Consider the following 66,155-nt stretch of genomic DNA (forward strand, 5'->3'; position numbering starts at 1 on the left):
GCAAAATATGGTCCAAGTTTCCTTGAGTTTTGATCATCATATGGTTTAACGCTTCTTTCCTCAACTGGCATATATACTGGTGTTCTGGTAGAAAAAACAAGGTATTTAGATTTCATGATTTTTGCACCCAAGATTCTGAGCTATATAGTCTAACAGACACTCAACTGTTGGGGCTGGAGAGCCGGCTCGGTGGCTGAGTGCTTACTGCTTTTGAAGAGGACCTGAGTCAAGTTCCCAGCACCCACATGACAGCTCATAACCGTCTGTCACTCCAGTTCCAGGAGCTTCGACGCCTTATCCCAGCCTCTGTGGGCTTCTGTACACACACGGTTGCACATAAAGCCATGCTGGTTCACACACATACACATTAAGAAAATCTTTAAAGTCGGGTGCTGATTTGCGTTTCTAAGCACATGGGAGAAATATGGGTGTTTCCTCCATACAGCTGATGAACTCATACTTAATAATGGAGTGTATCTGTTAGGCCATGACTCAGTGTACCCAAATTATAAGGACGGCTGTTTCCACTCGCTAAAGAGCCTTCGGGATCAACAAGCATATAATTTTGAGGTGTTGTGTCAGCTCTAGTCTCATCAAAAGCATACTAAAGGCCCAGGATTTAAATTTCTGGGGAAGTAAGTCCCTTTCCAAATTTATGGCTGTGATGTGTCCTGCTTATTTTCAAACTCTAACAAGAAAGGGGGGGGGGGGTGGGGGCTTCAGGAGGTATCCCGCAAGCAAAGGCCACTTTCTCGGGTGTCCTTGAGACTGAAGGTTCTGAGGCCACATTTTGAAAACACACAGTAAAGGACGAGACCAAAGCCATCGACTGAAGATTCTCTTGGCAGAACCGGGACTAAGGCTTGATGGGGGCTCAATTAGCACACCATAAAACCCAAACAGCCCAGCAATCTTTGACGTCGGTTCCCGAGGCGCCAAGCTGCCAGACAGGTTCCACCTGCGCCGGATGTCGCACGCTCCTCGGGGTTTTCCATCCTTCCACCTGTGCACACCCACCGCGGCTCCGGGATCCTCCGCCTCACTTGCTCAGCGCTGCCATCGGGACAGCACTATCGCTCTCAGCGGTCCCTAGCCGGAAGCGCACCCTACTCCCGCCCCCCTCCGCCGGCGGATCCGGAAGTGGGGGTCGGCAGCCGCGCGCCGCCCTCCGCGGGCCCCCGGGCAGGATGCTTGCTGGCGCCCGCAGCCACCTCCGGGCCTCGGTAGCACCCGCCGCGGTCCTGGCTGCGGCGCTGCTCTCGTCGTTCGCGCGCTGCTCTCTCCCGGGGCGCGGCGACCCGGCGGCTTCGGTGCTCAGTCCCTACTTCGGCACGAAGACTCGCTACGAAGATGTCAACCCCTGGCTGCTGGGCGACCCGGTGGCGCCGCGGCGGGACCCGGAGCTGCTGGCGGGGACCTGCACCCCGGTGCAGCTGGTCGCCCTCATCCGTCACGGCACCCGCTACCCTACGACCAAGCAGATCCGCAAGCTGAGACAGCTGCAGGGGCTGCTGGAGACCCGCGGACCCGGGGACCGCGGCAGCGGAGTGGCCGCCGCGCTGGTAGAGTGGCCGCTGTGGTACGATGACTGGATGGACGGGCAGCTGGTGGAGAAGGGGCGGCAGGACATGCGACAGCTGGCACTGCGCCTGGCCGCCCTCTTCCCAGACCTCTTCAGCCGGGAGAACTACGGCCGCCTGCGGCTGGTCACCAGCTCCAAGCACCGCTGTGTGGACAGCAGCGCCTCCTTCCTCCAAGGGCTTTGGCAACACTACCACCCGGGACTGCCACTGCCCGACGTCTCAGGTGACAGCGCGGCCCGCCTTCCCCAGATCCGGACCCCCAAGGCAGCCTTTGCTCACCTCCCCTTTTGCAGCCTGATGTCCCCTGCTCAGCCCCACCCCCGTTTGCGGTCTCGGGGCGCAGGATGTTGTGGACTTGGTTGTTGCTGCTGTTTTAATACGTACGCTCGTTTAGTCACTCATCAGATGTGGATTCCTAGCTTTTTCTGCGTGAGGAGTGCTGTGCGGGACGCTAGAGATCCACCAGGAAGGAGGAAACAAAAAACCAAAAAGACAGTATCGCTCCCAGTTTTATATTCCCCATTCCCAATCGTGTTATCCCCCTGAGCGCCAACCTTTCCCTTCCTGACAACTAGTTTAACAACTGGGCGCATTTTTTTTTTCTCTTAATAATATAGAACTTTCTCTCCCCGCTTTGCTTATTAGAGTGGGACTTTTTTTTTAATCATCGACTTTTCAGGTGTTTCAACATTTACATTCTGTTTTAGGAAGCCGCTCCTCAAATCCTCTCTCTGCCCTGCTGTCGCCTTCTGTTTTGTTCTTGTGTGTATTGTAGCATTTCCCGCGTTGTAGCTGTGGTACGTGCTCACATGCACCACCCTACCAACTTACTCTATCATTGTACTGTGTCAGAATTTGGGAGCTCTTGGGGTGGAATCCTCTCGGTGTGCCTCCTCTGCCCTTACATAGTTTATGACTAGTCAGGCCAGAATCCTTGTTATCTGTAGAGGGTTGTTTTGTCTATTGTGTACATCTGGACTTCTGAGAAAGTCGACAAAATCAGATTGTAGGTTTCCACAGAAACAGAACAATTTGATAACACAAGTGAGAGGTTGTTCTTTGGGGCCATATAGGAAGATGACAGAGTTCTCTTATTCATGATGTTTCTATAAGAACTATAATCCAATTGGCAATTAGAGTAGACAGGATTACCCTTTGGGGGAATATATTTACATATATTTATATTTTTGCACATATATCTAACATAATATGGTCTAACTTGTTTTTTTCATGTTCATATACAGAAACAATACTTAGAATCATACAATACAAGAATACAATAATAAAACAATACAAGAATGATGATTGAGATGTTTTGAATATAACTGGGAAAAGGCCCAGTTGATGAATGCTTCTCCAATAAATATTTGTTGCCAAGTTGTGGGAATAATGTAACCTATGCTAAACAGAAGCCCCCTGAACTTCAGGCCGGAGAGGAGCCAGAACAGAGGTGCCTGGCTTTTGACATCCAACAGTAGACCCGAAATGTCGCCATTGCTTTGCTGGTTTTTGTAGTTTTTGTCAAAACAGACTATTTTGTAAAGTAACACAGCTTGGAAAATTAGTTGAGAAAATGAAATGCTCCACGTGGAGTTTTGCTTAGCAGGGAGAAGCAGACCTCTCGAAGTCTCCACCTGATATCTGGAAACGGCTGGATTTTCGTCTGCTTTCTGAGGGTACCTGTGCTGGAGGGAAGCCGTGGCTAATAACAGTTGTGCACTTTCTGTACTTCCCTGATTTTAAGAAAACATTTATTTATATATAGGTTTCCTTGTATTGAATAGTATTGCTTTAACTCGTTTCTTTCAGTCTACTTTTTTAGTCTTTTTAGCATATTGGCTCATGCATTAGAATTGTTAGTAAAGAAGCTGTGCTGGCGTGTAGCGAATGGTTAGAGAGCTGGCCTAGCGTACAGAGGCCCAGAATTGGTTCCCCAGTACCTAACAAAATCAAAACAACCCCCCCCCACACACACACACACACACAATTCTTTTTGGGACTGGAGAGATGGCTCTGTGGTTGAGAGTATTGCTCTTGCAGAGGACCCAAGTTCGGTTCCCAGTACCCGTTTCAGGCAACTCTCATGTGTCTGTTAACTCCAGCTCCCCTGGATCTGACTTCCTCTTCTGGCCTCCACCAGCAACTGCATCTTCTTGGTCTTGATCAGTGTATTTTTTTCCCCAGACACAGCTTAATAGTTTGTTAAATGTTCCCTTTCGAACTTTAATTTTTCAGTCATTTGAAATTGTCACTTGTGCCAATGATTTATGTACATCTGCCTTTTTTTTTTTCATTTCAGATATGGAGTGTGACCCTCCAAGAATTAATGATAAACTAATGAGGTTCTTTGATCATTGTGAGAAGTTTTTAACCGAGGTGGAAAGAAATGATTCAGCTCTTTATCATGTAGAAGCCTTCAAAACTGGACCTGAAATGCAGACGCTCTTAAACAAAGTTGCAACTACTTTGCAAGTGCCAGTGAGCAGTTTAAATGCAGGTAACAGATCTGTCATATCTCATTTAAATGCTGGTTTAAACGGTTTGGAAGTGTTAACTGTAAACAAACAAACAAAACAACAGTTACTCTTCTTAGGGTTCACGATTAAATTTATGTTAACTAAATAGTATGTCTTGGGTCAGGAAAATTATATACCACATGCTTAATTTTATTTTCATATTCTTTAAATCTTTTATAAATTAATATATAAGGTTCTTAAATGTTAAAACCTGCTATACCTGGCTTGGTAAAGTGTTTTTGTTTGTTTGTTTTGTCATTTGTTTTCTGGTTAGGCTACACCACCTCATAGTTTAAGAGCTAGAACTGAGACTCCAAATGAACCATGTCATGTCATCAGATACACACAGTGTTAACAAGCCACTCTGTTTTATTAGGTGTTGTGATGATAAAACCTTCCTCTTTAGAGAAGCCAAAGTTTCCAGTGGCTTTTGTGTATATTCTTAATGAATATAAAGATAAATCTTTTTTAAAAGATTTTTATTTTATGTGTGTGTTTTCTGCAGGTGTGTGTGTGTGTGTGTGTGTATGTATGTATGTGTATCATATGTGTTGCCTGGTGGTGCCTATAGAGGCCAGAGGAGGGGGTCAGATCCATCCTCTGGAACTGATTACAGACCATTGGAAGCTCTCATGTAGGTGCTGGGAATAGAACCTGGGTCCTCTATAAGAGCAACTAAGTCTTTTAATTGCTGATCCATCTTTCCAACCCCAAAATGTAATTTTTTTTGTTAAATATATTGCCTCAGGAGTTCTTTAAACTGAACTGATATGGAATGTGTATAATATCAATTAATTAATCTTGGTCTCATTTTCCTTTGGGAGAGGAAAAAACAGTAAACCGAACCAAACCTCAGAGTAACGGTAGCAGCCCCTGCAGCTGACACCTCATCCCTTCTCTCCCTGACCTGTCCAGCTTTAGATGCCCCACTTGTTTACTAGAGAACCCGGTGTTTGGCCCCTCTTGAGCAAAGCCTCTTTGGTAGCCCAAGTACTAATTCACGTATGCCTTTCTTTAGTACCTGTTGGTGTTTAAAGTAAAGCAGTTAGCACTAGAACCATCCCTGGCGCCTTATTCTGAAATCTGCTGAAATTTCTTGGGCAGCTGAGTTTGGAAAATGCGTCTTATTACCACGTTACCAAGCTTTTGTTCCTTGCTAGTGTGGAGTGTCCTTTCCTCTGCCTCTGCTTGGGGTCTTCATCTTTCTCCTGCCCCTTCTCTCTGTTCTTTCTTTTCAGTCTCCTTTGGTCCTCTCTCACATTTTATGTCTCCATTTATGTACTTAGTAATTATAATATGAAGTGTTTTGTAATTTTTAAAACTGATAGTAAATATGCTATCATTATTAATGTTCAAGTGAAGACTAAAACACTTAAAACCGCCGGGCGGTGGTGGCGCACGCCTTTAATCCCAGCACTTGGGAGGCAGAGCCAGGCGGATCTCTGTGAGTTCGAGGCCAGCCTGGTCTACCAAGTGAGCTCCAGGAAAGGCGCAAAGCTACACAGAGAAACCCTGTCTCGAAAAACCAAAAAAAAAAAAAAAAAAACACTTAAAACTTTGGCTCTCTTTTTCTACCCTTCTAAAGATGTCAATGTGGAGTTCTATTTAATAAGTCATTGGGTTAACCTTTGGTTGGGTTTGCCACACAACTTGCACTTAGAAGCCAGCTAGGTTTAAAAACTGCCATTTCCAGCCTGCTTCATAGTCTCATTGGACAGAAATGTCCCCCTGGCGGTTTCTTCTGGTGGTTACAGTTGTCTGTTTGCATTGTGCAGGTCAAGCCTTGATCCCCTGATAGTCTCGTCTCGAGAAATACTCCATTTTTTTTTCAGCTGTGTGTGTAACTGTGCTCATCATATTCTATGGGTATGTAGTCTTTAAAAACTAGAGACGCTAGTAACCCACAAATTTTACCTGTTTTCTCCCCCAGACTTAATTCAGGTAGCTTTTTTCACCTGTTCATTTGACCTGGCAATTAAAGGTGTCCACTCTCCCTGGTGTGATGTGTTTGATGTAGAGGATGCAAAGGTAAGTTTCGTTTGTATTTTTCCCCCTTGTGGTTTTTAGTCATTAATTGAATTTTCTGTTGTTTACTTAAAGCAGTGTTGCAGAAAATAAGTAATATTTTATAAGTAATGTTTTATATATTTAATAAGTAATAAATAAGGGGATATAAACTGCCTGTGACCTAAATAAGGATGCTTAAGTAGGTAAATAATTTGGGTTCATAGAACTCAGAAAAACATTCCTTTCATGGTAATTTGATTTCTAAGTGCCCCCCCCCCCCCCCCCCCCCCCCGTCCCAATTAGAAACCCACTGCTGGGTGAGGTGGAGGGCTAATACAAAACCGAGTTATGCTCAGAGAGGACCATTTCCCAGACCTGATTCATCCCTTGAATTCATCAAATTCATGAGAAATTGAGGTCTAATCATTTGACTAAGAGGTGCCTGGTTCCACCTGGTGGTGGCAGTGGCGTACCACAGTTTCTGCTTCATTTCCCTGCAGTCACCTGACGTGAAGGAGTACAGAAACCCTTTGGTGACTTTAAGGGAGCTGGATGTTGCCTGATTCTTGAGTGCTGGGGTCTAGAACAAATGGATTAGGGGAATATTTTGGATCGTCCAGGATTATAGACTTCTGGACCTTTGTTACTCCTTATTACATAAAACATCAGTGTCTCATATGGGAATCGAGCATTGCTCCCAACTTACTTAAATTCTAAAGAAATATGCTCCTTACCAAACAGAGCAGGATTTCAAGCACATGAAGGTGCTTCATTTTGTTTTGTGGAGGCTTAGGTGACCAGCAGCAGGTCAAAAAGGTTATGCCATGGTTCTTGGACCAGTGCCGGAGGGGCTTGTGGGGGAGTTGGGAAGAATGGAGGCTGCTGTAAGGTGCTGAGAGCCAGAGCAGATAGGTGTTTGTTGTTCCCCTTTGTGCTCTGAGTCACTGCTGGATGGCCTGCTTTTTCTCATCCCCCAAAACCTGTAATGGACTCCAAGCTCATTAAATACCTACTGCTGGCAGAATTGGCAGGGCCAGTATAAAGCCGAGTTAGCCTCAGAGAGAACGTTTTCCCACAGACCTGAGTCTATACCATTGTCCCAGTCCCGTTTCATGTTTAGTTTTCTCAGTTAGCTACAAAATAATGGGTTTGACTCTGTACATATATCACAAATTCTAACTTTGCTTCTCCTGCCCTCTGCCCTTCCCTGTCCTCCTCCCCATTCTCTGTCCACCCCAGCCGGTTTTCTGTTTTCTGTGTAGGAGAGGAAACGTGAGTGAGATATTTGTCTTCCTCCCCCGTTGCCCACTTCTGTTCCTTATCTCTACACCCTTTAGATTTCTTCCCCCCCCCCCAACTCCCCCTTTAACTGGACACTTTTAAAATGAAAAGAGCACCATTAATAATTTTACCAATATAAATACAAAGAAATTTCTGGTCACCATTCACGTACGTCAAAGCATCATCTCCTTTCCTCCAGGGGAAAATCATAACTGAGATGATTTTCAATATTATATAAATGATGAATTTTGGTAATAGAGAAACTTCATGTAACTGAACTTATTGCCCGGGTTACTGTAGTTGTTGAAACGTTTAGGATGTAATTGACTTGGTTGCCTGTTCTTTCCTGTTCTGAGTGGCTTTGTCCATGCGGTCCCTTGTAAAGGCGGACAGTGCGCACTGCTTTCCTTGAGGTGGCCATGACCTGCCTCTGCTGACCCATGTCTCATCCCCTGCGTGCACTGCCCTCACCCTCCCTTGTTCACTTCCTCTTCTCTCAAACATTTTATTCTTGCTTTCTGTACATCCTTTTTTCTACTGGTAGGTAATTGATGTACGGCAGAAATCTGACACCACATTTGTTAAATGCTGTGTGTGTCAGGATGCCTCTAGAACTTTTTAATGTTAAAGACTTGTCTTTTTCCTTTTATAATTACACATCTCTTATTGCTTGTAAGTCTTCCCTTTTATCTGATCTGAAAATTTTCAAACTGGTAGACACTATAAGAATAACATAATGAGCACTTGTACATCTAAAAAGATCATCCTCCTACAAGACCATAAATATCTAACCATTTGTACCATATTTTCAGATATCGTAGTGTATATCCTAACTGTAACGTATAACGACCCAACTCAGTTTTCATGGGTGTCTTAATGAAGCCCTCTGGAGCTGTTCTTCTTAAATTCAGAGTCTCATCAAAGATTGCTCATCTGTTTGGTGGCATGTCTGTTTAGCCTCCTTTAGGCTAGAAAAGCACTCCAGCTTTCTTTCATCTGCCATGCATCGGCGTCCTGTAGGAATCTAGACTTTTTTTTCTGCAAAATGTCTTGGATGTGCCTGACTTTTTACTTACATAAATTCAGATTAAATATTTTTGACAAGACTTCTACTTGAGATACTTCACATCCTTGATACATTCGGTCATTTGATGAAAATGTTGCCTGCCAGGTTTGTCTGTTGTGGCTACACCTGTACACCTTTTGCTCTGTGTAATCAAAGAACTCATTGAAGCAGCATGACTTGACGATTTGAAATACATGTTTAAATAAATTCTGAGTGTATATATGTGTGTGTGTGTGTGTGTGTGTGTGTGTGTGTGTGTGTGTGTGTAGAGAGGGGGGGGGGAATTAGTTAAATTTTTTCACTCAAAATACATTGTGGCTGGAGAGATGGCCCAGCAATTAAGAGCACTCGAAGTGCTTGCAGAGGACTCAGATTCATCCACATTGTGGCTCACAACCTTCTTTAACTCCAAATCTCAGGGTCTAATGCCTCCTTCTGACCGCCAAAGGCTCCTGCTCATACATGGTACGCGCGCTCATGCACACACACACACACACACAAATCATTCAAGCACACACTCATGCACATACTTTTCTTAATTTAAGAAAAAAAAATATAAGGGTGTCTTTTAAGTATTCTGTGTTTCCTTTTCCAGTAATTTGATTAAAAATAATTTTGTTTCTTACAACTTAGCATTTACACTATGCAGTAGGTTTACTTAGTGAAGTATTTACAGATGAAATAGAATTGTATGAGGGATTTACTTGAGGATAATCCATTGGTAACTAGAGCATAGTTGAAACAATTGACTAAGGGTTGATTACTGGTGAAGCTGGATGGTGAGTACACATGGGTTTATCATACTACTGTTGTATATTTTTATGTTAGAAATTCTCCCTTGAAATGTTTGAAAAGTTAAAATTGATGGCTTGGTGAGAAGGTTCAGCTAGGAAAGGTGCTTGATGCCAAACCTGACAATGTGAGTTTGGTCTCCTGGAGTCTGCGTGGTAGAAGGGGAGAGCCACTCCCTGCAAGTTGTCCTCTGACCTCCATTCTTGGCATACACCTGCCCATTCACACACACACACACACACACACACACACACACACACTAAACATATAACAGATTTTAAATGAAGAGACATTTACACAATTCTGAGAATTGTGGAAATTTTTAGTTATACAGGACTTTGTGAAATGTTGATTTAGCAAACAATTTATTTAGCAAACAATTGTTTGTGTCAGATATTTGCTTAGAACTGAAAATACTGATGCAGGATAAGCACAAGGAACAAAAGATGTTAATGTACGCTCTCCTGTGGTGATGCGATAGTTAAGACAGAAGTCACCCAGAAGTCGGTTTAGCAGCAGCCAGGCAGGCCTTACAAAAGAGAGGGTGCAGAGCCAGCTGTTGCCTGTTTGACAGCTCTGCACCCTCTTCTGTTTAAATGCATCTGTCTTCCCCGTTCTGTGGTCAGCTTTGTGTTTAAGATTTTCCTAAGAAGTCATCTCATTATCCAGATCTGCCATCTGGTAAACCTGCCCCTCCACATTTAAAGACTCAACTTCTCTTTAGATCCTCGACTCTAGTTTTTGTTTGCTCCTATTTTCCCAAGTCAGGGAGCTTATACTTTGCTATAAAAGTCTGTTGTACCTGCATTTTCAAGGTTTTTATGACGTATTAAGGGTGTACACATGGTAAGTTTTTTGTGATGGTAATTTGCTACTGTTTTTATTCCTAATTCTATTGTTTTATATCTGAGTTGACTTAATATATTTTCACCTAGTTCCTTTTATGTTGAACCTGTCTGTACATTGTACTAACTTTTTCCCTTTGGTTGACTTAAATGTGTTTTGTTTGGGGCTCAGCTCACTGACCTAACTCGGCTCCTAAACTTTGATTAACTCTTCTGAGAATTCTTATTAGTCAGGGAATCTTACATTTCTGGAACTGTATTAGAAATGACTTTTGAAATGTTCCTGTTTAGGTCCTGGAATATTTAAACGATCTGAAACAGTATTGGAAACGAAGTTATGGCTATACCATTAACAGCCGGTCAAGCTGCACCCTGTTTCAGGATATCTTTCTGCACCTGGACAAGGCAGTCGAGCAGAAGCAAAGGTAAAAACGTCTTTAAAAATGGGGAGTTCATTTGCAACTTGGTGTTCATAAGCTTCTGGAAAATATCTTATAAAGCATGATTTTTTTTGTGTGTTTAAAAAAAAAATACGGTAATTGATACTGCCCAGTCAATATGCTAGTTTTATTGAAGTCCTGCTGTGTATTAGACTTGTTTTTTTCCTCTCACCATTACATGTCTAGTAAAGGGTTTGACAGGAATTAGGGGAAAAAACCCTAATAAAACCCTCAACTAGGTTAACTATTTGGTTTCTGCTACCAGAAACATTAAAAAAAAAATACCATGTGTTTGTTTGTTTGTTTATTGTGCGGATGTCAAGGAATGACTTGCAGGAGTTGATTTTCTCTTCCATCATATGGGTTCCAGGTATTAACCTTGGATCATCAGGCTTGGTGCCAAGTTCTTTTACCAGCTGAGCCATATTGCTGGTCCAACCAGAAGCTTCTGTGGGGATTTCAAATAAAGATAATACTAACGATAAGAGTTAACGTTTTCCTGTTTGACTTTCTGAATGGCTTCCGGCTTTATGAGATAACAGACCTTTCCTGGTTGGTCATTGTTCATTGGCTCAGTGTTAAATCTAAGGGATGATAAATTTATAATTGCATCAGGAGGCTCTTAAATAACTTTGTAAGGCTTGTTATTATGATTTAATTCTAGTTCAAAGCTTAAGTAATAAAATTTTATCAGTAGTGTTTTAAAATAAATAAGAATTTCTGTATACTGAAAATTCAAGACAGTACAAAGAGAGAAATTTCAAAATTGCAAGGCATAGCATATTTATGAATTGCAAGACCCAATTATTGGTTGAGTAGAATTCTTTGGGTTTTTTGTTTTGTTTTGTTTTTCTTTCTTTCTTTTTGAGACAAGGTCTCTTTATTATGTAGCTCTAGCTGTCCTGGAACTCACTAGGTAGACCAGGCTGGTCTTGAACTCACAGTCCCTGCCTCCCAAGTGATGTGATTAAAGGCATGCACTACCACATCTGGCTATGGTTGAGTGGAATTCTTATAAAAATCCCACAAGTTTCTTTGTAAAAATTGAGAAGTTCCAAAATTTACACAGGAATTTAAAGGATCTATAGAAATAAAAATAAGTTTGAAAAAGAGCAAAAGGATTTGTCATACTTCTATCAGAACCTACAGAAAGCCTGGTGTGCTGGTGTGCACCTGGTGTGCTGGTGTGCTCCTGGTGAGCTGGTGTGCTCCTGGTGTGCTGGTGTGCTGGTGTGCACCTGGTGTACTGGTGTGCTCCTGGTGAGCTGGTGTGCACCTGGTGTGCTGGTGTGCTCCTGGTGAGCTGGTGTGCACCTGGTGTGCTGGTGTGCTCCTGGTGTGCTGGTGTGCTGGTGTGCACCTGGTGTGCTGGTGTGCTCCTGGAATCCCAGCACTTGGAGGCTGAAGCAGAATTATGAGTTGGAGGATCATCCTGGGTTACATAACAAAAACCCTACCTCAAAAGATACCCTCAGACATAATATAGTCAGATAGATCAAGGGATACAGTAGCATCATGAAATAAACTCATATATAGTAGTATATCCATGGGTTTCCTTCCTCAGTATTTAGTTAACTACATGTGTAAATTCACATGGGCACTGAATATATGCAGATTTTATTTGTCATTATTCTCTGAATAATACTGAATATTAACCTTTACAGAGCCATTAGAAATAATCTGGAGATAATTTAAAGTATATGGCAGGATAAACATGGGTCATATGTAAATATTACAACATTTTATATGTGAGTTTCTATGGGGGAGTCCTAGAACCAATTCCCCATGAATACTGAAGAACAACTATGTGTGTTAAATTGTTTTAAAAAAAAAAGATGCCAAGTCAATACTATGAGAAAAGGAACACATTTTTAGTAGATGATGCTGGGACAGTTGGACATCTGTGTTAAAAAATAAGATACTTAGACCTTTCCCACCATAAATAAGGAATCGTAGATTTTAATGTACAGCCTAAAACCATAAATCTTCTGGAAAGAAAATAAGAGCAATGACCTAATTGTAAAAGATTAAACTCTCAGAAGAAAACATTCATGATCTTGGATTGAGTGAGGCTTTCTTAAATGTAACACCCAAAACATGATCCATTAATAACAATTCATAAAATAGGTTTATTACATTTTAAACTATTCTTCTCAAAGGATACTATTGGAAATAGAAAATATTTGCAAAACTTAAATGTGCATAAGAATTTGAATCCAGAATATATAGAGAATTATGTCTTACTTAATAAAAGAATCTGGTTTTTTTAAAAAGGTATAAAAAGAGTTACAGGTATAGTGGTAGAATCTGTACTTAATAAGTCCTGTGTTAAATACCCATTATGCCCCCTCCCAAATGAAAAAGAAGAGCAAAGATTTAAACAGACTTCATTTTAGAAGCTACATGGATGGCAAGTACGTATATGAGAAAATATTTATCAGCATTTTCCATCATCTATCATCATGGATATCAGTGCCACAGTGAAGTACCACTAATATACCTCCTAAACTGGAGGAAATAAGAGGATCAACCTTCTTCGTGGCTGACAGAAATGTAAAATATCACCCTTTCTGGAGAATATTGGCAGTTTCTGACATTAAACATCTATGTGACTGAGCAAATCCATCCAAAGTATCTGCTCAGTAGTAATGTATGTCTTTTGGTGGTCCCTTATGCCTTGGGTATTTCATATTTTGTAATTAATATGGTTACTTTTTTAGGTTGTGTAATTCGTTAGATGGTGCCACTCTTGTATGGGGTATAATAAATTTGTACTGTTTTTGTCAATTTACTCATTAAAACGGGGGACATTGTCTCTTAAAGTTCTTAGGAATTGTTCACATTCTAGATCATTTTTTGTAAAGTCGGGACTGTGGAGTGTAACCCTAGGGCCATGATCTTTTTAGTGCTAGATATTGGAAGATTATGGGCTAAATAAGGGAGCGTTTATATAAACAGCATGGCTAGTCCTTAAGTTCAGATTTGTATGTCTAACTGGTTTTTTGTTTTGTTTTGTTAGACAAGTTTTCATTGTTACTCTGTGTGAGTCTAAGACATTTTCAGTATACTGCTCTGTCTTCAGTAACTAACCCGATGCCTTGCATAGTTAGTGCTGTATGTGTGTGGTGTAGAATGTGGTGTAGATAGCGGCCCGTCTACAATGCTGCTTTTTCTCCTGTGCTACTTACTTTAGTGCCACATCAGCCTCCCAGACACCCAAGCCACGATACCACATGTCTTTATGGACTCCATCTCCCTCACTTCCTACATCTAGTCTGTTCTTTCCTACCATGCAGATTCTATGTATCAAACTCAGGTTGTGAGGCTCGGAGGCAAGGGCCTTTACCCTCCAAGCCATCTCCTCGGTTGTTTTAACCTTCTAATTTACATTTTTTATACTTTCCAATTCTTTACATTTTATCTTCATCACAACTAACCTCAATTTAAGCTAATTAATCTTTTTTCCTAGATTTAAAAAAAAATTGAATTATTTTCTATGTATATGTGAATAGTAGGTGTGTAAGTACATGTCTGTGCACACATGTAGTAATCATGTGTGTGGAGGTCAGCCCCCAATATTAAGTGTCTTCCTCCACTGTTCCTGATCCTGCTTTTTAAGGTAGGCTCTTACAGGTTGGCTAGGCTGGTTAGCCGATGAGCGCCAGGGATATTCTTGTGTCTGCACCCAGCTCTGGAGGTACAGATGCACACCGCCACACACAGCTTCTTATGTGGGTGCTGGGGAGCTATGCAACAGTTTACCAACTGATACACCTCCTCAGCTCCCTTCCTAGATCTTAGCAACTGCCTGCAAGGCTTCCGTTCAGTTGGGTCTTATTAGCTCCACATTAGTATGTCTCCTTCCTAAGGGACAGTTCTGATCATGTGACTTTAGATAGCTGGAATTTGCTTTATCTCTTTATTGTTCAATTATAGTTAACACAATATACAGTCATCTTTGTATATTTAGTGTACAACTTGCTGAATTCCACATGTGTGAATACCCACTAAATCATTAGCACTGTCTCTTTTTTAAAAATTATTTTATTTTTAGTTATGTGTGTGTATGTGGATGAATGCAGGGTCCTGCAGATGGCAGAAGAGGGTGTTGGATCCCTTGGAGCTGGAGTTACATGCATTGTAAGCTACTCAACATGGGTGTTGGGAACAGAACTCAGTTCTTCTGGAAGAGCAAGAAACACTCTTAACTGTGAGCCATCTCTCCGGCCCTCTTTTCTTTTTTATTGATGCCTCTTGAGCTGAATTGTCCCACTAGGGAGATTTTCCTATGGATTTGAGTTTTACCAGTTTGGCTTGTTGCATTGGGAATGTTTTTTGCTGCTCCTTTCCTCCAGATTTGGATGTGTGGCTTCGTGTGTAGCAGCAGCTGACGTTTCGAGCAGCCCCTCTGGACTCCCCAGCTCCCTTCCCTGTGGCTTCTCTTCTCTGGGGTCTGCTCCGTGAGTTCCAGCCAGCGTTACCTCTCTGGATTCTCACTCATCTCAGGATTGCCTTGCCGTGTGCTCTCCCGCCCTCCACCACAGCCGGCAAGCTCTAGGCAGTCAGCCGGGGCAGCTGGTGGGACGAGCTCATTTGCCTGCTTGCTCTCTCACTCTGTCGTCTGTCTGAAAACTGCCATTTCATATCATTCTTCCCACTTCCTAAGACTAGCAGAGAGGATAACAGTAGCCTTGTCCCTGTTCTACCTTCGAGCTCAATTTCTACATGGCTTTACTTAAGAACAAAATATGTTTGAGCCGTTTTAGTTCTAGGCTTACACTGTCAAATGCATGCTTCTCCAGAGACTTACTGCAGTCATATGTGTAAGAAGACTTGTAAACAAAATTTATCATCGCTAATTTTCTTCTCAAAGCTTCTTAGAGCTCCGGCAGTCCCAGCCACGTGTTTGTGCTCTTACATAAGCGTGCAAGTGGTGAGATCTGCCCCAAGCTCCATCTGATATTCCTAGATCGTATTTGGAAACAGAGTTTGTGTAACACCAGTTGCGTGTGAAACATAAATTAAGAGCTTAGAAAGATCTAGCTGAGTACATTTGGGGGAAAACATGCAATTATTAGTTTTTCTTCCTGAGCATTTCCAATTACTTAAGGCATTTTACCCATTTTGAACATATACATAGTCTCATTTCTTGATGTGATTTTAGACTTCTGATTAAATTTTGGTTTGGGTTGAAGATTTAAAATCTCCTCACCGATTTCTATAAGTAAAATAAGGGTGTCCCCTGCAGAGCCGTTTTCTTCCTGGGTAACATAAGGTAACCCATTGACTGCACTGGATTATTTCTGAGATCGATTTACTAGGTTTGTGTAGGAGCTGGGAGGAGGATGGTTCAGCAGGGAGGTGTTTGCCGTGCAAGCACGCACATCTGCACTAGAATCCCCAGAACCCATGTGAACAGCAGGACATGTCAGCACGCTTCCACAACCCTGCACTGGAGGCAGAGACAGGTAGATTCCGGGTTCACCGACCAGCCAGTGTAGCCCGACTGGTGAGTTGCAGGTTCAGTGAGCGATCCCGTGTCAAAAATAAGGTAGAGCATGAGAGTCCACCCGTAACTGAGGAGCTATGGTCAGCTAGTGGCAGCTGGAGGTGAGGGGGACATTCTTCTTCAGTGATGTAGTCATTGGAAGGTGCCTGTGCCCCCATAATCCCACAATCCCATGGCCATGGTCATACAAGCAGCCTTAATTAATATTCATACATGTATATGATCTTTCTTCCGCATATTCATTCCATTACCCTCTCTGGTCTCTTCCCCTTCCTACTGAACCCTTCTTCCCAACAAGCCCCCTCCTGTGTGTGTGAGTGTGTGTGTGTGTGTGTGTGTGTGTGAGAGAGAGAGAGAGAGAGAGAGATCTTCCCTCGTTCCCACACAGGCACATTTACTCCCATTTGCGTCCCCAGTATTGGGCTTTACCATAGACTAGCTCTGGAGCTCTGACTCAGAGAAGGTCAAAAATGACATCCAGACAGATTCTCATGTTATCCTTGGGGTGCAGTCAAGGCAGAAATGGGGCTTTTGGTGCTTTCACCGAGTGCTTGGGCCTGTATGAATTGGAACCAACCAATTCCCAGGAGATGGCTGAGAACTAGATTGAACTCTCTAAGGTTTACTATACAGTTTTAGTGCTTGGAACAATGGCAACATGTTCTTAGAAATGAGCCTTAATTGCTTCCTTATAGGAGTTACTGATTTACCCTTTCTTTCTGCTTCCTGATTGGCTGTGAAGTGAACAGCTCTACTCCACCAGGTCCTGCTGCCACTGGGTTCTGTCCAGTTGCCTCATCCGGGGACTGGAGATGACTAAACTCCCTGAAACCTGAGCCAAAGGAAATATCCCCTTTAAAAAAGTTAGAGACTTTCAGAACTGCGTGCAGACTTTCAGTGGCTTCTGATAAAATCAGATCAGATACTCAAGGACATTTGAAGATGTCGAAGTGCTCACGAGGCCGCAGCTCTCCCTGGAAGCTGTTGGCAGTTAAAGGCTGGTGGGGAAGGGGGGGCGTTCTCTTTAGGAGTGTAGCCACTGTTGAGGCGCGCGGGCTCCAGTCAACAGCCCCTCACCCATGCTTCTGCTGGCAGCCTTGGTACAACCCAGAGGGTCGTGAACACAGAGCACACGGAAAGACGAGAACACAGGAAGGGAAATGGTTGGGAAGACAGACAGAGGGAGTAGGAGACGATGGGACATGGGGATGAAGAGAACATGCTGTGTACACAGGAAAGAGTGCTTTGTACACACGTGCACAAATCGCATATAACTCATCCAGCCTCCCAGAGTTGAGGATCCTACGCACAAACACACACCCCATGCACACATTTGCTGCTCAGGTGTAATTTAGAAGAGAAGCGTGCTATTTTTTTCCATTGAATGCTTCTATTACTTAAATATATCCCCCTAAACAGACATTTAAGTAAATTTTACAAAAGGGCAGGCAGATGTTAGCATGGGCCGCTGTTTATGGACTGTATTAGCTCTTCGGGGGGCACACAGTCCCCTTTTTGACATGGATGTTTCCATGGAGGTCTATGTGTATCTGATATTTTTACCAATCAAGTTTTAAACGCCAAAGTAGAAATCAGTTTATAGAGTGCCACATCCTCTCATTTATAAGTGATGGAAAACATTCTGCTATTCTTACTTGTAAATGGACTCTTGATTTTGAACTTTATGATTTTAAAATAACTAAAAAAAATGTTGTCTTGTTGATTTGAGTTTTATATCCCAAAACTGATTTAAATGCTTTTCTTATGCTTTCTTAGGAGCCTTAAGGAAGAAATCTATGCCCTTGAAGAGCCTTGAAGAGTAGATATTGCTTTGTTATTTCTATTTGTTTATTTTGCTTAAATCTCCAATGATATGCAAGTTTAATTCAGGCTATATGAAACAAAATAATGAAGAAAAACGTATGTTTGAGACTTAAGCAGTTTATGTTCTAAGCTATTGTTAAGCTATTATTAATGGAAGTGCTGTTGAGAGTCAGTGGCCCAGTCTGTCATGGTAGCAAACTCCCAGCAACCCCAGCACTCAAAATGGTTAACTCAGAAGGATCACATGTTAGAGACCTGACTCTTCTGGTTACAGCTTAATTGAAAGTAGGCTAAGTTCACCTTCTTACCCTTAAAACCTCAAGCTAGCTATCCATTAAACTCTTCGGTGCTGTGTTTGAAATGAAAAAAATCAAGAATAAGGTGTAGGGGTGTGTGTGTCATACATGGTAGTACCTGACTGTAATCCCAGTACTAGGGAGGTTGAGGCAGAACGACCAAAAACTAGATACCAGCCTGAGGTAAATAGTGAACTCCCGAAGATATTGGGCTATATTCCCCATCTCTAAAGTCAAAGCGAGAAAAGGTCTGGAAGAATACAGGCGTGGTAGGATGTCTGCCTTGTGCATGCAGAACCCCAGGGTTAACCACTAGCACCACACAGGGAGAAACAAGAAATTCCTAACACTTTTGTTTTCTTACTGTATGCTACTTCTGAGTAAAAAGCCTACGTAGATGGTCCTTGCATTTTATAAATCCTTGGAAGAATTTCTGCCAGTGTAGGAACTTAAGCCATCGTCTTACTCCCTGAAACTTGACATGGGCATGCTTTTGAAATTGGCAGATTCAGACTTGTAGACTAAGGGCCTGAGGACCAAACACTAGCACTCTGCAATCCTTCTGAGCTAGCAGGTGGGATACCATTTCATTCCCAGATGGAAGCTGGTTTGAAATTATTTTAAACCAGCAGTGGTTTGAAATTAATGGTGCCTGATTCCCTAGGTGACTTCTTCTACTCTTCATGCAAGGATTTTCTAACAGGAGAGGAAGTTAAGTTTTGTCCACGTCATTTTTTTAGTTGTTTTGGCTCTGATTGTATGATGAAACTAAGTCATGAGGTACCCAAAATTCTACCTTGGGGTTGGTGCTTTGGGGTATCTGGTGAATTTTACAGTATGTTACTCAGCCAAGTGAGTACACACTGGACATGGTGTTTGTCTTCGGAGTAGTGCGATACACTTATGTTTTAGAAAGAGCACCACCTGAACCGGCCTCCTGGACTCTAACCCCTTGCATCACTAATGTGTATGACCTATGACCCCTGCTGCTGCAGCGCCCCAGCTCTTAGGGCACCGTGATGTCTGCTGTCCCACATTGATTTGCTGCTCTGTGCTGTTTTACTGCTGTAGTTCAGTCCAGCAGCTCTGCAAAGGAAGTGGCTTATCATTGGGTCTGACTTGCTGAATACGTTACTGTGCCCTCAGCTTTCAGCTGCGGAGGCCCTGCCTTCTCCTGTACTCAGTTCAGCAGGTGCTCAAGTTTGTAAAGGCGTAAATGGCGTGAGCTTGCATCCAAAGCCAGGATAGCAAGCCACAAGTTTACTTCTAATGTTCAGGTATTTTCTACCTGAAGGAAACCAATCTTCTAAAATATTTAACTCTATGGCCTATTCTTTAATCGGAGCACTTTTGAGGCAGAGGCAGGCAAATCTCTGTGAGTTTGAGGCTGGACTGGTCTATGGAGTGAGTCCAGTGTATTCCTGTATACAGAGAACACAAGTGTATCTATCCCTGCATTTTGTTCTGTTGTCAGGGCAGGAAGCAGTATGTACACAGTGCTCTCCAGACCTGACCCCCTCCTCAGATGGAAGAATTCCAACAGCTAGATGCTACTGTCTGTGCGAGCCAGAAATACATTTCCTCGTCTTATCTGCCGTTCTCCTCGCCCCAACCCTCGTGAGCACTGAGTGTGGGGCTAGCACTCGGCATGGCTGATGCTTCTGCCACACCTAGCAGATCAGCCCAGGGCGTCTCAGAAAAGACTGCTCCTTTTCACATCTTGCAAAATTGAGTGTGACTGTTTTATTTGGGACCTTTTATTTTAATATGAGCAGCATCACCTTGTTCCCTTTTTCTAGTTACAAGAACATCTGCTTTAGGCTGGATGCTTTGAGCCGCATTAAAACATCACACATGAAGTCATGCTTATTCCTCCTTTCTTATTTGACATTATTTTATAAATTTAAAATATCTTTACTAGGTTTCTATAGAATATATAAACTATTAAATAGTTATTATTTCCTACAAGCACATTTGGAATTAGCAAAATCATGTTCTAACTGCTTTTGAAGATTCTCATTTAGTTTTTTAGACTGTTTATGAGGAATTAGAAACATCTGTACCCTTAGCTATAATTGTAATTATCTTTGTTTTGTTGTACTGGCATATAAGCCAGAAATTTAAAGTTCTGTTTTTCATATATTGCAAACTTTTTCAGTAGAGAGTGTTCTGTATTAGAGGATGATGTATGGTGGCGTTTATAAAAGCTAACACTTTTCCTTGTTGCAAACTGTCTTAAATTTAAATTTTTATTTATGTGTAGGTTTTGCTTGCATGTATGTATGTACACCACATATGTGCAGTGTCCATGGAGGACGGAAGAGGGCATTGGGGCCACTGGAACTGGGGTTACAGATGGTTGAGAGCCATCATGTGGGTGCTGGGAATAGAACCCAGATCTTCTGAAAGAGCAGCCAGTGCTCTAAACAGCTGAGCCATGTATCCAGCCCCTAACTGTCTATAATAATTTATTTTATAAATAAATTTCATCTACTCATAAAAATATCTATTTATAAAATCGATAAATAAATATTTATAGAAATATTTCTATAAATAAATATTTATAGAAAAATATGTTACTTTAAAATTCAATCAAATGCCAGAAAACAGTAATTTATTTGTGGTTTGCATGGCTTCCTTTTATCAATCTAATATATAAACAGTTTGATTGTTCATAAAATACTCAATAAACCTTTTAAAAACTTTTGATCTTTTAAAAAAAGTTACTTTTAATTTTTATGTGTGTGTGCACATGCATGCCAGAAGAGGGCATCAGATGCCCTGGAGCTGGAGTTACAGGCAGTTGGGAGCTACCTGATATGGATGTTGGGAACCAAACTTGGGCCCTCTTCAAGAGTAGTGTGTGCTCTTAACTGTACTCTCAGCCCCACAGTAAATGTTTTAAAGCACCATTTTCCTTAACTTCCTTCTGAAAACGTCATGGTTTTACAATATTATTGGCAGCAAGGGAGACAAAAGAAGAAAATGAGACTTACATTTTTTTTCTATTTAAGCATAAAGAATCTTCAAATTTAAAGTCTGGGTCAGGGGCAGGGATTATAGCAAGCTCAGTGGTAGAACACATGTGTTCCTAGGTTCAAACTCTAGTTCAAATGGATCACAACCTAGGTTTAATTTCTTCTGTAGTTTGGATGTGTTTAACAGGACCCTGAACTCATAATTCATGCTCAGCCCTTTTGATCTCTCCACCTAACATGTATATGCGCGTGTGTTATTGTGTTTACTTCAGCTCTATGGGGACAGGAACAGGTGAATTACTGGATTCTGCTGGTTTCTGGCCTCACCAAAAAAATGGCAGCCTTTGGGGAAAGACCTCTAGTCTCAAAGGAAAATGGCAGAGGCTGGCACTCAGCACCTTCTCCTGGCTTCTACATGTGTGCGCGAAAGTGCACACACATGTATATGCACACACACAAATGGAAAAATACATATTGAGAAAAAGAAAACTTGAAAAGATGAAGGATAACACTTTAAGTGCCTTCATTCATTGGGGAGCGCTCCATGGATCAGTCTCCCAGGCGCTTACCCAGCGCCTCACAGAAAGGCAGTCCAGTGCTGAAGGGAGCACTTCAGGGTCTTCTCAACAGAATGGCCATGTGTTCTACTTTAGATAGATCTGCAGCTCTCCGGATATCCTAATTCCTAGACCTCGACGTTTACTCCCACAGAATTTCAGCCATATGCTTGAATTACTTATATGAAGAACTTTTTTAAAAATAGGAATCATCAAGATGGCTCAGTGGGTAAGGGTGCTTGCCTGCCAAGCCTCACCATCGAGTTCAGTCTGTGGACCTACACGGTGGAAGGAAGGGACCGACTCCTGACATTTGTCCTCTGGCCTCCATGCTGTGGCATTAGTGTGGCGGTGGAGTTTTCCTGCAGCCGCTCTCCAATACACTGAGACTTATATTAATTATAAATGCTCAGCCAATAGCTTAGCTTGTTACTAACTAGCTCTTAAATTTTAAGTTCACCCATATTCCTTATTTATGCTCTGCCACGTGGTGGTACCTTTAGTAACATGGCACATTCATCTCCTGTCCCCTCTGTGTCTGGCTGGCAGCTCCAGACTCTGCCGTTCTTCCTCCCAGCATTCTCTTAGTCTGGCTTTCCTGCCTAACCTAGCTATTGGCCAGTCAGCTTCTTTATTAAACCAATCACAGTGACATATATTCACACAGTGTAAAGGAATGTCCCACAGCATTAGTGAGCCTCCACTCACTTACACACTAAATGTAATAATAATTTAAAAAATTTTAAAGATGGGATTACATTTTAAAATGAGATTAGATACCACTAAGTGTAAATATTATGTCTTATGGCATGAATAAGTTTTCCCTTCAATTTCTCGTTTAAGGTCTCAGCCGGTTTCTTCTCCAGTCATCCTCCAGTTTGGTCATGCAGAGACCCTCCTGCCCCTGCTCTCGCTCATGGGCTACTTCAAAGACAGGGAGCCCCTGACAGCATATAATTTTAAGGAGCAAGTCCATCGCCAGTTCCGAAGTGGTCGCATCGTACCTTATGCCGCAAACCTAATATTTGTGCTTTACCATTGTGAAAATGCGAAGACCCCTCAAGAAGAATTCCAAGTACAGATGCTGCTGAACGAAAAAGTGTTACCATTGGCCCACTCACAAGAAACCGTTGCTTTGTATGAGGATCTGAAGAACCACTACAAGGACATTCTTCAGAGCTGTCAATCCAGTAAAGAATGTCACCTATCCAAGGTGAACATCACATCCGATGAGCTCTGAGAGCCTGGAGACAGTCTCAGTTCCACAGTGATTTCCTGAGGGGTGATTGTGTTTGCAATAGGTAGGCAACTTCTTGACTGAAAAGCTTTCAAGGCCTTGGTGTGATGGTGCACAACTTTAATCCTAGCACTCCGGGAGACAGGCAAGAGGATCTCTGTAAGTTCAAGGCTAGCCTGATCTACATAGTGAGTTCCAGGCCAGCCAAGGCTACATAGAGAAATAGCTATAGATTGCTTGGTACTTCTGTCTTTTCACAGAAAATAATAGTTTCTTTTAGGATCTGGACATACGGGTAAGACATGACTTTCCCTGGAGCAGCTCTCTTCAGGGCTAAAACCAATTCAAGGAAACAGCAGCCCAGCAAGTATTTGCAGAGCTGAAATTGTCCTACCTTAACCAATGAAACTCACTGGGCTAGACCGTTATTAGAAAGTGACACTTGAGAAATGTTGACTACCAAAGCACAGTGTCAGCTGGCTGATCTGTAATTGATTGAATAAGTCAGGGACTTCAGTGATCATGTTGATTCCTTCCTTCTTCTTCATGTACGAACCTGCTAGCACAAATGACATCACTTAGTCATGAACGTGGTAGAGTGGGAGTGAGCCTGACTTCAGAAGAAAGTCTAATGTAATATCCCTAGAGAGGGAATTTGACTTGATACTAAGAACCAGGCTGAAACAAGACTGAAGTGTGGGATATTTGTGTTAAATTATTTATAAAAATATTTAAACACTTAATCAGTAATTTCCTTCAGCCTCCAAGTAGGTCTCGCAGGCTCCTCTTGATTTCATCGGGCCTGTCTCAGGTGTGTAGTGATGATGGTGGGCACAGTAGGCAGACAGATGCTAGGGTTTCTTACGACTATTGCCTGCTGTCTTTTTCTTTCCATCCTGGCTTTCCTTTTTATATTTCATTATTACATAAAGTGTATCTTTTGGTGGTTTGGATTTTTCTTTTTTTTAAATAAAGACTATTCTGGATGATTTAATTGTATAAATTCAAACCTGTTTCACAGAATTCTGAAAGTGTTTGCTACAATAAATAGAGTTCCTGTGACTTTACTACCAAGCCATTTCTTCATGCAGGCGTTGATGGTAAGGGGGTGGAGTTCCATGTGTTTGGCCTGGAGAGAGAAGCCTCGTTTCTTCAAGTGGATGGGCTGTCTTAATGCCGCTTGTTCTAACTCGTGTTCGCTTTAAGGATGATGCCTTCCAAGAGAGGGTTTGGTTTTTGTTGAGATGTATGGTTAATCTTACCAAAGCATATCAGTTAAATCTCACCTTAATATAATTTTAGAGTTTACTTTTGAGGAAAGAAATCCTATGAAAATAAATCCACATAAGGCAATGCATGTATCTGGACACACCATCACCTGTGATGTGCATGAGGACATTTTCAGCCACACTTCCACTAGTAAAAGGAAAAAAAAGTCAATTTAGGCCTTAAAGAAAAGCGAAAATGAATCCCATTTGGGTACCCGTCACTATGCTTCCTAGTTACACTAATGTTTAATCCATTAAATTTTTTGGTCAATGAAACTGCACACTAATCTAGGGATACAGTTAAAGATTTTTAATGCTGTCTTTTGAAGGTAAACCCTCCTCTCCCTGTTTTGAAAACTGTAACTAGAGGGCCAGCAGGACGGCTCAGTGGATAAAGATGCCTGCCTGGCAACTTTAGTTTGATCCTCTGGAGTCACATGGCAGGAGAGAACGGACTCCCACAGGTTGTCCTCTGACCTCCACGTGTGTACACACATGCATGTGCACACACGTGTATACACACACGTACACATTCAAGTAGTAAAATTTAAATATGTAACTAGAGGCATGTTTAAAATTAAATGAATCACCGGATTGTGTAACATTGCCAATACTTTTTTGAATGTAATTTTCTAAGGCTAGACTTATTACTACTGATGAATAATTAAAGAAACAAGCCAACACTACTGGACTTTAAATATGGTATTCATGCTGTGAAAAGATGATGCACAGCATTTTCAGAAACTAGATTATACTTGAATAGCAGGTATTCAGAGCTGGCCACGGAATGGTTAATGTTAACAAATGATGCCAGGCGGTGGTGGTGCACGCCTTTAATCCCAGCACTTGGGAGGCAGAGGAAGGCAGATCTCTGTGAGTTCAAGGCTAGCCTGGTCTACAAAGCGAGCTCCAGGAAAGGCGCAAAGCTACATAGAGAAACCCTGTCTCGAAAAAACCAAAAAAAAAAAAAAAAAAAAAAAAAAAAAAAGAGAGAGAGAGAGAAAGAGTCATGCCTGTGGGCGGGTCTAGGAGGTCCTTCCAGGAAGATTAGCATGGGGGAAAGACCCCCAGCGTGGGTGGCCCTTTCCAGCATCAGCTGTAAAGAGATTGGGAGAAAGGAAGTCTTGCCTGCCTTGCCTGCCTTGAGTATGGCTATTGCTTCGGCTGCTGCTGGTACCGTCCTTCAGCAACATCGGATACCAGCATCTTTGGACTTCCAACATGGATTGAAGACTAGCAACTTCCCAGGACTCATCTAGTTCTTCAGCACTATATTGGGACTGCTGAAGCATCAGGGTTTGTAGCCTGAGCAGAAACAGGTTCTCACCCTCTCTAGCCACTGTGGAAACTACCGAGTCCTTATTGGTTATAAGCCATTTCTACTGTGTTACCACACACATTCACAAGAGGACCTGCCCAATACAGACATGATATAGATTCATTTACCTGTTCTTCCAGGACACAGATCCTGAAAAGAAGGTGTGGTTGGAATGAAAATGGTCCCCACAGGCTCATATAATTGAATGTTTGGTTCCTAGCTGGAGGAAGTGTGTCACTGGGGGTAGGCTTTGAGGTTTCAAAAGCCCACACTAAGCCTAGTCTGTCTCTATGCCTCCAACTTTAGATAAGATGTAAGCTCTCAGCTCCACTGGTCCGGAACCATGCCTGCCTGGCACCATGCTTCCTGCCATGATGGTCATGGACTCACTCTCTGAAACTGTAAGCAAGCACCCAATTAAATACTTTCTTTTATAAGTTGCCTCATGGTCATGGTGTCTCTTCACAGCCATAGAACAGTAACTAAGACAGATGTTAGCATTGATGCTGCAAAAGGATGCTGGCTTCAGAATTGCCTCAGGGTTCTCTCTTCTTACAGAATGTCCCAGGCTGTTAACATACTGCTCAGGGTTAGCATACTACTGAGTGCCTTTCCAGAAAGTTTTCTGTCCCATTAGACCAGAGTTCTTCAAGAACAGTCTTCTGTGGCTACTCTAAGTGAGAGTATATTTTGCATTTTTGAGGTGAAACCATGCCATCTGGGGATCGTGATAAATGACTGAATTAAATACAAGTGGGAAATAATCGCATTTGTAAGTTAGAGCAGATATATTAAATGGAAGCATTAGGAATTTATCTTAAAGTGGTGCTTTGTATTTTTTCACTTAAATATGGAAAGGAGTTTTATTAAACTCTAAATTATCAAGACTTCAAGTGGAAGTCACTGGTCTCAAAATGCTGCTCATGAAGCAGGGGGTTAGTTGTCACAGCAAGTGCAGCTGGAACATGATACTTTCACTGATGGCTCTTCCTTCAGCACTCTTGAGTTTCTAGACCTCTAACTATGTAGATGCCAAAGTAAAATAGTGAGCACTCCACCCATCCTGTTTTACCAGATGAACATTGTAACACACGCGTGAGATCCCAACCAGAGAAGAGCAGTTCTGAGGTCTTGTATGCTTCCCCAATCCAGGTTTCCTCATCCACTGCCCAGAGTATTCACCATGCCATGCCATGCCTAACTGAAAACTGTTGACAGTTAATTGAAAATGGTTTCAGAAAAGGGAGCCATAGCAGGCGTGTGTTCTTGAATGAGTGATTTAACTGATGGGAGTTTTTTCCTAAGACTTGTTGGAAGAAATGTGTCACTGGGGGTGGGCTTTGAGGTTTCAGATGCTCAGGCCAGGACTCAGCTTACTGTCTCTCCCTGCTACCTATGGATCCAGATGTGGAACTCTCAGCTGCCTCTCCAAGACCTTATTTACCTACACGCCACCATGCTTCCTGCCATGACAATAATGGACTAAACCTCTAAACCTGTAAGCCAGCCCCAGTTAAATGTTCTCCTTTATAAGAGTTGCCTTGGCCAGGTGGTGGTGGCACACGCCTTTAATACCAGCACTCAGAAGGCAGAGGCAGGTAGATCTCTGAGTTCAAAGTCAACCTGGTCTACAGAGCTAGTTCCAAGACAGCCAAGGCTACACACACACACACACACACACACACACACACACACACACACACACAAAAAAAAAAAAAAAAAAAAAAAAAGGAAAAAAGAAAAGAAAAGAAAAACCTGTCTCAAAAAAACAAAATAGATAAGTAAAAAGAGTTTCCTTATGAAAATCAAAGAACAACTTGCTGGGGATGATGCTCAGGTGGTCAGGGTTGGCAGCACCCACCTTCACCTGCACCTGCTGATGACATTCTATGTTCAAACACTATGTTTACCCTATGGCCATGTAAAGATGAATCAACCTTGTTCTTTTATCCAAAGGTGTTACCTGAAGAGCAAGTGTGCTTGGTGTCTTTTGCTAGCTAAATAACTTGGGATTCTTGGAACAACTTTGCAAAATATCAAAGATCATGAATCTGTGATAGGAATTGTTAGGGCTCATTGTTAAATAGGACTATAGCCAATTTCAACCATGTAAAGACGCATGGCATATTAATATTTGAGGTTAGAAGGCAAGCAATGTCCATGTTTATTAATACCACAGTTGTCACATTAATCTGATGTTATTCTCATTTGGGAAACTCCTGAGAAAGAATCTGACAAGAACTGTAAGTCCTGCCTGAGATATATGAGGAACTGAACATTGAAAATCATATTTGGCTAAGACAGTTGAGTTAAGCCAAAATTTAATCCTTATTGTTTTGAAGTGTTATTGACTAATCAGACATGCTGACACTAGCTATTCTTCTAATCAACAACTGCATTGTGCATTGTGCTGCGTGCGCTTCGTTTTTTGAATCTATGATCATTTTGAAGGTGCTGGTCCCTGACATGCACTTGAAACTTCCTATATATATAATTCTGATCTTCACTATGATACTAGAAGCAAAAGTGAGCATGTGAAGAAAAGACTGCTTAGTCCCCTCCCGGCATAACCCACTCACAATCCCACCGCATCCAATCATAACTGCAGAACCGGTCCACACCCTGAAAGGTTTTAGAGTTAAACAGCTGACCCAGGATATGAAGTACGAAATTTTAGAACACTTTTCCCTAAGGTAGTATTTCAGGTGGTTCACTAATGACACTTGGAACTTGACTGCCTTTTGCCAAAAATAAGTAGAGTTGTACATCCTCTAACCCTGTTGCAAGAATTCAGGGTTTTCTAGGAAAGAGAATCAAGTTGTCTGGGCCACACTCAGAAACTTTTCAAATCTTTTAACTTTTGTTTCAGACATCTACTGGAGGTCAGAAAATCATTAACACCTTTTCAAACAGTTCAAACTGCTGTTAGCCTCTGTGGAGGGAATGTTTCCTGAAGTGTAGTCACCACTATTAGGTTATCAACAACGGGCTAAAAAATGATTCCACTAAGTCTGGCTTTGTGAACCATTGAGTTTATCAGGCTTATGCAATGGAACACGGACAACCCCAAAACACCTGCGTCACCAAAAGTCCCAAACAAGCTTGGGTGACAACCTTCAAAAGCTGCACAGACAGAGGTCCCTTTGGTTAACTATTTACCTTCCTGAAACCATGTGCAGCTGGGCACAGTTACACGGGGTTTGGGGAGGGGGAGGGTGCTGCTCAGGAGGTGGGACACGGCTGGACTCTCTGGTAAGTCTCTGATGCCCCAACCTCTGCCTCCTATGAACGAATGAGAGCAGGCCCAGTTCACAGGACAACATTCTGCAGCAACCTCACTCTTTAAAAAAGAAAGAGAGAAGGAAGGAAGGGAGGGAGGGAGGGAGGGAGGGAGGGAGGGAGGGAGGGAGGGAGGAAGGGAAAGAGAAAGAGAGAGAGAGAGAGAGAGAGAGAGAGAGAGAGAGAGGAAGAGAGAGAGAGAGAAAGAAAGAAAGAAAGAAAGAAAGAAAGAAAGAAAGAAAGAAAGAAAGAAAGAAAGAAAGAAAGAAAGAAAGGCTAAAAGCATGGCTCACAGCCCTACATGATACTTCAGAAACCCCTTTCCACCAACTGAAACCTGATTACTATGCATTTTGTAAGCACTTTTCTAGATGGATGCCTGTGTTCACTGGTATTTGCTCAAACACGTATGCAAAAGCCAGTCCCAAGGGAATCATCTCAGGTAATATAATAACATACTTGGTAATTCTCCTACCCACTGATTGATGTGGTATTAGATTATTAAGTAAATTCTGTGTATTAAAGAATAGCACTGGCTAGGAGACATACTGACACCAGACAAGCATCGGAGCATATGAAGATAAATTTTCCTACTTCATCCTCAGGGTTAGAAGTGGAGTTAGGACACATTGATTAGGGGCTCTGTAGTAGACAGGCTGTTTTTGGGATACAGACTAATTGTGAACTACTCTACTTTCTTGGTTCATCACTGCAATAAACATGTACACCAGATGCCACTGACCTTTGCCCCTAGAACCATTGGCTGTAATTGCTAAGACCAAGAAGGTGTAGGAAATGGAAGTAAAATCTGTAGATGGATTTTTCTTTGGGCCGCCAGCTCACAAAAAAAAAAAAAAAGACACAGAGAAAAGAAGTAGCCAGAGGGGTTTGGAGAAATAGCTCAGAGGTTAAGAGCACTGACTGCTCTTCCAGAGGTCCTGAGTTCAATTCCCAGCAACCACATGGTGGCTCACAACCATCTGTAATGATATCTGGCGCCCTCTTCTGGCCTGCAGGCATACATGCTGTATACATCATAAATAAATAAACCTTTAAAAAAAAAAAAAAAGAAGAATAAGAAGTAGCCAGAGAAGGAGGAGGACTCCAGGGGCTAGCCACCCAGCTACACAGCCAGCCATGGAGTAAGAGTAAGATTTACAGAAGTAAGAGAACGGGAAAAGCCCAAAGGCAAAAGGTAGACAGGATAAGTTAAGAAAAGTTGGCAAGAAACAAGCCAAGCTAAGATTGGGCATTCATAATTAAGGATAAGCCTCTGTGTGTGATTTATTTGGGAGCTGGGTAGCAGGCCCCTCAAAGAGTTAAACAACAACAGACTAGAGTTAACTAAAACCCCAAAATGGATAAGCACACCTGTGAGGGATTTCTGTGTAATTTGAAGTGGGAAGATCTACTGATCTGGAGCTTTGAGATAGGAATTAATCCAGATCTAATCTGGGTCATGTCTTCTGCTGGAAGCCTATATGAGGACTCATTTTGGAAGAAGGAAGTTTTTCCTCTCTACCTGCTTGCTCTTGTCCATTCCTTCACTAGCATTAGAGCCTACTTCTTCAGGATTCCTGTGTATACTAGAGACCAGTTAAGACCTCCAGCCTCATGGACAGAGCAACTACTGGATTCTTGGACTTGCCATTCATAGTCAGACATTGTTGGATAAGCTGGACCACAGCCTATGAATCATTCTAACAAATCATATATATATATCACATAAAAAATTACACAGAGACTTATTATTAATATGAAAGCTCGGCCTTAGCTTAGGCTTGTTCCTAACTAGTTCTTAGGACTTAAATTAACCCATATCTTTTAATCTACATTCTTTTACATGGCACAGTTACCTTTACCCTGTACCGCCCATCTTGCTTCCTCTCCATCTGGTGACCCCTCCTTTCTTCTTCCTCGAGTCCCCAGAAGTCTTGCCTAATTTCCGCCTCATCTTCCTGCCTATCTAATGGCCGTTTAGCTCTTTATTAAACCAATCACAGTGACACATCTTCACACAGTGTAAAGGAATATTCCACAGCAACGACCGGAGCCTCATGCACAGCCTCTTCAGTTTCTTCTGTCTCCCAAGGCAGCAGAGTGTGCCATGTACCTAGTCCAGAAGGCTTTTTCAGCTACTCTAGGAGTGGGACGGGCTCCTTGATTCTTCTGTCTTAATCACACTTACTTACTTGTTGGGGGGTGGGGGGTGGGGTGGGGGATGGGGAGTGCCATTATGCACACATGGAAGTCAGAGGATAGCTTGTGGGAACTGGTTCTCTCTTTCCACCATGTGAGTCTCAAGGTTGGAAGTCACGCTTGGGCGTGGCAGCAAGTGCCTTTACCGTCTGAGCCATCTTACTGGCCCAGGTCTACCGATCCCGTGTTAAACCATATCATAGAATTGTCTCTGAAGTTTTTCAGAGCAAGACACGACTCACACTTTGTTGGAACTTTTCAAGCAAGGTGCAGTCCATACCTTGCTTTAATTCCAGATACAGCTAAGTTATAGCACAGGCTTTTTTTTTTCCCCCCTTTTATTGGTTTTATAACAAACCTGTTAGGGCAGTAACTATGAACCTGGCGTGAGATTAAGCAGAGATAAAATATGACGGGAGCTCATGTATTTTATGTGCACACTGTACATGTGTTAATTAGGTCTTATTCCTGTGTTTATATGTCCTCAGGAGAATTCTCAGAGAAGGAAGATGTCTATATTTGATCTATACAGCTGTCATCTACGTAGGCCAGACCTCACAGCCTCACTCCTGACACTCACCTGTTGATTCTATAAAGCAGGTTGGTTGAGCACAGCGGTGGCAGCTGGTAGATGCTTTACCAGAGAGCCAGGATGCAGAATTTTAAGGAGGATGGAAAAGCCAGGGCTTTGCCACCAACTTGCCATATGTTACATATATCGGACGTGTCGATGCTCTCCACCCCACCCCATCCCCACATAATGGAGTATCCCCCTCTGCCCATTGTAGCATCTGTGTGTGTTACAGTAAATGCCACACCACCCCTCCACTGTTTGACCAGCAGAGTCCTGTTACAGACGCTGTTAAAAGTATTTCCCAGTTGGAGGACTTAAATTATAAAACTCGTTTTCCCAACAGTAACTCTCCCACCTAATATTTGGCCCCACGTGGGGCTTTATGTTGATTAAGGAGACATCTAAGGCAGGTGAAGAGGGCAGGAGACAAGTCAAAAGGCTAGAAAGTCCCCAACTAGCACTACCTCAGGCTGCAGACACAGGCACAGGCACAGAACCACTCCAGACTGTCTGAAGGTGGCCTATGATAATATTATAATGCATTAAAATAATAAAATGTACAGCCTCAGTGGAGAATTAAGGTGCTAATGTGATATGGGATGTGTGACGTTGTATGAAGACTTACATGCAACACACATGCACAGGAAAGACTGTGCTATGCAAATGGGCCAAAAAAGCCTCCAAATTCCACTCTTTTCTGATAAAGGTCCTGTTCGAATATTTTACCTCCCCCCTCCCCCACCGTCATCTTTTTGATCCAGGGTCTCATGTCGTCCAGGCTAGCTTTGGACTTGGATCCTCTTGTCCCAGTCTCTTCAGTGCTGGGATTACAGGCAGGTATCATCACACCCAACCTTATTTTGTCTCCTTTTAAAGTGGATTGTTCATTAGTGTTGAGACATAAGGGTTCTTTATATATTCAGGCTATAAATTCCTTATCAGATATTTTAAAAATACTTTCTTCAAGTTTATGGTTTCTTTTAATCAGTATTATCTTCATGGATTTGTGTTGTTTCATGAGTTTTTCATTAATTCTCATATTCTATTATACTAATGCAGTTTATTATCTTGATGGATATTAGGGTAAAGTTTTTGGCTCCCAGAATAGTACTATTCTTTTGGTGAACTTTTGTGTGCATTTTCTGTGCATACAATTCTATTCAGAGTGGAATTTTGAGGCTGTAGAGAAAATATATGTTCATCTTTGCTATACAGAAACTCAAAATCTGACATGCTCCAAATTCTCTGAGTGCTGATAGAACATCACAAGTAGAAATTTCACATTAGACCTTATGAAATGGGTCACAGTGAAACCCGAGGCACCCTAAAACTATATAGAATTACCTTCCACTTATGTGTATATGAAACCAATAAGTTTTGTATTTACGCATGGATCCCCATGAATACTTACCTTATGGATATGCAAGTATTCCAAAATCTGGGGAAGAAAGATCCAGAATCTGAAATTGTCTGGTCTCAGCATTTGGGGTAAGGAAAATCAGGACGGGAATTTCTATATTGCCAAACACTTTTCCAAAAACAGTATGTCAGGTGTACCGCCACCAACAATACATGAAAGCACCATCCGACGGCCATTCTACCAGCGTTTGGTTGCCATGGCCAGCACAGCTCCGAGGATGGACCTGACCGGGGGTGGGGAGGGACTGAAGAAAAGACAGACAGACCAACACACAGACAGAAAGCTGGGTTCAGATGGACTGGACTCTCTGGTGGAGAAACCCCAGCACCCATAGAGCTCAGTGTGTTAATTACACAGAACTGAACAGAGAGGTGGAGTCATTGCATACAGCTGAGCAAGGCGCAGGGTGATTACAAACAGGTTTGTGCTTAGAGCTGAATCAAGGGGGCAGGTTCTGCTAATCTTGATAGGATAGGAGCAGTCTCTGTAGAGGAGCAGCGTTCAGGCTGTAATTATCCAGGGAGAGAAAGCTAGGGTGGACATTTTCTGCGCACACTGTCTACACACACACACACACACACACACACACACACACACGGGGGGGGGGGGGGGGGGCGTTTTGCCATTTCCCATGGGTCTATGGCTCTAGGGTCTTGGCCATGGCCGTGCCCATGTCCACAACACACATTCACTCGGGACTTCCCACACTCTGGGCTTCCTCCACTCCCCCACATTTTATATTTCTTCCTTCCAACCATTCTTGAGATGTGCTGAGGTCTTTCAAAGAGGGTTGAATTTGCATTTCTTTGATGACTAAGGCAATTGATGTCCTTTCCCAGCAGTTGTTATATAACGTCTTTTGTGGTGTGCCTGGCTGCTTGTTTCCATTTGATTATTTGCTGTTCCTTGTATTGATTTGTCCCCTGTTAGAACTTTCAGACTTTACCCTTTATCCTTGAGATTCTGGATTACGGAGTTGTCTTTAACCTAGGGTGGGAGGGTAGGCTTGAAAATTCCAATTCTGGAAACTTCCCAGTTTCTCTTTCTTGAAATATTTTTCAGCCATCTCTTACATTTCCCTTTTGTGTGACTCTTAGATTTATGTCGGATCCTTTCAGTATGCTAACCTTTTTTTTCCTCATAGGTATCCATGTTTGTGCATGTTTTCTCCAGCATGTGGAGGCCCAGGGCCGACACTGAGAGTCTTCCTCCATCCCTCTCTGCCTTATTCACTGAGGCGGGATCTCTCAAATGAACCCAGAGCTCACCAGTATTGCAAATGTGAATAGCCAGCTCACTCTGAGGATCCCTGTCTCTACCTTCAAACACAGGCATTATAAGTGGCCTTCCACAGCCACCCAGCATCTATGGGTTCTGGGACTCCAGACTCCCATCCTCACACTTGTGTGGGAAACACTTTGAATACTGAGCCATCTCCCCATCCCCACGTCGGTCCTCTCTGCCTCTTCACTGCTTTTCTGTACTTTTTAACCCCCTGCCTTCGTCTGGTGCTCTCTGAGTAATTGCCTTCCTACTATTTATCTAGCATTTGTCCAGCTGAGCTATCACCCAGTCCTTATTTATGTTTAATTTTCCTTTTTGAGATGAGATATTGATGTTTCCCAAGCTAGTTTCAAACTCCTAGATTTAAGGGATGCTTCCCCCCTCCCAATCTTCCCTAGAGCTGCATTACAGTTGTGTGCCTACATGTCTGACTTATTGCATCATCTTAACCAAAGTCCAATTGATACATTTTAAATTTTGAGTCCTTCCAAATGAGAGGAAACATTATTGAATTTCTATGAACCCAAGTTCATCCATCTGAAAAAAAAAAAAGCTTCTTAAAGCCTTTTAATTCTAAATATATTTACCCTATAACCTATGACTGTATTCATGTTCACTTGGCTAATTTGGAGGGTAGGAGACTTTGAACCTCTACTTTCTGGCTCACTTGGCAGAGCATCAAGATATCTAATCCTTGGCATGCCATATACACCCATTCTAGAAAGCTGTGGAAATCTCTCTAATCTTCACGGGGGGCAAAGCTGGCTCATGTGCCATAGTCTGAAATTCCATACATAAAACTAGATAAGATTCTGAAAGTACAACTTCTCTGATATGGAAGTTGAATCTTACACAAAGAGCAAAGGGTGGAAATTGAGGAAGAAGTGTTTAGCATGGTCGAGATGACCTCAGAGAGCAATAATTAGATAAACCTGTGCCTGCCCTACACCCAGAAGAGGTGACCACCATGGGGTGCTTTCTTGCAGCATAAAAACAATGACCATAGGATCAAGTAAGAAGAGCTTGGCTAGTTTTTTTTTTAAAAAAAGTTGCTTTTTACTTTATAATTAAACCAACGAATAAATAATTGTTAAAATCCCCAAAACGTGAAGCTTTTAGGACAGTGGTGAGGTGGTTTTGTTTTATTTTGTTTTTTTTCCAGCTGATTATTAAAGAAACCAGACTTCTGCTATGACATGCTCAGGGCCAGTGGGGAGAGTTGCTTAAAACACCAGCCATGAACAAAAGGGAGGGTATGGGGTCCCGGGGTCCCGTATGTCCCCTACAGCAACCCAGCTTTGTGACTTGGGGAGCCAGTTTACCTCCTCTTTGCCTCCCATCTTTTTATTCTCCTCTGAAAAATGAAAAAAGTTCCAAAGAGGGAAGAACACACACACACAAAAAACCCTTGAATTGTGAGAGCTGGATGTTTTTCTTCTTTGAATTCTAGCCTTTGTGTTTGAACACAAAAGCTCCCGATTGATTGAATTGGTTCAACTTCAAACTCCCAATGAAAACACACCTGTTGTTATAATCTGATTTAAGTTTTAAGGATTGTCAGGAGTGGCTGAGCAGGAATGTAAAGGAACAGCTCAGGGTTTGGGCTCTTGCATGAGCCAGAAGGCCCCTGAGCACCAAACCCTGTGCCCTCAGTTGGGACCTATGCTGGGACAAGTGGTAATCAGGGATGGTTTATAAAGAAATGTCTGGTGGGCTCCCTTTGCCTATAGCTAAGCCTCCACCTGGCTCTGGGCACTGAGCGGATTGTTATGAATCTGGATAATCCTGTGCTGAAAGCATTCCTGCTTCTCTTGAGAGGCAGCCAATCATTTCCCACCGCAGAGGAGCACAGGTGGCCGGCTACCTGACTCCCAGGTGTTTTGTGCAAACTAGTTGGTTTTATTTTCCTTAGTTGGTATCAGCTGCTAATTTTCCTTCCCTCTCCCTCCCTTCCTCTCTCCCTCCCTCCCTCCCTTCCTTCCTGTCTTTTTTAATCTTGGGCCAAACGACAGCAGAGTGTGAAGACCTTGGCCTTGATAAAGACTCGGTTGAGGGATTGTGACTTGGATCAACAGAGCCCCTGCTTTGTGACCCAGCTCTGAGGAATGGGGAAAATGACAGAGGACATCTCCCTCCTGCTAGCTGCTTACACACACACACACACACACACACACACACACACCACTTCAGTTTCCACCTCCCCTCTGAAGGAAACAGGGCCAGGTTCAAAGCCAGGAACTGACAAGAAGATGACTTAAACTCCAGCAGAGGAGGGGGCTGCTTTGAGGGACTCGCCACCATAGGCTTGAATCCTGGGAATAAATCTTTTGAATCCAGTAGGCTTTCCGTACGTGCAAGGGCCCACCATATAACAGAGGCTCAAGGAAATGTGTTGAATGGATTGGATGAGTTAAATGTCTGCACCTAAACAAGGTGGTTGTTGTTGGCTCTGTCTTTTTCTCTCTCTTTACCCAGGCTAGCGGTCCTGAGGCTTGCTGGCCTTCACCTCCAGAGAATGCCTGGACCAGCTGAGTGCCAAATGAGGAACATGTTGCCTGGAATAATCTGGTTCTTCACTAACTTCATAGTACTCCCTAGTCCCCTACCCACCTTTGTTCTATTTTTTTCCTTTTAAAATTATCAGATCCTAACAAACAGGTATGGCTTTGAAGGGCCGAGGCTGACAAAGCTGCATTGACCCAGCCCCACGCTTGCATTCTTGCATTCAGCCCAGTGAAAAAGGTCTGCTACAAGGCCAGCCCGGCTCCTCAGTCCTGTAAAGGGGCTGGGGCCAGAGCCTCCCAGCAGGCATTGGCCTAGCCTCTGTGCGGTTGCTGTTTCCTTCAAGAGTGTTACATTAGAAGGGGATCCAAAGCAACCGGAAGAGGAACACAGAAGCATTTGAAGTCATGAGTTCCTCCACCCACTCCTCTGTCTAGAAATCTCTGTTCCTTTAATAGGACTTAAATTATTCATGGAAATCTGTCTATGGAAAAGCTGTGGTCAGAAGCTAAAACTTTGTCTGTGTGCACATAACTTACTGTTCATTTATCCATGCAGTACTGACAGGCGAAGACTAGCAAGAGACATCCGGCCGCACACTGTATGTGCTTCCTGTGTGCTGGGCCCCGGGCTGAGCCCTTCGCCTACTGTCCCATTCATCCACATTGCATTCTCTGAGGTAGACACTCCCGTCACCTCCACTTAGAAGTGAAGAAAATGGGACTGAGGGAGAAGTACTTTGTCCAACATCAAAAAGGGTCGGGGGTAGGAGACAGCTCACAGCCAAGCCTTGCTTGTCCCTCCAGCCAGCTCTTGCGTGCACACCGCGGCCAGCCTGGCTGTTTCTGGGACAGAAGGAAGTTCCTCGGCCTCAAGGACAGAAGTACACTTCAGGTTCGAAGTTTGGATTCTACCGTTAGACTTCTTTTTGACCCCAAGCTTTGCCCGGTCCATCAAGTGACATAGCAAACTGCAGCTGTCATTTCCTTGATGTGACAGACTATATTAGGCATGTTGCTGAGTGGATTGTTTGCATTCTGTCCTTCCAACTAAGGAGAGGGGCCACTGGGTTTAGCCATTGTTTGTACCAATAGAAATCATCTAAATATGTCATAGCTTGTCAGTCATTCCTTGTTGATTAGCATGCATACACTCCTCTTGAGGCATGGATGTCATTTTGGAAAGGGCGTTAGCTCAATAATTGTTTTTATCTGGAAGGTTTCAGCAAGAAAGCCAAAGAACAACCAGAGAGAATGGAGTGTTCCTTTCCTTAGTGAACTAATCTTGTTCTGCCCCAAAATGAGCCTCAGTCCAGAGTGATGAGCAGGTCAGCCAAGGGACGAGAGTTTCATAACTCTTTTTCATTGTCCAATTAGGTATGTCTGTCCATAAATGAGAAAAGACAGAGAAGCCTACATTCATCAGATTTGCAATTAACTTTAAGATGATCTTGTTAATTCTGGAATAAAGTCAAGTGAAACACCCTTATAGGCCAAGCACACACATCGTTAGCCGTTGAAATGACTGCAATGCCATGTGAAATTGGCTTTTGTGTGTGTGTGTGTGTTTATTTTTTTATTAATTAATTAATTTCTTCCACCCCAACCACAGTTCCCCTCCCTCCTCTCCTCCAAGTCTCCTTCACCCATTCCACCCAACCCCCTCACGCACCCCCAATTCCCCATCCACTCCCCTTCCTTTTTCTTCAGAAAAGGGCAGGCCTCCCGTATCAGCCAGCCATAGCCTATCAAGTTGCAGTAAGACTAGGTATCTCCTCTCCTATTAAGGCTGGATGAGGCAACCCAGAAGGAGGAAAAGTTCCCCAAAGCAGGTAACAGAGTCAGAGACAGCCCCTGTTCCCATTGTTAGGAGTCCCACAAGAGCACCAAGCTACACAACTGTAACATGTATAGAGGGCCTAGGTCAGTCCCATACAAGCTCTCTGGTGGGCAGTTCAGTCTCTGTGGGCCCCTATTAGCCCAGGCTAGTTGATTTTGTGGGTTTTCTTGTGGTATTCTTGACGTTTCTAGCTCTCACAATCCTTCCTCCCCCTCTTCCACAGGATTCCCTGAAGTCTACCTTGCTGTGGATATCTCTCTATATAAATAAAGCACTGATTGGCCAGTGACCAGGCAGGAAGTATAGGCAGGACAAGGAGAGAGGAGAATTGAGGAAGGAGGAAGGAAAGGGAAACCACCTGGAGCCGCCACCAGGACAAGGAAGATGTAAAGTACCGGTAAGCCATGAGCTATTGGTGAAATTATTATGGCCACTCCATGTAGTTAAAAGGAAGATTTATTTAGTGGGTAACTTACAAAAAAGGAAAAGGTAGGTTGTGGGGTCTGGGGAAGGTGTATCAAAGTCCGGCAGTGTTCTCTGAAGCTCTGCTCGGTCAACCTCCACCATCTAGGGCCCAGGAACCGAGAGTGCGTGCTGGCCCATCCAGATCGCAGGTCTCCAGGTGCCTCCCTTGGCCCTCCCTTGTAGGCATGACAGTTACAGAAGCCTCAATGGGGGTTGGAATTTCCAGATCAAAGCTGGAATGGCTACCCACTACAATGAGCCACATGGCAAAGTAAAGATTAATAGAAATGGGCTAATTATAAGAGTAAGAGCTAGACAATGATAGACCTGAGCTAATGGCCAATCAGTTTAAATAATGTGCCATTTCCATGCCACCTTTACCCTAGCACATCTTTTAGGCAGGGCAAGTTGTAGGAAAGGTTATGCTACTGAGTTGGAGTCCCAAATCCCTCTACCGGAAGTCTTGCCTGATTACAGGAGATGGCTGGTTCAGGCTCCATATCCCCCATTGCTAGGAGTCTTAGCTAGGGTCACCCTCACAGATTCCTGGGAGTTTCCATTGTGCTGGGTTTCTAGCTTGTCCCAGAGATGCGCCTGATTCCAGTTGTCTTTCCCAGGACTCTCTTTCACGGAAACAGGAGGAATCAGCTGGGGGAGGATGGCAGGAGAGAATACTGGCTTTTTCAAACGACTTTTCTGATTCACTGAGTTAGAGCTCAGGCTTCTTCGTTTCACCCTCCTTGCTTTCAGGATATTTATGAATGTGAACTAAAGCTGATTCATCCTCAAATGTTTCATTCAAGAAAATGAGGCAATAATACAAGTTACAACTGTGTCAAAGGTCACAGAAACATAGCAACACAAAAATGTAATTAGTAGAGTAGTTCCCAAATTAAATAACAAAAGGCTTATGGTTTCTGAGAACAAGGGCAGTTTCTAATACCTGCTCTCTAATGATGTTCTGGATAGACAGTCAGTACCCCACACACACATCCACACATGCTTTAATACCCGATGCCAAGAATTGAGGCTCATCCCTTCACTGAGCTCTCCCATACTAGGCAGTGGGAACCTGGGAGACTGCCTCTATTTCAGGACACCCATGGCCTCCCAGGGACAGAGGCACGTTGGAGGATGATCAGTAACTGTTCAAGTGCTGTAATGGAGGTGCTTAGAGACTTCTCCTTGGGGTGGTCAGTGGATGATTCTCAAGGCATCTGGTGGGCTCAACTATGAAGGTCAAGTGTTGATCACCTGGAGAGAATAGCATCTGGTACTGACTGACCTTCAGCATGGCAAAGAGCTGTGTTTGGAGAACAGCAGAAGTATAAAAACAGTTGCTTTTGTATTTGGACAGCACTGAGTCCTGATTCTACTGCACACCAGTTATATATTCTTGACATTATTGCCATCTCTGAGCCTTTGTTTTCATATTTATAAAAATATTATGAATATTTTGTATAGCTTTCTATGAGTGCCAAAAGACACCATAAGTAGAGATGTCTAACAATTAAGACACTAACAATTAAGAGTTGCCACTGGGCCTGTATGTCCTTGTCGGCCGCTGCCACCGGGCCCTTCCACCTCCGCGAGTCTCCGACCTGCGTCCGCCTGTCTCCACCGAGTGGCCTGTCTACTTCTGTGGACCGCCGCCGCCGGGCCTGAATGTCTCTGTCGGCCCGAATATTTTGTATAGCTTTCTATGAGTGCCAAAAGACACCATAAGTAGAGATGTCTAACAATTAAGACTAAGAGTTAGCAAATAAAAATACAAGATAGCTATTTTAATTTTATTTTTAGGAAACAGTCTTTAAGCAGAAGCGTGCCCCAAATTGTATCACATGGCAGATATACCAAATATTTATTTATCTGAAATTAAAATTTAACTGGTACCCTGTAGTACTTGTCCAATAATAAATAACAATAAGTGAACCATGTTTTAAGTTGGTATGATGAGTATTTTCAGACTAGGGGATGCTGACTTGAAATAAGTAAGAGTTTTGAACAAAATAACAGACTTTGCATAGCATGTATATAAGAGGGACTTATGGGAGCAGCAGGCAAAGGTTATCTATTAGTGTTAGAATTCCAAAGTTCCTCCAAGCATAAAAAGCATATTAAAAAGAATTGTCTTCAAGCTGGTTGGTAGCACCCCCACCAACAAAACATGCCACATTTGTAGGAACCATGGGTCATGACAGTGGGATCTGAAGTGTGACATCAACTTAGACATTTTATCAGACTGGAAGAATACAGTTGCTGGCTAAGAGCACAGCCAGGACTCAGTTTCTTAGCTGATGATAGATGCTGCAGGTTAAATCAGCTAAAAGTCCCACACCCTTAGTCTGTGCCTTAAACTATGGAGAGAAGTTCAGAGAAGGGTAAGTCCTCTCCTGACAAAGGCTTACAAGGCTGGTTTGTTTTTTTTTTTTTAATCTAGAGAAGAAGCACTGACATGTATTTTCTTATATTGCATCACTTCCTGAATCATCCCCGGTACCTGGCAAACAGGAGGGTCCACTTATCATTTGAAAATAAATGAATCAGAATGGGCTGGGCTCACCATGAAAGGTTGGATGAAATTCCTTAGTCTGAAATGGGCCCAGAAAGGGAGGTCTGGTGGCTGAGCAGGAAATCATGGTCCTCTTCCTCATCGTCAACATCGCTGCCTTTCACTGTGAACCAGCCCGGAGCACAGTGCTTTATGGTAATTCTACTCAAGCCTCCCAATAACCCTTAAAAGGGAAGGTTTAGCCAGCCTCAAAGCCCATTTTCATTCTGTCAGTCAGCGTAAATTTCATCTCTGGAGACCTTCTGCGGCCAGCCACCAAGAAGGAACCAATTCCTTCCTGTTGCCGCTGTCTCTCAAGTCCTTTCACGGGACTGGAAGAATTGGATTTCTGAAAGCTTGAAGTGAGTTTATTAAATATTTCTGCTCCATCTGCCTACAGTCCAGGGCTGCAGGAGCTGTTGGTCTGTTACTACTGTGTTTCCAACACCCATCAGCCAGCTCATTGCCTGGCACTTAGTAGGGACCCAATTAGTATCTGTCAACTATGCGCTTTATTTTCAGGCTTGCCTGCACAGAGTCACTGCAGCTTAAAAAGTAAAGCAACAATCACACACACGTATACACACACACACAAACACACCACATATGTACACATACAAACATACATATACATACCACATACACAAACACACATATACATACAAACACACACATACATACCACACACACACAAACACACCATAAACAAACATACATGCATACATACAACACACACATACACGTACAAACATATACATACCACACACACAAACACACACATACACACATATACATACCACACACACAAACACATCACATATGCACACACACACATATATAGACACACACATATACACACATACACATACAAAAACACACATACATACCACACACATACACACACATATACACACATACACAAACACACACACACACGAAAACCCCACATACATACCACACACCTACACAAACACACACATACATACATACCACACACATATACATACAAACACACACACATACATACAAACACACACACCATACACATACAAACACACATACACATACACAACACACAGGATATGTCAAAAACACATCCATGAAGGCCTCACTCCACAGTCTCCAGATCCAAATATCTGGAGTAGATCTGTGAAGCCCACATATCTTTGTTTCTTTTTCTCTTCTTTTCAAATTCTCTGTTTGAGTGTGACACACTGCTGAAGGTGAAAACGTCAGCGAGTGCATGTCCCTGTAGGGAAACCTTTGTGGACTCTGAAGGATACTGTCATGGCTTGCATCTAAAATGGCCCAAAGTGGCACGTGCTGAAGTTTGCTGCTCAGCTGGTGGCACCCTTGGGAGGTGTTTGGTTCATGAGGGCCCTGACCTCTCATCAAGGTATTAATCCACTGATGAATTCATAGCTGAGTGGCTTTCAGGAAGTGGATCTGGCCACAGAGGCGTGTCTGCGGAGGGGACTTCGGCAGCTGTGAGAGGAGCAGTCTCTTCCATCATGTGCTTCTGCCGCCATCATGGTCTGCCTCACCACAAGCCCATTACGATGATGCTCACCCACCGTGGGATGACACCTCTGGAATGGCAGCCAGCTAAAGCAAACGACTTCCTGCTGCAAATTGATTTGCTCAGGTATTTTGTAACAACAACAGAAGAGATCAACACAGAGACCTTTTTCCCTCCATGCAATCCTCCAACTAAAGCATTCTAGGAGTTTCTCTATGAAACACCTTGGCCACATCCTTTACCTCGATAGATATGCATCTCACCATTTTGAAAATAACATACCACCATACAGTTGAATTTAAGTTTATTTCTATTTTCCTTAAACATATGCCATGAAGAGTGGCCTCCTTCAAAGTAAGAGGTGGGAATTATTGTAACAACACTGAGATACCACCTCTCTGTTGGAGGGCAAAGTGCAAAAGCCTAACCACGTGCTTTATTGGCCAGTTTACAGAAAAACAGCTTCTGTGGCACACTGCTGCTGGAAATGCGAAATAACCCAGGAAAGAAATTTACTGATTACTGGCAATATTGTGTCTGCATATACTCTCTATCCCAGCATTTGCACTTTTGGAAATTGACCCCAAAATCACAGTGTCAAAAATACGAAACATACCGGGCGGTGGTGGCGCACGCCTTTAATCCCAGCACTCGGGAGGCAGAGGCAGGCGGATCTTTGTGAGTTCGAGGCCAGCCTGGTCTACAGAGCGAGCTCCAGGAAAGGCACAAAGCTACACAGAGAAACCCTGTCTCGAAAAACAAAATATATATATGAAACACCGGTACCTTGACAGCAGAGCAATGTGCTGCACTCAAGATTTTTAATTGCAGTGTCATTTGTAATAGAAAAAATAAGAATGTCTGTCAGTATGAAACTGGTTGAATAAATATGCCACACACCTATGATGATCTGTGTCCATTGAGAAATAAGGAAGCCCTCTGTGGTCTGGTGTAAAGCAAGTGCTACAATATTAAACAACAACAACAATGTCAAGCAGTGTTTATAAAAATGCCTCTACCTGTATAAAAAAAGAAGGGAATTGGGAGCAGATTTAAAGCACTTTTGGTGTTTTGAAATAATGGAAGAACAAAAGCTGCAGCAGTGACCAGCACAGCATGATAACATTGAGGGCGCAGGAGCGGCGTGCGTACCTTGGCGGTAACCAGAGGCTCAGTAATTGAACTTAAGACCCACTCAACAAGAGGGAAGCCATGCCTGGTACTGGAAACCTAGCCAACTAGTCAGGGTCAGTGAAGTCAGGGCTCTTGGAGGAGAACCTGCAACTGACACTTGACTAAACCAGCACCATTCATAACTACATTCTGAATATTTGTCCTTAGACCCACAGGTAAGTATATTTGTTACCCCTCATCAAAGAAAATTCTCTTTGCAACAGATAGAGACCATCACTGAACTACAGCTGGTCAAAACGCAGGGTTGTGGGGCACAGTCCTGACTGATACATCTACAAAACAGCTCCTGTACTCGAGGCCCAGGGATCATTACAGAAGAGGGTGCAGGCAGAAGGCTGTTAGAGCCAGAGGAATAGGGAGTTTGCTGTGAGGTTGTGTCTCCTTAAAGATTCAGAAGCTACGCCCATGAAGTCTTTCCAACAGGGATGCCAAAAACATGAACTGAGTGAGTAAAACACCAGTAGACATGCTGACATGGACGGGGCCTAGGTGATGAGGCCTCAACCCCTAAACAAACACCACAGGCAACTGAGGATCTGACAGCAGGAGGAAGAGTCTTCTCCAGGGAAGACCGCACCAACTGGTTATCCAATGCAATGGTCAGCCCTGAAAACGTAGATGAGCAATGTTATACAGACCCAGGGGGGTGTGGTTATGCGTTTAGGAACACACGTGTATATGTTTATCTATGTATATAACAACAATTAAAGAAAAAGAAATCAATCATCTGAAAGAGTGGGGGTATAAATGGGGGGGGGGGTCCAGAGGGACGAAAGGGGAAGGGGATTGACGTAAGGATGTTATGATCTCCAAAAAAAATTTAAAAATTACTTTAAAAAGTCCTTCTGAACCTGAACAACTGAGAGAACATATTTATAAATGTTTACTTTTATCTATAAACAAAGTGCCTGAGTAGTTGCTTATATAAAGAATTCTCAAAATGTGGAGGCTGGACAGATAACTCAGCAGACAAGAGCGCATACGGCTCCCACAGAGGACCCACATTCGGTTCCCAACACTGTAGTCAGAAGGTTTCTCCGGTCCCACCCGGCCACAGTCCCACAGACACTTATAATTACTCAGAGGCTTATATTGATTACCAATTGCATGGCATATGGCAGGCTTCTTGCTAGCTAGTTCTTATAACTTAATTCCCCCATTTCTATTAATCTATTTTTTTGCCACGTGTTCCGTGGCTTACCTGTCTGCTGGCATATTGTTCCTTGGGCAGCAGGCTGGTGTTTCTCTGCCTCTCCTTTCTCTTCCTGTTTATCTGCTTGGATTTCTGCCTGCCTCTAAGCTGCCTTGCCATAGGCCAATGCAGCTTTATTTATCAACCAATCAGGGCAACACATATTCACAGCATACAGAAAGTCATTCCCCAGCACAACACCCACATTGGAGGTTCACACATGGTAGATGGCTGAAGACCACTTACAGATGGCTCTAAACTGTTTCCTGCTTTTCCACTGTTTGTGTGAGGTGTTCTTTGGGATTGGGGGGTACTGGAGTTTGAACCTAGAACCTTATTCAACCTAGGCAAGTGCTTTACCACCAAGCTATCCCTTTTAAAACCATTTTGAGACAAAACCCTAGCAAGTGACTCAAACTAGTCATGAGTTCACCCTGCAGCTCAAGTAGGCCTGGAACATTCATTCCCCTGCTGGGGCCTCCAGTGTGGCTGGAATTACAGGCTTGTGCCAGCTCACAGTATTATAACAGGAGAGGCTGGGAGGGTGACCCGTGTGCCCTGGTTTCTGCCCTCAGGGACCTGGGCCTTACTTAGACTCAATGGAAATATTTCTTGTAGGTACTCAAACTTTTCCTACTTTCTAATTTGCTTCTGCTAGATAACACTGACTGCCACTTTTCATTGGGTTGATCAAGGTACAAGGGTAACACTGTAAAGTTCCTGAAATCGATTACAGTAAAATAATAATCAGATGGCCTTAACCTCTTATGAGAATTCCTTAGAACACCTGGCTAAAAGCATTTCTGATGAAACTGGTGAAGAAATTATGGGCAGGCACCAGGCATGCTGATTGTCCAATAGGAAGGGGCTACCACTAGTTAAGAGGCACCTGCTTGGAGATCAGGAGACAGAAATTTAATACAAGGTATTTCTGAATTTGCAAAGAGAATTTGTGTTGTCTCTATAATTGTCCCACGTTAACATGAGTCCAAAAGTTAAATGATCACAGCATTTAAGAGCCTGTGGGATTGGGACCTCATTCACTCAACTCTTAAGTTAATTTCTCACATTGGTCCTATCTTTTTGTGGGGCACCAAGGATACAGAGATGAAACTATTATTCAGTTGCTTGGTATATTTTCTTTCAGAGACGATGAATGATGGGGACCAAAATAACTCAAATCAGTGGCTTCAAACTCATCTACCTGTAGGATCTGGGAGCATAAAAACCAATGTCTGTGGCAAGCTAGACCCTGAACACCAAATAGGGCCAGTTCCTTCTCAGTTCCTCACTGTGTCTGTCCATGGCAGGAATTGGGACTCAAGGCTTTTCAAGTCACTCACTTTGTGTAGGTGTGCACACGTTCATGCATATGTGTATGTATGTATGTGGGTGTGCATATGCGTGTGTACACATGCAAATGCAGGCCAGTGTTTGATGGTGGGTGTCTTCCTTAGTAACTGTCAACTGTGTGTGGGGGGGGGGTGGGGGGGGTGTGGGGGCGTGTGGGCAGGCATGGTTGAAACAGGTTCTCACTATGTTTCCCAGGCTGATCTCCAATTCCTGACAATCCTCCTGCCTCAGCCTCCTGACTAATCAGATTACAGCATTGATCACAATACCCAGAAGTATTTTGTAGGCTTACAATACCATATATTGTATGGCTCCATTTATATGAAAGCTCAGAGTAGACAAGTCCATACGCAAAGATCCAGGAAGTTTAGTAGTTCCTAGGATCTCTCAAGTATGGGGTAAGAAATATTTAAGGTTTCTTTTGGGGGTAGAAAATATTTAAAAATTGTACGATGGTTCTATGACTCTGGGAGCATACTAAAACCACTGAACTGTGTACTTTAGAAAATAAACTTTATAGTAGAAGAGTAATACTCAATTAAGCTGTCACAAAGACAATTAGCATGATAATTTCACAATAATTTTTTATCAGTTTTCCAGGTAACATATTTCTCAAAATTATCCCACTTAATCAGAAACTTAATAATTAGCAATAATCAATAATTAAACTGGGTGTGGTGTGCCTGTAACTCCCACATTGAGAGAGCTTGAGGCCAGACTAGACTACATAGAGACCCTGCCTAGAAAACGTTGACTAATAATCAATGACAACACTGATTATCATGCACAAAGGATGATGTGAGGGAGAAAAGATTAGAATAAAAAAATGGGCTGCAAACGAAACAAAACAAAATGTAAAAGCTGTCTGTGAGGGTGGCTAGGAGGGTTGTCAAAAAAAGTCCCTGTCCCAGCTGTGGTCTGGCACAGGAGGTTCTGTGTCAGGACTTCTTTATCTGGTGTGCAAATGGTTCACTGTCCAAGAGCACACAGCTACCAGGTGACCGAGGGCTGGAATTAGTCTGTTCTCTCCCCTAAAGCCATGCCTCCTTGGGGCAAGGTGCATCTACCCGCAGAGGACACAATTTTCTAATCTGTAAAAAGTGCTGTGTCACGGTTTATCAACCATTGATAGAGGAAAATAATGATAACGAGGCAAGGGACAGTGGTGACAGTTACCAGAGGAGGAGGTGGCCACCAGAGGTAGAGCAGTTAGAGAAGTCTGCCTAAGAAATGCACAGGACTTACGCCATGAAGACGGAGACCAGTTTGAATGTATAATTCAACATAGAGCAGGGTCAGGTTGACATCTGAAAGACTGGGAGAAGGGGATGCAAGTTGAGGTAAGGAGTGAATGGCAGATGGAAGCACAGACGTGTGGCCCAACTCATTCACTTAGCAAATATTCAGTGAGCCAGACCTTGAGATGAACACCTCCATAAGATAGAGCTCTTCCACACAAAGACCAAAAGCCGCCTGAGATAGGATGAGTCGCAACTGTGCCACAGCGAGGCAAGCATGAGCGGTTTGCAGTTGGTGGTTCTTTGGGGGCTGGAGGCAGAGCAGAGTTCACAAAGGGAGCACTTTCACCCTCCAGATGGTCTAGAGCGGACCCTGCCTGGGGAGTGTAAGAGGAAAGAAAGAAATGGGACTGAGCACTTGCCTTTGCAAGTAAGGCCGATGAGCACAGCCTCTGCTTGAACATCATAGGGGGTAGAGCCTGCAAACAGGTTCTCTGGACCAGAATTGCTTTATGACTATCTAATGGTCCTCAGGCGATGGTCTCAGTCAAACTAGACAGGAAAAGACTGGATAAAGAGCACATATCCCATGTTTGATTTTGGCTGTAATTTTGTAAGCTTAAAGTATGATGTCAGAGACTTTCTCCTCATTATTCCCGGAGAAGAAAAGAAGGATGTGTTAATACTTTCTGTTGCTGTGATAAGGACCAAAAACAAGTTAGGGAGGAAAAAGTTTATTTTTGTGAAGAGAAGTCAGGACAAGAAGAAGGAGGCAGAAATTGAAGCAGGAGGGGTGTTGCTTCCTGGCTTGCTCCCCATGGCTTGATGAGTCTGCTTTCTTTTCCTCTTTCTTTCTTTCTTTCTTTCTTTCTTTCTTTCTTTCTTTCTTTCTTTCTTTCTTTCTTTCTTTCTTTACTTTTATTGATTCTTTATGGATTTCACATCATGCATTCCAATCCACTTATCTCTCTGTCCCCTCTTATCCACCCTCTGCCCTTGCAACCTCCCCCCACCCCAAAGAAGACCAAATTTAAAAGAAAGTAAAAACAAACAAAGCAAAAAAAAGAAGAATCTTGTTGTGGAGCTGTAATGTGGCTGCTTGAGACACACAGTTTACTCCTTAGTCTGCTCATCTTTACTTACATGTGTTCATTGCCATGATTCATTGGGCTGCCTTGAGGCCTCTGGTTTCTGCCACACCACCGATAATGGGCTCTCCCTGGGGCTCCTCTTGGATAGCCTGTTGTTGTCCTGTGTGTGGAGATCCTGCTGTTTTTGGATCTGAAGCTTCATCCTCTTCACATGCTCAACAGTTCATAGACAATGTGAATGTTGGGGTGGCCAACTCATTGCCCTGGTTCTGGACCTGGGTGGTGGCTGGGCTGGTCAGGTCTCTAGCTTTCCCTCATTGTCACTGCCTGGATGAGCTCTCCAGCATAGCCCAGGCTAGCTCACCCACTGCAGCCTACAGCAAGGAGCAGGGCCAGTTCTGCTGCTCTCAGGCCCTCAGATCTGGGTCCCCCTCACTCATATAGCCAGGACCAGCTCTGCTGTTTTGCTCAGGCAAGGAGCAGGGCCCCCTCTCTCAATTGCTTTCTTATACAACCCAGGATGACCTGTCCCAGGAAACACCACCAAAAATGGTCTGGGTCCTTCTACCTCAGTCGTTAATCAAGAAAATGTGCCCACAGGCAATCTGATGGAGGCATTATCTCAATTGATGTCCCTTTTCCCCAAATAATACTAGGTTGTATTAGGTTGAGAAAAATCCAGCCAGGACAAGGGCATAACTGATTTCACACATGAGCTAAAAGGGAATCAAAGTAATGTTTTTAAGGCTCAGTTATTAGTGAGCAGGAAGAAGTATAGAACTCCCATATAGTTGAACTTAAGTGTTTTCCTCTCAGCCGGGCGGTGGTGGCGCCACGCCTTTAATCCCAACACTCGGGAGGCAGAGCCAGGTGGATCATTGTGAGTTCGAGGCCAGCCTGGACTACCAAGCGAGTTCCAGGAAAGGCGCAAAGCTACACAGAGAAATCCTGTTTCAAAAAAAAACAAACAAACAAAAAACAAAAAAAAAAAAGGAAAACATTTAATTGGGATAGCTTACAGATTCAAAGGTTTAGTCTGTAACACCGATCTTAAAAGATCTTATAATAAAAAACCCGGAACCAAATATTGGGGTGAAAGCTGAAAGATCAGAGAAGCAGAACAAGCCAGCTACAAGCTCTTACCTCTAGGAAATCCTCAGTCTCAAGTCAGTGAGTTCCTGTTTCCTCACATCTTATATACCTTTTTCTGCCCTACCATCTTACTTCCTGGGATTAAAGATGTGTATGTTTCTGAAGCAAAGGCATGAGATCTCAAGTGCTGGGATTAAAGGTGTGTGCCACCACATCTGGCTCTGTTCTCAGTGTGGCCTTGAACTCACAGACATCCAGACGGATCTCTGTCTCCCAAGTGATAGGATTAAGGGTGTGTGCCATCACTGTTTGGCCTCTATGTCTAATCTAGTGGCTGGCTCTGTCCTCTGATCCCCAGATAAATTTTATCGGGGTGTACAATGTATCACCACATTAGTCCAGTATCATTATGGCAGGACATGGTGGCATGTAGGAAGGCATGGTGCTGGAGAAGGAGCTGAGTTCTACATCTTGATCTACAGGCAACAGGAAGTGAACTGTGACACTGGGAATAGCTTGAACATAGGAGACCTCAATCCCCACCCCCATAGTGACACCCTTCCTCCAACAAGGCTATACCTATTCCAGCAAGGCCACAGCTCCTAATAGTGCCACTCCCTATGAGCTTATGAGGACCAATTACATTCAAACTACCACACCAAAGTTGTTAACACTGTGACATGATTTCCAAAACTCCATTGGCCCAAACAGAAATTTTGATCATTAAGCAATAATTCTCTATTTTTGCTTAGAAAATCCTAATCTTTCTGCCCTCATTAATTTTCCTGGTCCAAATATTTCATATTTTACACAAAAGAAATCTACACAGATTTTCATAGTGTGTCTGCTTTATTTCCTGTGTTTTCAAGGTTCATTCATGTAGCACCTTGAGAGTTTCTTCCTTCATGACAAAGCAACCTTCTGTTGTTGTGGGATATTCTGTATGGCAAATGTGTTGCTCTGATTGGTCAATAAATAAAACACTGATTGGCCAGTGGCTAGGCAGGAAGTATAGGTGGGACTAACAGAGAGGAGAAAAGAAAGAACAGGAAGGCAGAAGGAGTCACTGCCAGCTGCCGCCAGGACAAGCAGCATGAGAAGATGCCGGTAAGCCACGAGCCACGTGGCAAGGTATAGATTTATAGAAATGGGTTAATTTAAGCTATAAAAACAGTTAGCAAGAAGCCTGCCATGGCCATACAGTTTGTAAGCAATATACGTCTCTGTGTTTACTTGGTTGGGTCTGAGTGGCTGTGGGACTGGCAGGTAACAAAGATTTGTCCTAACTATGGACAAGGCAGGAAAACTCTAGCTACATTCTGTTGTGTGGATGAACACATTGTGCTTGTCTGTTCATCTGCTGATGAACATTGGGTTGTTTTCACCTTTGCCTAGAATATTGCCACTATAAACACTGCTCTACAAAGAGATACCCAAGTTCTGGCTTTCAGCTTGAGTAAATTCTTAAAGGTAAATTGCTGAGTCAGAAGACTAACTGTGAGGAACAGACTAAACATGGTAGTACCCTTCCACCTTCCCATCAGCTGTGTACAAGATTTCCAGTCTCTCTGCATATGCACCCACTGCTGTGTAGAATTATTCTTTGAACCAAACTGCCAACACCTTTAGGAGTTCAGTGTAATCTGCTTGGAAAAGATTATTTCTGCTGGGCTTGTTGACTTTTGAACTTCTCTCATAGAAAGAGGGGATGGAGAGGATCATGGGACACTCCCTGAGTAACCAGCCACCTCTCCCAAGCAGTTGTTTGGATTTTTTTTGTCCTAATTGCTTGTGGCCTCTGGGGTCTTGGAGAAGGGCTAGGATATATAGATGGAGAAGGGCTAGTCAAGAGGGGTTCTCTCTATGTAGATCTACAAAAAGCTATCCCTGCTGGGTAAAGGCTCTTTAGTGCAGCTTTTGTAGGGGGAACCCCAAACTCCTGTAAGTAACCCCTCACCTATGCTCTTTAAGGAAGCCCAATAAATTTCCCGGTACCCCAAAGTGAACATTGATGGCACATACTTTGATCTGTTATTGGGACCTTATCAAGGTGGGGAGGTGTTGTTTGTGTCTCCCCCAGGAAGTGACATTAACACTTGTTATTGCCTACCTTTTATATTATAGCTCTCTGCGGAGGGGCAGTGGCCTCTCATTGGGATTTTGATTACAGTTACCCACTTCCTAATGCTGTTGAGCTTCCTACATGTGTATATACGTTCTTTGGGGAAATAGCTATATAGCATCTCTTCCCACTTTTAGGTTGAGTTGATTTTGTTGAGTGTAGAAGCTCCTTATATATGTGACTATTAACAACATATCAGGTATATAATTCACCAATACTTTCTCTCACTTTGTAGGTTGTCTTTTCATTCTTTTTCAAAGGAATATCAGCAAAATAAATGGGAGGAAGTCTCGCCTGGAAATAAAGAAAAATGCAGGAAAGAGATATGAGAAGTTAAGTATAAAAAGCAGTGAGAGAAACAAATGCACACACACACACACACACACACACACACACACACACACACACACACACACACGAGCGCGTGGAGCCACAGTTTTCTACGAGGGTTTGCCTGTTACTTTCGGAGTGGTGTGCCCTCTACTTCACTTAATCTTTAATCTGAACTGCTAAAAATAAATGATAGTAGTAGTGTCCAGGAGAGCTTCTGAATCACACAGGCCTAGGCTAGAGTTCCAATTTAGCCATTTATTACCTGTGTGTAGGATGGATATATATATATATATATATATATATATATATATATATATATATATATATATATAAAATTTTATCTCTTGAAACTTCAATCTGTTAATTTTTGTTTGTTTGTTGTTTGTTTTTCTGTTAATTTTTGTAATGATTAAAACAAATAATGTAAAGGATGCATCTGGTACACCTGGGTTATAGAAAGAGCTCAATAGATATTAGCTGTGAGGGCTGTTGCTTTGCTTCATGAATATGCTTCGTGTGCTGAGGCTATCAGCAAAGCCTAGTCTACACTGCTGATTTACAGAACTTATGACGATAAAAGTTCTTAAGTTTCAAAATCTGCAGTGATTTGTTGTAGAGCAATAGCTAGCTAATATGCTTTGCAAACTGATGGATGGATGTGGGAGAATTCCCAGTAAGCCTAATGATGATAGGCAGTGTCTGCACAGGATGCTGAGTTAATGACATTCTAAATAGAATCATACCATTCTACACGTGCTAATCTGAGGTTCATATATGTTAAGCAACTTGGGAAGCCAGAGCTCAGAATATATCTTTATGCATGGCTCTAGTAAGAACCACATCCAAAGAGGCAAATTGTTGCACTGATAAAATCCATATTTTTCTGTGTTTTTTTTTTTTTCCAGTAAAGTTCTGGTGGCTCACAAAGTCAGGATGTTGAAGGCAGTGGGGTGAGAGAGCTTCACAAGGCAACCAAAGTCCCTTAGATTTTTGATTTCTTTTTATTTGTGTGCTGGAAGTCTTGAGAAAGAAAACTGAACACGCTGTAGAAACGGATACCCAGGAGGAAGAAGTCAAACTGTGCACACACTAGACAGCGAGGCTAAGTTGACTCGGATGCCTGGGATGCTGCCTTAAAATCCCCCAGAGATGCTTCTGGCAAAGGGTGACTCACAGCTGGGGCAGCTCAGGCTTGCAGTCCACCTCCTTCCAGCCTGTTGCTGGTTCCAACTTGTTCCATGACTGTGGCTCTGTCATTTGCGGTCTTTTCCTCCTTGTCCTGACTTCTGCTGCATTTTTTTTTTATTTTAACTTTTACATATACTTTCTTCTTCTGTTGTTTTATATATGTGTGTATGCAAATGTCTCCTTTGAACATTTAAGACAGAATTAAATGTTGACTTTCACCAATGTCTAAATATCTATTCAAGTGGTAAAGACTTCTGCACAGGCCACTTTTCTCCCCAGCATCCTGCTAACGCTTTCTGAAATGTTGGTTCCAGTTCCTTTTTAAGCTCATAATTGTTGACATGTATTATTCACTTAGATTTATTGCTATATTCTTTTTCTTTTTAATTTTAAAAGTTGTATTTTATTCTTTTGTAATAGATAGAGTGTAGCTAGAGTTTTCCTGCCTGGCTCATAGTCAGGACAAATCTTTGTCACCCGCCAGTCCCACAGCGGCTCAGACCCAACCAAGTAAACACATAGAGACATATATTGTTTACAAACTGTATGGCCACAACAGGCTTCTTGCTATCTTAAATCAACCCATTTCTATTTATCTATAAGTTGCCATGTGGCTCGTGGCTTACCAGTATCTTAACATCTTCTTATGGCAGCAGCTGGCAGCGTCTCTCTGACTCAGTCTTCCTGTTCCCAGAATTCTCTTCTTTCCTTGTCCTGCCTATACTTCCTGCCTGGCTACTGGCCAATCAGTGTTTTATTTATTAACCAATCAGAGCAACACATTTAACATACAGAATATCCCACAGCACTAGAGCAACAGAAAGTGAGAATAAGTGAGCACACACCTGTGCCCTGGTGCACGTGTGGGGCTCTGAGGGCACCTTGCAAGAGTCTGACCCTGGGGGTGGAACTCAGGTCCTCAGGCTCAGAAGCAGGCACCTTTACAGGCTGAACCATCACATCGGCCTCACTGCCGTCTTCTTAATGATTGGTTTTCTCACAGTGACTTATGCTCTTTTTCTTTAAATTCATTGCTTTCCCTCTTGAACATAATCTGAGGTGGTTCTTTCAGACAGAATATTTAGATGATAACTGTTCTATATTTTTTGGGGGGGTAGGGGGTGGCAGTGTTTCTCTGGCCTTGAACTCACGAAGATCTGCCTGCCTCCTCAGTGTTGGGACTAAAGGCGTGCACCATCACTGCCCAGTTTTTTTGTATGAATTTGTATGACTGAAAATATCTTTTATTCTTACAGTTGGATGATAATTTGACTGGGTAGAGGGAGTCCTAGATCCAAAATTACTTTCTTTTAGTGCACTGGTGTTGGGCCTCCCATGCTTCTGGTAATAGCGGTCTTCTTGCTTTTTTGTTTTGTTTTTGTTCCGAGAAACAGGATTTCTCTGTGTAGCCCTGGCAGTCCTGGAACTCGCTTTGAAGACCATGCTGGCCTCAAACTCACAGAGCTCCACCTGCCTCTGCCTCCGGAGTGCTGGGATTAAAGGTGGGCACCATGACTACCTGCTGCATTCTTCCTGCCTTTAAGTATGTCTTTTCTTTCCCACAGCTTTTAAGATGTGCACTCTGTCTCTAATTCTGTGGAATTTGGGGGGGGGGTTGTGTTTTCATTCTCTTTTGGCTGCATTCTAGAAGCTGTTATTTGACTAACTAGTTAATCATTCAGTCTCCAGCAGTGCAGGACCTGCTACTAACATCATCTATTAATTTTTAAAATTTTATAATTATGCTTTCCACTTACTGTTGCTATTAAGTTCTAGTGTCATGGCACACTTTTTAATTCGAAGGTTTCTGGTGTCTCCTGGCTTGTACTCCCACCTGATTATTTTATTTGAGGACTCCTAGGCTCTCCTCACTGGGACACTTGCCTCCCAGCCCAGCATGTGCAGAGACCAAGCCAACAAACAAAAGTTTGTTCATGAATTCATTGAATTAGAACAATGCCCCACGTGCTAGATGCTTCTAGTGGAAGGAGCTTCAAAACTGCTCTCCACTTTACCTGTTTTCATCTTTGCAAAGTGGTAGTGTTTGGACTCGAAAGGAGTTTCTGAGATAAACCTTAACCTCTTAGAGCAGTGGTTCTCAACTTTCCTAATGCTGTGACCATTTAATACAAGACCCCCGACCATAAAATTATTTTGTTGATACTTCATAACTGTAATTTCACTACTGTTATGAATCGTAATGTAAATATCTGATATGCGACCTCTGTGAAAGGGTCATTCAACCCCCAAAGGGTTCTGGCCCACAGGTTGAGAACCGCTGTCTTAGAAAGTACTAAATGGCATCCCTTTTGAGAAGAGCTGGGAAGTTATCTTCTTTATTTTTCCCCTTCAGACCTCAGCAGTGAGCCTTAGACACGGGTTTGGAGATGGAGTATGACCAGACAGACAAGCAGAGCACATAGAACAGATGGCCATGGCTTCTGGCATCTATGGGTTTCTAATCTGAAGGATAAATAATGAGGAAACATCGGTGGCAGGAAGTAAGGTAGCGTTGGCCTTTGCTGTTGGAAATCTGAGTTCTGTAATCAGGGTGAGCTGTATTTGCTTTGGAAGAGATTTAACTATAGGAACTGTAGTCTGCACCTGCACCTAGCTGTGAGGTGGAAGAGACCAGAGCTTCTAAAAGTCCTAAAAGGTTTTGCTAGATGGTTGCTCAATGCTGACTAAAAACCAAACAGGGAGCAACTGGCTCCAATTAGTCCCACTGAGCGTTTAGATTTACTGCTGGAAGTGTCCAGCTGCAGGACAAGGTCAGAAAAACGAAATGTACCAGTGCTTCGACCGCTGCATTATGGGTGACCTTATTTTCCACTTCTCCCTAAGCCCTGCACAGGGATATCTTATTCTGTAAAGATTTCCTTACTATTTGAGCTGTTCCTTTCTTTTTTCCCAGAGGTAAAGCATTTTGTAATAACCACAGATAGATTAGCATCTGTCTGGAGATTTTGAAATACTGTGGATAGAGAGGGGAAAATACAGAACAGTTTACTTTGCCAGAAGTTTCTTAGCAATGTGTGAGTAACTCCATCTTCCCTGATCCTGGGCAAAGGGCTTTGCTAAAACAGATGGACGGTGCTAACTGTTAACCTTAAGCAACTTGATGGGTTATTTATTTTTCTGCAAGTTTCAGAAAAATTGTTCTGCCAAGATGTCAATAGTGGTAAACAGACTTATCAAGAAGCCAGATGTCTATTTGGCGTTATAACTGAAGGTGCTGGCTGGCAGTTGTATGTCTGTCGGAAAACTTGTTTCACAAGTGGATTTTCATTCTGTTTGGGGCAATATATGATTCAAATGAATCACTAAAAGTATTTCTAGATCCTCCCAAACCACAAATCAAGTTATTAATGACATTTCAAAATTACATTTTATTAGAAATGTTTGTGCAATAAAAATGATGGTTAAATATTGAATGTACCATAGAAGCTACTGGTCTAACCTATGAGATTTAAGTACAGCTTTTCCAAAGTTTATTTTAAAACCCAGGGTGGGGGAAATCAAACATGTCCATTAATCAAACTTTGTCCTTGTTTATGATGTGAATGGCTTTACTGAGCCATGCTGATTCTGACAGGCCCCCTTTTTATACATGGTTATTCATACATTTTCCTAAGTAATCTTAGAACTGAATCAAGATTTCCCAGTGTGTTGGGTGGGGGATGTGTTTTGGTTTGACTCATAAATGTAAGATTATTCTGGTCTTAAATAGAACCACGAGGCTTGCTCTGGCAGACATAAATAACTGTTGAATGTTATCAACCCTGGGTAAACAGTATGGTAACCCTAGTAGGAAGAGTCATGGCTTAAAGTCTATAGTGACCTCTGTAAACATGGGTTAGTTCATGGCTCAGCTACTGCCAGGAAAAAACAAACATTCTTGTATTAGGTATGGTTTCCAGTTGCCATTTAGACAGAACAATCTTCTAAAGCTTTGTGTCTCTAATATGTGCAGGTAGAGATGACACATCATTTTTTAAAACAAACAAATGCATAAGTGGCTTGTGGGAATCTCAATAAGACATCACACATGCAGAGTATGTGATTAATCCCCAACAAGCTAGCTGGCTGAGTCTCTGCGCCCTTTGGCTCTTAAAAGCTGTTAGCTGCTGCTGCATCACAAACTCTCCCAAACTCAACAGGGTCAAAATAGTGACGAATTATTGCTTGAGAGTTCATCAACCAACTGCATGGTTCTAGTCACTGTGGATAGACAACCTCATGAACCTTCAGTCAGCTGGAGCTCATTCATAGGCCGCTTTTCTGGTCTAGGGTTGGGGTTACTCACAGTGTTAGAGCCTAGTAGGGATGGCTAGAAATGACTCAATTCTGTTCCACGTCTCTGGTTCAGCAGGCTAGCAGGTGTTTGTTCACAGGGTGGTTACAGGACACTGAGAGATAGATATAGATTTGAAACAGCTTGAAACTATATATATATATATATATATATATATATATAGAGAGAGAGAGAGAGAGAGAGAGAGAGAGGAATATATATACACACATAAATATATGTATATCTATACATATACACATACATCCACATTTGGTCATACACAGCATATCCCAAGGCTGACCATTTTCAAGGAGGTAGAAATAGATTCCGCTTTTTTGTGGGTAGGGACTAAAAGTCACGTTGCAAAGGGAAGTTGGGGCAATTGGGGCCAGTTTTGCAATCAACGTCCTGCCGTGCCCTCCATTAACATCAGAGTACACAGGAAATGAAAAGCGTTGATTCAACCCTTTTCTGTTTCCCTTCAGATTTGAAGCTTGCCCTTTGATGTTTTTTGGTGGTGCCCAGGCCTGAGAACAACTGTGTGTGTGTGTGTGTGTGTGTGTGTGTGTGTGTGTGTGTGTGTGTGTGTGTGTGAGCATGCATATGTTCATGTGTGTCTCATGTGGTAAGAACTGGAATACATCACAGATTCTTGAGCTTGACCTTCAAGAACCCAGGACAAAGCAGAATCTACCCAGAAGAGTGGATGGTCCATTCAGAGTGCTGCTGTTGGGATTAATGCTTCAGGAGACAGAATCCAATTGGCCTCTGGATCGGTGCCCAAACCTTGGCTAAGGGAGATCCAGGTTCTTTGGCTCTGAATTGGTTTCACCAAGACTACACACAGGAGGCTAAACAAGTCCTTAAAGTCAGGCGGAGTCCTCTGCCAGACAGAGGGGATCTGAGGCAGGCAAATGGACCAGTATCCCCTACAGTACCTAAATGATTCAATCTTACACAGTAAAATCCAATTGCAGCTTAAGTCACCCGCTGGTGGACAGGGGGACCAAAGGCCATTACCTCTCTTACCATTCCTCTCCGTGGGGAACACTGGCAAGTATCTAGAGGCAAGGACACATTATATGGAGAGTGAAGGTGACTCTGATGTAGCTTTCATTGACAATTTGCTTAACTCTGTCTGCCCTGACCTAAGCCGGTCTACAGATAGACATGCGTACTATGCCTCAAGGAGCGTGGGAGTACCAGTGAGAGGAGGCTTGCATGAGTTTAGAAATGTTTCTAGTTGCTGGTGACTTTGCCCTTATAACAGTTATTGGTCTTCACTGATACAAAGTAGTGCTCTTGGGGTGGACCAGCAACTTAGAATTCTTCAAGCTCCCCAGCCAGATTCCTTTCTACACCTCTGTCCTCTGTAGCAGGGATGGCTCATGGCTACGCAATAGTCCCCCGCCATCACGTCCTCACAGGACAGCATTGATAACAGCAGAGAGAGAAGGAAGCAAAAAAACCTTTATGTGGCTTGCCTCTCGGCACGTAGCATGCTTGACTAGGCTTCCCAGTTACGTCTTACTGACTAAAACATGACTAACTCCAGCCAATCACTATAGGAAGGGAATGAGATCACCCTAATGGGCTCAGACTCATTTCGGTTCAACCTCCCACGCTGGGCACATCTCCACCTGAGTCTGACATTTATGGTCTTTGGCCTTGCTTTGAATCTCAGCCAGGGCTGGAGTCAGGGCTGGCTTCTTGGAGCACGTGGCCCCTCAATTTAAAAAGGCCCGCGCTTGGACTAGCATTGTGCTGATACCGCCTTGAAATTCTTAATCATTTGGAGACAAAGAGCCCCCACCTTTCCGATTTGCGTTCAGTTCTGCACTGCAAACTTTTACCTGGTCCTGGCCGACCTGTTCCCCGTTCCTTTCCAAGCCCGTGCACTTACTTTCTCTCCCTTGCTTTCCTGAAGCCACATGTGCCAGCGGGTGCTGAATCAGCTGGTGGACATGGTCAGTTCACAAAGAAATATTTGCCCAGGGCAGGATGGCAAACAGAAAGCACTCCTGCACCCCAGCCATCAAAGCACACTTCCTGGACGGTCCTAGGGATGAGGGGGGAGGGGTCCAGGTCACAGTGCTAAGCTTGATAATACATCCTCTCTGACCCACTCTCCCCGGGTCGACTTGTAAAGAAACGTACACAGGCCAGTCTGATCTCAGCTTCTGCCTGCGGGGAGTCTGATGCTCAAGCACCATGTGAATAAAATCCAGGCTTCTCTCTACGAGGAAGGCTATGTAGCTGTTTACCCACCGATAAGCTGTACATACAGCTTCAGCTGCGTTGCTTCTGGCATAATAAGGAGAATCCTTTTCAGAGCTGATCTCTCTGGTTTCCTCACCAGATACAGCATTCCTTGAATGCCTACTGGGTCCCAAACATGGTGCTGTTTCCCAGCACGCTCTCCCATGATATTTTGCACGGCAGCTCCGTCCCGTTGCCTCTATCTGCGAGATGGGCACAGCAAAGATCAGAGCCACGAGGGGCTTCCCGGGGGACAGGGAACAGACACAGGGGTTTTTTGTTTGTTTGTTTGTTTGTTTGTTTTTAAATTAAGATCTATTTTATATTATCTTTATTTTATTTTTGTGTGTATGGGTATTTTGTCTACCTGGGTGTTTGTGAACCGCAGGAGTGCCTGCTGCCCTTGGATTCCGTGGGACCAAAGTTACAGACAATTGTAAACGGCTGTGAGGGTTCTGGCGCCCAAACTCAGGTCTTCTGGAAGAGCAGCCAGTGCAGTGATCTCTGCCGCTGAGCTCTCTCTCCAGCCCACAGATAGAGAATTTTAACCGGAGTTCTCTGGACATACTTCCTGCAACAGTACCATGACAAAGAGAACACTTGAGTGTGGGCTAAGAGGCTGGCTGCCCTAATTCTGTGTGCCACTCATACAGGACGAAGCTCCTCCTGCAGAGCACCAGCAAGCTGGAAAACCAGCGGCGAAGCAGGCTTTCCTCTGGGCTTTTGAATATTGTATTAAAGTTTTCCCAGCCGTCTTTCAGGGTTGTGGCCAGAGCCTGGCTTATAAATTTTCTTTAAAACCAGAGCAACCTGGCCCTGGTATTTTCCAAGCCTGACTGGACAGATGGTTCTATTTTGCTTTGTCACTTTAAAGGGAGTACCCTGGCCTTTTGCGGACTCAGTGCTGTGAGGCCGGCTACACTTGGAGACTGTTCTGGATAACGAGGTCAGACAAACATTTGAGGAGACAGACCACAGACTACAGGGACACCAGTGTCTTTTTCCAGGGCAAGCTGGTGAAAGAAACCAGACATTGGTCCAGACAACGACGTCTATGATTGAGGCTGAATTGGGAAAGGGTGCCAGGACCTGGCGAGCAGTCAGCGACATGGCTGAAGAAAACTATCACGTCATTATTCTCAAAGGATTTATTTTAGTACATGGTATGGGAGGTGTGACCCTCCTCTGTGGAAAGAGGGACTGGAAACTTACTGAGCTGTCAGCACAGGATGAATTGAATCGAGTGACAAATTAATAAAATACACATACAAAATTTTCAATAGAGACACTCAGATTTATTTTTATTATATACATAAATTATCTCAGGATTTATGAGATAAATTTGGTGTGTCACTAGCCCCTGCTGATGGCAATCTCCCCATGATCTTTCCTCTCACTTGATAAGATATTGGCAAAATGGTCTCAAACCTTTTGTGGCTCTTATCTCCCATCAATGGGAAACCTTATGCATGCATCTCCTATATACTAGAAATTATATTGCTATATTGTTTCACGGATATTATATGTTATATAAAATGTGGGGCTCAAGATGTAGATCAGATGGTAGAGCGCTTGCCTAACTTTCATGAAGCCCTGGCCTAAGCCTCCAGCACTGCATAAAATTATAGGTGCATACCAATGATTATAGTACTCAGGAGGTAGTAGCAAAAGAATCAGGAGTTCAAGGTTATCCTCAGATATCCAGAGAGCTTGTGGCCAGCCTCGGTTACTTGAGACCCTGTGTGAAAAATTAAATAGAAATAAAAAACAAATAAAATGACAGTATTTATGTATACTGGAGAGCAGGCCACATTTAAAGGATAAGGTAAACATTATACCATCTTAAAAGCCCATTTAAATTAGAGTCAGCACAAACATCTCTCCTTTAGCAAACAGTAATATGATGAAACAGACTGCTTCAAAAAAATCAGTCTTGGGTTCAAGACCAAATTTGGTTTAGACCAATTTGATTTATTATAATACCATTTTTTATTTTATTAAGGTTTTATTTCAGTGGTTTTTTTCTATACTCACAAAATTATACCCACATTATCACTACCAAATTTTACAGTATTTTTCTTAACCTCAAAAGAAACCCACACTCATGAGTAGTCACCCCACACTCCCTTCCACTCTCAGCCTCTAGTGACCAGTCATCATTTCTGTCTCTATGGGTTTGCTGAACATTTCATACAAGTGCAATGATACAGATGTGTCATCCTTCTTTAATGTCATATTAAGATTTATCTGTGTTATAGTAGTGTGTATCTGTACTTCATTCCTCTTCATGCCCAAATAATGTTCCAGTGAATGGATATACCACATGTTATTCACCTCTTAATCAATTAATTTGGGCTGCTTCTACTTTGGACCTATAAAGAATAATTGTGATTTGAATATTTTTGTTCTCATTTATTTTATGTATTATCATAAGAGTAGCATTGCTAGCCCATGTACTAAGTGAATGTTTAATCATTTAAGGAATTGCCACGCTTTTTGCAAAGGGACTGCAACTTTTTATAAACCCTCCCCCCAGCAATGTATGAGGGCTCCAGTTTCTCCAAATCCATGTCAACATCTGTCATTATCTGACTATTTGATTATTGTCATCTTGATGGTTGTCAGTGGTATCTCATTGTGGTTTTGATGTCTATTTCTCAAATTACTAATGACCTTGAGAAACTTATCGTGTGCCTGGGAATTTGTTTAACATCTTTGGTTAAATGCTCACTCAAATTCTTTGTCTAATTTTTGGTTGAGTAGTTTTCATACTATTAAGTAGCTGGAGTTCTTTGTATAGTCTCTAATTCGGATACTAGACCCTATCAGATATGATTTATGTTGTTCTGTGGCTTTTACTTTCTTCATAGTGGACTTTAAACACAAACCTTTTAAAATTATTTTATTTTATGTGTATAAGTCTTTTGTTTGCGTGTATGTCTATGTGCTATGTATGTGTCTGGTGACCTCAGAGGTCAGAAGAGGGCATTGGATCTCCTGGAACTGGAGTTGCAGATGGTTGTGAGCTGCCATGTGGGTGCTGGGAACCGAACCTGGATCCTCTAGAAGAGCAACCACTGCTCTAACTGCTGAGCCATTTCCCCAACCACAGTCTTTCTTAGAAATTTTCACAAACATTTTTTGAGACAGGGTCTTGTTATCTATCCCTGGCTATCACAATACTGCTTGTTATATGGCCTTCAACTTGTAGCAATCCTCCTGCCTTAGCCTCCTAAATGCTTAGATTACAGGTGTACACCATCACACCCAGCCTCATTTTTTTTTTTTTTACTTTGATGAAGTCCAGTTTATTCATTATTTTTCTTGGTTGATACTTACTTTTTGTGGCATCTAAAACACTATCGCCTAATTCAAAACTGCAAAGATCAGCATATGTGTTTTCTTCTGAAAGTTTTAGCAATGTATACATTTTGGTCCTTGATCCATTTGAAGTTAATTTTCCCATCGTATATGACAGAGATTCAGTTCAGTTCTTTGAGTAGGTGTGGCCAGTTGTCTCAACTGTTGAAAACAACCCCCACATAGGGTTATTCTGTTTATTGTCAAAAATCAACGTATTGTAAACAAGTTAGTTTAATTTTGGATTTTCAATCCCATCCCTGATCTATACATCTATACTTGTTTTTTTAATGTATGTTGCAGCTGAAAAGATAAGTCACAAATAAATATTCATGAGCCAAATGCAAAAGATTCCATCACTGTCTACTTTGATAATCATTTTCTGTCACAAATGATATCTGGCTGGGATCTAATTAGTGAGTTTCCATCCATGAGAACTCACAGTGAGATCTTACCTACTTTCTTTTCTTTTTCTTTGCAACATGAATGATGAGATGGAAAACTCAATAAAATTCTTCCTTTCAAAGACCTTATTTTTGCTTTTGCTTTTTGATTTTTTTTTTTGTTTGTTTATTTGGTTTGGTTTTTTGTTTTTACTTTTTGAGTTTTCTTTGAGACATAGTGTCCCTATTATATAGTACTGGCTGTACTGGAACTCAATATGTAGACCAGGTTGGCCTTGAATTCACAGAGATACACCTGCCTCTGCCTCCTAAGTGCTGGGATTAAAAATATATGGTACGAGAAGATTACTTTGTGAGTTAATTTTTTGAAATGCTTTCATCATTCTGAAGTTTTATTGCTAGAAGTGTAAAAAAATACTAACTTTTGTTGTTTTAAATCTTATACTGCAATGTAATAAATAGTAACTAGACACCTACCAATTTCCTTCCAAATGAACAAAAATGTAAAATAGCTGCCTGTACTGTATTGCTTCTCAAATCATGTTAGAAAGGTTCGTATTGAGAAAGGAAGAAAATGTTAAATGGAAGCATTTGTTTTCATTGAAAGAAAATTTTTTCTTTCTACCTTTGTCCTTTGGATATCCAGTCTCTTTCTTTGAAGATCTGGTGAATGTAGAAGACCAATATGTAAAATAAAAAAGTACTCAGAATGTGGACAAAAAGACCAAGAGATGCCGAGAACAGGTGAGGCATGGAGGTTTGTATTTCTAGAATGAAGCGGGAGAGAGGAGGACAACATGAAATATTCAAAGAAATAAGAGCTGAAAGTTTGTCAGGATTAATAGATGAGTCAGACATAAAAGCCCAACAAATCCCAAGCAGCAGAAAAGAAAAAAAAAGGAAAGAAAAGGGTTTTTTAGAGTGTGGGAAATAGTTTCAATCTTCATGTTAGGACTGTTTCAAAATGATATATAGCTCTAAATTCACCAAACGTACATGAGTGAGCATATAAATAACACTGCTGTAGCCTGAATGTTTACGTCCCCGCCCCCTAACTTTCTGTCTTGAAATCCTAACTCTCAAGGTGAATTTAAGCAGTGGAATCATCCACAGAAAGAGACTGGGTATCCTGAGGACAACGGCCAGAGCACCTAACAATTCTGAGCCAAGTGAGACCCCAGAGTCCCTCCCACAGCCTCTACAGAGCTCTGTCCCCAGCAGTCAAGACTTGTTCAGGGTTGGTCAACTTTGCAGTTTTCGCCTTGGCTTCCTGTGAGCACCAAGCAGAGAAGACCAGATGCGCATCTAATCCTGTCAGTTAGCCCAACCCTAGTGCCCTTCCGCAGCAGCCTCCATGCAGTCAGGGGACAGCTGGAGCCGTCCCTCTTCGTGGCTATGAAGTTTTTCTGGGTCCTCACTTGCCTTCGATAGTATGCTAAACTCCAGAGATGGCTGCTATCTCCTTGCTGAACAGCAGGTTCCGTGTCAGTTGCCTGTTCGCAGTCACATCTTCTTCGTTTTTGGTACCCGTTAGGAAAACACTGCTGTTTGCTATTTCGATTGGCTTCTTTTCATATTTTTCAATTTTAAAATGAGCTCATTTGGTTCTTTTTCATAACTGGTCATTTTAGACCCCTCTTCTTTCGACATCACTTTTATTTCTGCCAGCATTTTACATTTTTATCTGGTAATTCTAACACCAGGCATCCTTTGGGGGTGTTTTCCTCATGGGCTTCTGTAGACCATGGAGTGTTCTTTGATTTTCTTTTCTAAACATTTTAAGTCCAGAGTCACTTGTGCTCACTGGGACAACTGTCTGTAGCCTGACTTGAGGGCATGCCCTCCAGGTATGCTTCATTTTGGGCTTCTGAGTCTCCAAGATTCCT

At 42.7% G+C, this 66,155-nt stretch overlaps 1 protein-coding gene across 2 annotated transcripts; it reads left to right on the forward strand.

Annotated features, from left to right (window-relative positions):
• Positions 1-1,133: 1,133 nt before the first annotated feature.
• On the forward strand, positions 1,134-23,998 carry Minpp1 (multiple inositol-polyphosphate phosphatase 1). 2 transcript variants are annotated; one of them, XR_013048132.1, is made up of 6 exons: positions 1,134-1,806; positions 3,883-4,080; positions 6,030-6,127; positions 10,382-10,515; positions 22,538-23,101; positions 23,141-23,998. XR_013048132.1 is itself a non-coding variant. In XM_006996194.4 (5 exons), exons 1-5 carry the CDS (start codon positions 1,188-1,190, stop codon positions 22,932-22,934), a joined length of 1,446 nt encoding a protein of 481 aa, XP_006996256.1. In that variant the 5' UTR covers positions 1,134-1,187; the 3' UTR covers positions 22,935-23,998. The 2 variants fall into 2 exon arrangements, 1 of the variants encoding a protein (XP_006996256.1); XM_006996194.4 differs by having other exon boundaries at positions 22,538-23,998.
• The last annotated feature ends 42,157 nt before the right edge of the window (positions 23,999-66,155 follow it).

This window comes from Peromyscus maniculatus, chromosome 1, assembly GCF_049852395.1.
Source record: "Peromyscus maniculatus bairdii isolate BWxNUB_F1_BW_parent chromosome 1, HU_Pman_BW_mat_3.1, whole genome shotgun sequence".
NCBI classification, from domain to species: domain Eukaryota; kingdom Metazoa; phylum Chordata; class Mammalia; order Rodentia; family Cricetidae; genus Peromyscus; species Peromyscus maniculatus.

Bases quoted from the DNA above. Each gene is read 5' to 3' on its own strand.
- Minpp1 (XM_006996194.4), top strand. From the start codon at position 1,188: ATGCTTGCTGGCGCCCGCAGCCACCTCCGGGCCTCGGTAGCACCCGCC. The intron at 4,081-6,029 runs GTAACAGATCTG...TTTCTCCCCCAG, and splicing joins AGTGAGCAGTTTAAATGCAG to ACTTAATTCAGGTAGCTTTT. The intron at 6,128-10,381 runs GTAAGTTTCGTT...GTTCCTGTTTAG, and splicing joins TTGATGTAGAGGATGCAAAG to GTCCTGGAATATTTAAACGA.